General features: G+C 49.0%; 4 protein-coding genes across 6 annotated transcripts in view; 3 read left to right on the top strand and 1 right to left on the bottom strand.

The window, feature by feature from the left end:
- The first annotated feature begins 12,694 nt into the window (after positions 1-12,694).
- Positions 12,695-42,052, top strand: LOC119097044 (putative transporter slc-17.2). Of its 2 annotated transcripts, none has more exons than XM_037220066.1 (11): positions 12,695-12,916; positions 17,375-17,550; positions 17,982-18,082; positions 18,935-19,064; positions 21,789-21,972; positions 22,411-22,547; positions 24,220-24,369; positions 26,841-26,973; positions 27,263-27,382; positions 33,431-33,555; positions 41,979-42,052. In XM_037220066.1, exons 1-11 carry the CDS (start codon positions 12,862-12,864, stop codon positions 41,994-41,996), a joined length of 1,329 nt encoding a protein of 442 aa, XP_037075961.1. In that variant the 5' UTR covers positions 12,695-12,861; the 3' UTR covers positions 41,997-42,052. The 2 variants fall into 2 exon arrangements, with proteins under 2 accessions (XP_037075961.1, XP_037075960.1); XM_037220065.1 differs by lacking the exon at positions 41,979-42,052 and adding an exon at positions 35,571-35,770.
- A 999-nt stretch (positions 42,053-43,051) lies between these two features.
- Positions 43,052-47,418, top strand: LOC119096757 (oligosaccharyltransferase complex subunit ostc-A-like). Its single transcript, XM_037219673.1, has 4 exons — positions 43,052-43,289; positions 45,165-45,238; positions 46,485-46,702; positions 47,114-47,418. The coding sequence occupies exons 1-4, from the start codon at positions 43,151-43,153 to the stop codon at positions 47,130-47,132; spliced, it is 450 nt and encodes a 149-aa protein (XP_037075568.1). The 5' UTR covers positions 43,052-43,150; the 3' UTR covers positions 47,133-47,418.
- A 710-nt stretch (positions 47,419-48,128) lies between these two features.
- On the bottom strand, positions 48,129-56,477 carry Nop60B (dyskerin pseudouridine synthase 1 Nop60B). The gene is made up of 12 exons (XM_037220036.1): positions 56,332-56,477; positions 54,595-54,726; positions 53,717-53,933; positions 53,047-53,162; positions 52,649-52,784; positions 52,004-52,117; positions 51,599-51,759; positions 51,051-51,171; positions 50,603-50,721; positions 49,601-49,762; positions 49,152-49,295; positions 48,129-48,464 (listed from the first exon to the last, which is right to left on the bottom strand). Exons 2-12 carry the CDS (start codon positions 54,724-54,726, stop codon positions 48,399-48,401), a joined length of 1,488 nt encoding a protein of 495 aa, XP_037075931.1. The 5' UTR covers positions 56,332-56,477; the 3' UTR covers positions 48,129-48,398.
- A 6,389-nt stretch (positions 56,478-62,866) lies between these two features.
- Positions 62,867-70,651, top strand: part of PolD3 (DNA polymerase delta subunit 3) — a 14,271-nt gene continuing 6,486 nt past the window's right edge. Inside the window, exons 1-8 of one of the 2 annotated variants that reach the window (XM_037219652.1) lie at positions 62,867-62,905; positions 63,602-63,710; positions 64,075-64,130; positions 64,682-64,793; positions 65,367-65,530; positions 65,879-66,173; positions 66,610-66,907; positions 67,375-67,524. In XM_037219652.1, the coding sequence (XP_037075547.1) occupies positions 63,645-63,710; positions 64,075-64,130; positions 64,682-64,793; positions 65,367-65,530; positions 65,879-66,173; positions 66,610-66,907; positions 67,375-67,524 (1,141 nt within the window). In that variant the 5' untranslated portion in view covers positions 62,867-62,905; positions 63,602-63,644. Of the gene's footprint in view, positions 62,970-63,601; positions 63,711-64,074; positions 64,131-64,681; positions 64,794-65,366; positions 65,531-65,878; positions 66,174-66,609; positions 66,908-67,374; positions 67,525-70,651 lie in introns of both variants that reach the window. The other variant, XM_037219653.1, reaches the window with a different exon arrangement.

Below are 70,651 nucleotides of genomic sequence, written 5' to 3'. Positions count from 1 at the left end.
GTCGACCGACAGACAGAGCCCGGCCGGCAGGGGTCGGCATGGCAGGGGTATGGCAGGGGTCGGCCGACGGACAGGGCCCAGCTGGTAGGGGTCGGCCGACAGACGGGGCCTAGTGGGTAGGGGTCGACCGACAAACAGAGCCCGGCCGGCAGGGGTCGGCCGACAGATGGGCCTAGCCGGCTGGGGTCGGCCCACAGACGGGGCCCAGCCGCATGGGTCGGTGGGCAGACGGGGCCCAGCCGCACGGGTCGGCCGACGGGCAGGGCCCAGTCGCATGGGTCGGCCGACAGACGGGACCCAGGCGGCAGGAGTCGGTCGACTGGAGATGGCGCCAGGCCTCGCTGCACTGCACCTCCATCAATATATTACTAGTCAATCAGCCGACCGGTTGGTTTGAGTAGCTAAAGATGCCCTTGAATCGTGCGACACAGGCGCATATCAATTGAAGGCCTAATGGTTGCTGATGATATCCCATGTGTGGTCGATAGACACCTTTTTGCACTTACCTCTTTCCCTTTTTGCGCTATATGACGAAATGAAATCGCAAGTGTCATGCAGGATGTTCACTGCCTATAATGAGCGCATGTACACGTAAATATATGCATACGTTTACAGGATGGTGACAGTCCAACTTCAAAGTTTTTATGCTGTGATCTCGATCTTTAATACACGAGGTGTTACTAGTTTAACAGTGTTATCCAACAAACAACAGACTATATTGTCAAACCCGACGTTTAAAGCTGTGCTAAGGTCACGAGTGACATAAGCACAGTTTTCAAACTTCAAGTAGTGCTGACAATAAAATGCATATTTGCTTTATAACGCCGTTTGACGCGCGCCCTGGTGGCCGGTTGGATACCCTTCGCTGGGTGGGGGGGGGGGGGGGGGCAGTTGGACCCCCGAGATCTCAGGAACTAAGGGGCTAGAGACACCAAATTCACGGGATGTGTTGACCTATACAAGAACTCACTTAGGTCAAAGGATGATACTTCTGAGCTATGATCTTCGAGTCAAATAAGGTCAAACAAGGTCAAACCCCAAATTGGTCTCCAAAGTGTCCCCAGAACCTAGATGCCTGTTCTAAACACAAGAGTTCACATGCTCATTCAAGGTCATTGGCCTAGATAGACTTTTCCAAGGTCATGGTGACGAACATCATGAAAGACGGCTTTGAGTTTTGCACTTAAATACGCGACAAAGATTAAGCAGCAACGTTCATAAAACGAAATGTTGATCTGTGTCATTCTAGGTCAATGACCTATTCTGACTTATAATAAGTTCATTGCAGATATCTAATGAAGTGCATGTTATCACTAAATTGAAATGAGCACCAGAAGCTACCCAAACAGCAAGCCCCAGAATAACAACAGGCTGGTTTTGACCTTGGTATGACCTTCATACCTGACCCTAGGTTAATGACATTTGGTCATTCGATTGATGTGTTGCCTGAAAAAGTATCTCAGAGATGTATCGCTTCGTCTAACACTCCGTTGTTCCATCAGATTGAACGATTCCCTTGAACTTGACTTCGCTGAATCCATAGCCTGATTTTGACCTGCCGTAGGTCAGCGACCTTACAAGGTACATCCAATTTTTAGATTAAACGATCCGCTATTCAATTGCCTACAGCTATGCAAAATTTCGCGCGGCTATGCCACGCTGTTCGGAAACCATTCCGGAAAACCCTCGGGGGAGGGTCAATTTGACCCTCTAAGACCAGCGCATATTACTAAGTAACGTTTGGTATATCGGAGGTCGATATCTCAGCGCAAAAGCTCTGAACTCATAATGCTAAAAACCTAGGAGCTAAGGGCAAAATTCATTTTCAGGTCAAGCAATGTTTAAATATTTTAAAGGCTTCGTCTCAAACGCGCTTGTATGCGCCACTAACTTTGACCCTATACGGGGCCTTGTAAGTACAGATGTGTCCAGCAACCATAAAACATAGCTACTATTGCAGATATGTGTCGTGGGAAATGTATGCCTCTAAAGACATGGTAAGTCAAAACACTATGTACTTATCCAGTCTCATTGCGAAAGGTGGTGCATGTCGCGGACATCATGGGCAATTTCCGTAAGCAGGTCATGAAATGTCGCTATTCTCTGACGTACTCGGTGAGTAATTGCTAAATTATGCTTTGTTCTCACATATCCTAGCATAGACTGTCGATTGAAGTCATATCTCGTAAACCCGTGGCATACCGCATGAGGTATCAGTGAGCTGCACCTTGGATTATCAAAGGTGGATAGTGAGGTATTTTAAGGCTAGATAACTCTATATGACGCAGATAACAGGATGGGCTGGGTACCGATTTGAGAAAAATAGCGTGTGTGCACGGATGTCGCTAAACATTGACGAAATGTTGGGTACATTCGTCAAAAATACGGCACAGATTGCTGCTTACGCTTCTTTTATTCATGGATGCATGAGATTACAGAAGTGTGGAATTATGAAAGGAAAACGTATTTTTGAATGAAAGCCTTCCTGAGACTTTTCCGTAACTCAAAATTAATTTGCTTGAAAATGCACACAATACACACTCTGGCCGCGCGATATCAGGTGGCCGGGCACGATCAGTTTCTCCTCGCCGAAATATCAACCCATTTACATTTCCATTCTCCTGGTTTTTCTCCCAGGACTAACAGGTTACGTAACTTGTTATTTTTCTTCACAAAACGCAGCCCAAGGATTTCACTGGAAAGCATTCAAACCACTCTGCAGTCAAACATGACATACTTCAAAACGGTCATTGACCATTTCAGCAAAAGTACCTGTACTGTCAGTGATAATGCAACTCACTCAACAACCATAGTTTACAATTGCCAGGAAAAGGCGCTACTTTTTACTTACTACGCTACTCATTGCTTTCCCTATGGCTGCGTGACCTAACGTAAAACAAACAGAACTGTCTCAAGATGCGCCACCATACTGATTATTTAGAACTTAAGTATGTACCTTTCTACCTTTAAATGTCCACCTTTACGCAACCTTTCATGAGGAAGGTCCATGCGACAGTGGAAGACCCTGGCGCCTGACAGCACATGCAGGCCTATAATGTTTTGATCAGGATCAAAGCCTGGCAGCACATACATTTTTGCTTCTGCTTCGATCAAATGACAGGTAAGCGAATATATAGATTATAGACATAGCGTACAAACTGTTTTGTGAAGTACGACAAATTTGTGCGCTTTACTGGTTTTTATTTGCCATTCATATTTGCGCACACTGTCTCTATACGAATGCCTGTGTAGTTTGACTTTGCACGTCAGAGGGTACCGCTGGAAGAAGTCCCTCAAGTTGGCGCCACATTCACATTCAGATTCAGTTCCATATTCGGGATTCAGCGGACTCCTCAAATTGCCCTGAAACTTTGCACACAGATGCAGTTTAACCTCCTGAGCACAATGAGCACAAAATCTCGGACCGGTACGCCCTATTACCGGAGATATATCAATATCAAAGATCACAATAAAAAAGGCGGATGGAATATGAAAATGAGTCAAGGATGAAGAAAATGTGATCCATGTCTCATATACGCCATGCCTAAGCAGCTTCGGCATTTGAAAAGCTATAACTTTTTTGATACAGCGTACCGGTCCAAAATGTTGTATTTATCGTAATCAGAGGGCCAATATGTACCAACACACGGATTTCGGAAAAGATTGAAGGAACCCGCATTTTTATTGTGATCTTTCATATTGTGGTATCTCCGGTAATAGGGCGTATCGGTCCGAGATTTTGTGCTCACTGTGCTCAGGAGATCCAATTGCATCTGTGTGCAAAGTTTTTTGCACACAGATGGAGTCCAATTTGAGGAGTCCGCTGAATTTCGAATATGAAACTGAGTTAAGCATGATAAAACGCAATACGTGCTGCATTCGCGACCTTGACATTATAACAGCCATAACTTTTTTGATACAGTGCACCGGTCCAAGATTTTGTATTTATCGTAATGAGAAGGTCAATATTCACTAGCACGCGGAGTTTAGAAAGAATTGAAGGAGTCTGCCTTTTTATTGTGATCTTTTACATTGATATATCTCCGGTAATAGGGCGCACGGTCCGAGATTTTGTGCTCGTTGTGTTTCAGGAGGTTAAACTGCAAACTGCAACTGCAAAAGTTTCAGCGCAATTTGAGGAGTCCGCTGAGTCCCGAATGTGACCTGAATGTGAATGTGAATGTGGTGTCAACTTGACGGACGTCGCTGGGAGCTGTCCTGGGGAAGGGATGTAGGCAGTTCGTCTTGACCAGTTCTTGCACATGCTTACATCCTACTTAACCTGGCTTGTTTTGCCTGTTTCCCAACTGTCGAGCGTGATCCATTTTCATACATCGGCGGTGATTCGACTGATAGCAGATGCTATGATGACTGATGCGCTCATTAACAGACATATTGCCTGTTCCTTATTCGACGCCCGTATTTGTTCAGCCAAAGACGCCACCAGTGGCTGCAGGTAATAACAGTGATGGTTGTTTGCTAATGCCAGAGTATTTTTCATGGGTAGAGACATTTCTCGTCTTTCCTTGTAAATCACAACTTTTAACACGCGTTTGGTGGCCGGTGGAATGCCTTGGCTAGAGTGGAAAGTCAATTTGACCCCTCAGATCCAGAAAAAAATACAAAACAGCTGGAGGCACCTTGTTCGCAGGGTGAGTTAGTATACATGTCAATTAGCTTGTGTAAAAATTTTAGGTCCATCGGTTTTTGACCTTCGGATCAGATGATGTCAAACAGGGCAAACCTAAAGATTAGTGTCCAAAGTGTCTCTAGACCTCCTCATGCAACCGCTTTGAACCTAGATTCTTGTTCTTAGCAACAGGGGCACTGGTGTTCATTTTGGGGTTAGTAGTCTTGTATGACTCTTTGAAGATCATGGTGACCAAACACTTAGGAGATAGTTTTGAGTTTTGAAATTGAACAAACGTTAAGGATTATTTTAGGCAGTACGTTCTCAAAAAATTTATCTGGGTCATCTTAGGCCAGCGACCTACTCTGACCGTCAACAATTCCATGGAAGATGCCTGTCAAGCTCCCTGTTATCAAGAAATTTGAAATAAGTAACAGCAGTTTACCATCTGATGCAAACTCTTTAGCAACAAAGCAGGTTGTTGTAATTCTCAATTCAATTGTTGGATTGTCTCAGAAATTATATCGGAGATGAATGACTATGTCTAACGCTCCGTTGTATCAGATTTGACGATTCCTCAGAAATTGCCTTCGCTGGCAGGCACGGCCTGACTTAGCTATGCCATAGATCAACGATTTTGCAAGGTAAATCGATTTAATATACCTAACGATCCACTATTCAATCTCCCTACAGTTATTCGAAGTTCCTTGGAGCTACGCCGCATTGTTCAAATATGTTTGGGTAAACCTTCAGAAGGGGAGGGGAGGACGCAAACTGATTCCCCCACCCTCTACTCAAACCCGTGTTAACGCGTCTTCTAGATACAAACACACATCACAGCCACCCTGAACCCTTCTATCAAGGGTAAGGACCCAAGCTGCTGCGCACTGTTTAAAAGACCGCCTCCTGCGTCGCGCCGGCGGTCGAATAACAGACAGTGGTTCCTATACCATGCAATACGATGTGCCGCAGCATGGGGAGGTTATTTCATTTGGAAGAAGTTCATTCTGCTCTCCACCACGTCATTGCTACTTATGAAGCTGAAGGTTGTAGACCTCTGCAGATATGATAACGCTAATCCTGTCCTCAGTACTTGTGGTAGGAGAGAGCTTGGAGTAAAAATACTGATGTAACTCTCCCCTTTCTTTCCCCTACATGCGCATAATCGGAAGTACATGACCTGTTTGCTGTATATGAACGAAGTGCTGGTAGCCTAATATTTCCCCAGATGTCACTGAACTTATTCGTTTCACTTAATTGGTGGCGACAGGCAAGAAATAAACTGCGCGCATCTCGAATAAGTGCTGTTCCAGAAGTATTGCTTACGCATCTTCTTCCAGGCAGTGAACTCCGTAATGAGCAACCGCAAAGTTCGTTTGTCAAAGCTCGGCATTTACTGGAGTCACGCCTATCGCGCAGGAACTTTTTTGTGTTACTCTATCAACCAGTACTGCTTGGAAATTACGCTTGGCATGCTCTATCAAATGTCATGCTCTTCTTAAACATGTCGTCTATGAAGCCGTGCATCGTGCCTAAATATGCCATCGTATTTGCTTCATAAGCTATATGCAAACCAGGGGCATTAAAACCACCCTATGATCGCAGACATATTGGAGGTAAGGCGGTGGTGTTTACGGCTCTTGATGGGTTACTTGATACAAAATCCAATCAAATATATTTGCTTACGTTGACCATGTGGGGTCTATGTAACTCCACCTACTAAGTTTGCCTGAGAATATCTCTCTGGCATGTCGTCAAATCGCCTTCAAGTTTTCAGCGGCGTACACGTTGCATTTACGTTTATATTATATATATATATATATATATATATATATATATATATATATATACATCGTTTATATGCATATATGTAAATCTATACGCTTATATTATACGTTTATGTATGTTACTCGTTTATATACATATACGTAATTCTATACGTTTATATTATACGTTTATATATGTTACTCGTTTATATACATATATGTGAATATATACGTTTATATTATACGTTTAAATCATAGCGGCCTGTGGGGCATTCATTATGCGTGTTTTGACACCAAAAAGTGTCTCCAGTCTGTCTTGTTTCGGAGCAGTGACGGTTCTTAAGAAGACTGCATGGCGGTCCACGGCCGGCGCGGGAGGCGGGCCGCAACCGACGAATCCGGCGATAGCTCCCGGCGGGCCGGCACCGTCACTCTAACACAGCCATACATCATGATCATGTGGTAAAACACATAACACTATGCAGCAATATTCTTAGAATTAAACATTGGGCACGGCTGTGTAAGTTTTATGTCGTGAAGTGGGATGGTTCGTACATATTAGCAACTACAACTGGAAAGAGCGCTTTTCGGAAAAATAGACGTTTGACCTGGTATAATGGACTGAACTGTTGAGCTAGCGACATGAAATATATTACTAGTAATGAAATCCCGTCTTCATAGCACTGTCCATTTTAAGGCCTTAACCCCCTGGTCTCTGAGCTAGACGCCCACGAACTTGTGCAGACTGTTTCATGCAGGTAATTCCAAGGTCCCACTGGCATGCATGATGATATAGAAACGTTACACAAGTGCTACCCTCTTCATTGGCCATGTGGTCCTCAAGCCAAGAAAATATACGGTCATCGAATTGTCCGCGTCTGGCGTAGGTTACGCCAACACAGTTTCTGGCATTAGCAAATTACAGTTGGCCCTCAACGAATGCAACGGATACGGTGGAAGTCTCGAACACGGACTACATTTTGTGCTATATGGTGCGGAAGCTGGGAAATGTTGCGAGCTATGACGGAAATAAAGCGGGGAACGAACAACTTAAGATAGCGCCACGACCAAGCATGCGAATGTAAGTCAACAATATAAAATCACGGACAAATATGACACCATGAGAACATAACGAGAATACGCACAACGAAAAAGGGCAAAAACAGGAGCGTATAACGATGTTATGTTCCGCAAACACCGCCACGACCTCCTCACGGAAGATTTAAGTATTACAACTAAGGCAGCCCATCCGCTACAGTGGTAATTCTGGCGCGATCAGTCTGGCAGCGGAGCGTGACGTCTTCAAGTGAAATCTGGTTGTCAAGAGCAGTCTCTAATGCTTGATAGGCAAGCCAATAGCCAGGAGTGAGCATATTTCATCACATCCGATGCTTGCCTCAACTCCAGTGTGGAAGCATTCTCTTTAAGGTTTGACTGAACGATGTACACTGTCCAGCCCCATGTACGATGACAATTTGTTCCATGCAATCATTGCAAATGGTTTTTACGTGAGCCTCATACAGCGGTGTCCTTTCAAACCGAGTGTTGGGGACGAGCAGTGAGTCTGAGTCTAAAGTTGGTGCAGCGTAACAAGGCGATTACAAAAATGGGAAAAGTTTTGATAAAATAAATTTTGTGCTGATAATAGTTTTACTCAATCATTCTTCTATTTTTCCTCCTCTTTAAGCACCGTAGCTCCGCCCATGCTAAATCTTCCCTGATTTTTTTTTTGCAACGAGCCAAAGCACTGTCTGACTATTTTCACTAGCCCACTTGGAGAATTTGTTTGATAATCCCGTTATTATCTCCAGGATACGCCCATGAATTCCCAACGCGGGAATGTCGCCTTGATATATCTATCTCGAAATATTTATCTTTTGATCAATATATGAGTTTCTGCGTTTGGACCGGCTGATAAAATGGCATTTGTGTCGTATTATGGATACCTTAAAGCTAAAGGGAGTTTTTCACATTCCTATGGGGTTTGAAGCAAAATGACCATTTTGCAGACTTTTCGGTGCTGTTCACAATCCTTCCATTATGAAGACCTAAGCCCCTCTAGTTTTTGAGATACACGCCCGCGAAAATGCGGAAAGGTATATCGAGGAGAGTATTTTGAAGTCACCCTGGCATCCCTGACGACATAGCACCGTGATTGAAATCATGTCGATCCATAACCCATGCCGCGATCAAGGCCGAAAAAGCATTTGTCGAGACGTTCATAACTCGCGTTCGTGAGCGCGACTTACACATATAACAGTCGTCGATTGACTTTAAGTCAATATTTTGCAAGATGTCACGACGTAAGCAAGCCATGACATTCAGGAGGATATTTTCTTAACAAAGACTTGTGGCGTCTTGAACAGCCTTTTGCACTTGAAAAGCATACCAATAGTTATGAGAGACCTTGTTTCATTCATAGTTATGAGTGAACTTGATCACCCGCAGTCAGACTAAGTTAACAGGTTTGATGGAAGATCCGTTTCTACCCGATGAAGATGTCCGAGCCGGCGCTGGAGTTAGAATTGCCCTCGCTGAATGACCCGTGAAAGAACGCATTGGGAGATGATGGAGAAGTCTGACATTTTTCATGAGTCCTAACGGTAGGCTTTCCGCGACCTGCTGGGTCAGAACGTTCTTACTTTTTCTGTTGACTGAAAACAGTGCGTGTGCTATGCTGTTACACATATCATTCTATTGAAACGTAATGCCTGCTCCAAGTCACGTCCTCGACGATGGCTTTCATATAGCAATTAGGAGATTGTCGAGCAGACTATCGGCGATGTGCAGGATCAAGATAGCATCAGGCCTAGCTTGCTTCACTTTACATGCCTTGCGACAGACCTTGCGCTGATTCCCGAGGTTATTCGCAGTTTTAGAAAAGATAGGGTGGCATGTTTCGATAGCATAGGTACGACAGACGCCAGTTCATGTGGAGGTGGCCAAGCATTTCGATGCGAAATTTTACAGTTACTGTGGCGTTTGTGCTGGGATGCCTGATCATCATTTCTACACCATTTTGCGCGTCTTTGAAGAAATTGAGCAGAGACGGAATGAACTAAAATAAAAGGAATTACATGCCTGCAGCCCTCGTTTAGGTTTAGATACAATAGTACACAAGTACATGTAATACCTCACTTGTTACATACAGTAAATAGTAAGACATTCACACAGGACCTTGGGTGTAAAGCAAGTTGGCTTCTCTGTTTCGAATTTATACACCTGCGACGGACATTCTTAACTGATCAATGTGTGCCTACATTCCTCCTGATCTTATGAACATGGCTTCCAATCGTTGCAACCGTGTTGGCGTTGAAATGCTGTGACCTGGTGACTTCGATCAAAATTTTTGGAGACTAGCGAAGGCTGAGGCTGCTTTGCAGCCTTTTATGCAAAAGGGCAATAGGGGCCGGCGCCTATCTCTCCTGGCCAATGCTGGAATCAGTGGGTCCTACAGGAGGGCCCAGATAGCTAGACGATTCGAACGGCTCTGCCTTTCTCATGGAGCTCAAAAAGACACGATGCTTAGGCCCGAAAAAGTTAGGCGGCACTACCAGCGCAAAGTGACAACGATGGCAAACATTTTCACCAGATTCACGTAGCATCAGAGTTTCGACTGGTATGGCTCGTGATGTCCCGTTCGGCGCGACTCTCCTGCAAAAGCACGGCTCCACGCTACGACGCTGATACCTCGTTTAGCTCTACGACGCTTCTGAACCTAACAGGCTTTTACACGCCTCGGCACGATGTGCTTCGCTTTAACCGCCCCTGCTGCCACATGCGCATCCACGAGTTCAAGTGCACCGGCATGCTCAGCCACGAATGTAAGCGACATTGTTCTACTCACAGCCGCTTCCTGAGACCAGTCATGACTTGCGTTTATGTCAACACGCTAAGTCACGTCACCGTGCACAGCACGTGATATTCGTTCCAGGCTCCACACTGTATGAGTTACTGTTGCAGGTGCGTTATGTAATATTGGAGGTGCGAACGTTATAGGTCGGAGCTAATTATCAACAGTAAAGGCTTCTTTCACACAAGCCATCATACATACATAACCATAACCACCATACATAACCAATTGCATTTGTGGTATGCAGTCGTTGCGCAATGCCACCAGTAATTCACCATAGGGAGACTAGACAGCTTGGGGCATACGCACCTGGAGCAGGAGATGCATGGTCGGCTCATTACACAGATCGGGTTGTGACTGCCCGCGCCAACACCGGGACTGAGTCACCCGGGCGCTGGGTCGCTGCCAGGCGCGCCGGGCGGACAGGCACCGCAGCCCGGGGACCGGCCAACACGCAGGCTGCCGGGCTGACAGCGTGCACAGGCAGGTCAGGCCAGACCCACGGCAGGTGAGGACGCGGCGCTGCACGGGTGTCGACGCAGCGTTCACCGCAACGGCCGCGTGTAGCGCTGATTAGTGCAGCTCACCCCACCATTCGCATGAAGCTCATTTAGGCAGGTTCGGGCTCAGAACCCCGTGCGTTGTTGGACGCTCGCGACCCATTGGTCGGACCATGTAATATTTTTTTTTGCTTTCGTCCGCCGTATGCTTTTCATGCATTTGGTGTGTCCACCCCCATCGAAGCCATGTATCTTTAAAAATAAAATGACTGCCCCCCCCCCCCCCCTGATGACTGCGTCTGCGCATTTGTTGCCCTGCTGACAAGTAAGCTTGCTTCATCAGGGGATGTAGGAGGGGACAGCACACTTACCATACCAGGCCTTGCTGTGACTACGAGCGCGAAAGTTTCTGCTAGCCAAACGCCAGGTTTTAGCTTCTAACCAACTTAGCTATTGTGTAAGCGTTGACTGCGTTTGCGAGGAACATTATTCCCACAGATAAGACGGCAGCAATAACCTTATTCCTCGGAGAAAAAAAAACAGGACAATGAAGATATCTATGGGTTGATATTTCGCCGGCATATTTTGAATTCGTTTCTGCTATTGTTTCGATAAAGACATGCTGCCGAAATATCAATCCACCTAATCTCCATTCTCCGGATGTTTATTTGAGGGATAAGGGTATTACAACTATCTTATCAATTTGGCTATTGGTGCGAGAGCTTTTAGTTGTCATAATTGGCACCACCTACTTTCTCTCATATTCTCCGTCTTGCGTTTAGATGGCAACGATGTTTAAGACCAATTGCCCTCGGCCATTAGCTGCTGTCCTCATGTTGCCTCGAGGTATTGCTTATTATATTTGTCGCCTCCTTGATTGCATTGCCTTTTTTTATTATTCAGTAGAAGGTACCTCTTCTTGCACTTTTATACCGTACTAAGTTAGTGCTGATGAAGGACTCGCCGTGCCGCAGTGGATCAGGTGTAGGCACTCCTGGTTACCTGTCAATGGGTGGTGAGCAGGGAAAAGGTCAGGAGATCACATCATTGGAGGTCACAGGTAATTTGAAACAGCAGTTTATTTGAGGTCACAGGTCATTGGAGGTCAAAGATCATTTAGGTATATGATTGACTCCTAATCTGCGTAAGGTTGTGCACCTGTAAGATTGAAAACCACAGCTGAAAACGTCATCTAGCGCTAGTGAAGCAATATTACCAACTCCTGCAGCATGTGTACAATTGCATTTTGCCCAGGGTTTCAGGGTCGTTCTGTGCGATTGACCTATTGTCTTTTACATTCGCCTTACTGGCAATCATAGCCACGCTGTATGAATTACTGTTGAATATGATCTGGATCTGAACCTGAGTCATGGGCGGTGAACACCCCAGGCACAAGCAAACGATACTTCCGCGCTTCTCTGACTTCCCATCGCTTCACCAACGCGAATGAATCATCAAACATTGGTGTAGTGACAGGAATGTATCATGGCAGCAGCCGATACAACGACAAGACTTGCTGAGTCCAAGTCTCGTGGATTGCATCTGGCTGATGCGGTGTCCAATGGGGATGTATCACGCACACATGCTTGTCGAAAGAGCATTTAAAATGTGAAAAATGGTTTATGATAAGTAATCGAATATCTATGCGGAACATGGGGAGCAAGTATACGCATGCACTAGTGGCATTCAGCCAGAACTCACGGAGGGCAGTCAGTGGTTCACTAAAGCAGGTCACCATAAGGTTGTGCGGGGGAGCATCCTTTCAGCTATTTTGACCCCACGTCTTACGCTGTGACGTCATTGGGCGTGTACCTTCTTAGTTGGAGGACGTCTGCGTCTCCGCTGTCCTCACGCCCTTGCTGCAGGTGCAGCCTCAAACAAAGTGAACATTGACGCAGACCCAAACGTCGATATGGACGACGGAGATTGCTGAGCGCTGGCCCAATCGGGGTGCCCGACGACCTCGTCCGCCAGCGGCCGCGGGTCTGGCGTCACGTGACGCGGCGCCGGCGGTGGTTAAAACTGCGGCGACGCCGCGGGCGCGCCGCCCCTCAGCCCTGCGGCGGCCGCCGGCACACCCGTCCTCCCAGCACGGCGACACGGCTCGACAAGATGGCCACCGACAGCGCACACCAGATCAAGGAAGAGGGGGTCGACTGGCCCCGCTGTGAGTATGGACCACCGGCAGCAACCGCGGCAGGGCCGCAGCTGGCATGACGCTAGCGCACGTGGCAAATAGACCTCGGTTTATCTGTGTTGTTGCATGGGCTGGACTATCCATGACCGGAACGGAGGAAATGCCGGAAGGAGAGTATGGTCATCAGGAGCGGGTTTTGTTACCAGCTTCTCGCCATACCGGGCCCTGCCCCGTGTCTTATTTCTAAAGATAAAGGCTGTGTAGCCTATGAATGCTAATAAAGTGGGGCTGATAACGTGGTGTATTTATCATACGATGCTAAAATAGCAGCTCGTTAGCCTTTACAAAACGGACATTGAGATATGGTGGAAAGAGATCTCCTGGATAAAGATGAAGAGGAGGAATATGGAAGTGCACTACGCCGTCTGGGCTCTTCAATCAAGCGGTTGCCAAGCACAGACACGTAACTTAGGTCATTGGTGCTAAATGAGGTCAGAGTGGTTTGTTTGTTTATATGCACTTTTCCGATATGTCTGAAGCCTCACTAACGTGAAATAGTCCCAACAACTGTTCGGTATGTTTGGCCCCGTGAGTGAGAGATGATGTAACCTCACCACTCCCAGAAAGATCGCGGAGATGCAGTGCAAGCTGACGGAAAGAATCCGTTTTCATTGTCCAGTCTTCAAGAGATGAGCACAGCCGTCTGTTGTCGTTGCATAACCGAATGCGACTTCGAATATGTAATACTTCATGACCGTATTATCGTTTCCTTTCAACGTCGTTTAGCTTTATACCAGATTAGTTGCAACTGCTTGTTATATGAAGCGTCACGTTGTATACAACGTAATGTAGTACGTAACATGCCCTTATGTCAAACGCCTAAGTAACTTCCGGATATTCCCAACGTCGCATTGTTTCTAGAAATGCATGATAGACGCGTTATGCTGAACTTCACGTCATTATCGGAACCCCGTTCTTGACGACAATGTGCTACTTGTCAATTTCTATATTTGTGTACTCTAGCAACCATGCCTGCCAACGCATCGATATAACCAATTTTCCACAGATTACATCCAAATAAGCAGGAAGCCGTTGGCTTGCTGCATCCGACAAAAACGACAAGGTCTCATAGGAAAACTGCCACGGAGACTTTTGAGGGGTTTATGCCTGAAAGAAGTGAGAGGAAACGTGACTTTCTACACAATGACTGTTTTATGGCGCCGTTTAGACTTCATGTTAAAGTAAAATCCGAGGTTCTGGTTTGATGCCCGGTATGCTTCGTGGGCCATCGCAAATAGCGAATGAAAAAACGCAGCCGTTTCATGTCATCTGAAATGCCTTTGCCCACGTCTGCAAGCACAGCTTGGCCTGGAAGAAGTTCAAACCCTTATGTACTGGTTTTTGAACCTAGGTTCCCCATGTACTTTTTGTTAGGCATGACACGTGGTGGGCGTGAAAACTGTGCTTTTGGTTGGCTACGACTATTGGCAATGACATTGTGAGCTGTGTTCCTGATGTGTTAATGTCATCACTTGACGATGAGGGACGTCCGCACCTTTAACACGCGCTCGGGTTGGAGGGAGGTGCAAATTGCTCCCCCCCCCCCGAAGTTTTCCAGAATGGTTTCGGAACGGCGCGGCGCAGCCGCGCCAAATCTTGCGTAGCTGTAGACAATTGAATAGCAAATCGTTTGACATTAAAGATTTGGATGTACCTTGTAAGATCACTGACCTATGTCAGGTCAAAACCAGACCATTGTTTCAGCGAAGGCAATGTCTAGGGAATCCTTCAATCTGATCCAACAACGGAGGGTTAGACAAAGTCATCCATCTCTGAGATGCTTTCTTAGGCAACACAACAGTTGAATGAGCATATTAAATTGACCTAATGTCAGGGATGAAGGTCACACCAAGTTTAAAACCAACCTGTTTTGTTACTGTAGGGCTTGCTGTATGGGATAGTTTTTTGGCGCTCATTTCGAATTTATTGATGGCAGGAACCGCATTATACATCTTCCATGGTTTTCTTAGAGGTCAGAATAGGTCATTGACTTAAAATGACCCATGTCAACGTTTTGCTTTAGGAACATACTGCCTAGCGTAATCTTTGTCGCTTAGTCAAATGCAAAACTCAAAACAATCTTGCATTATTTTGGACACCTTGACCTTCAAAAGGTCAAAGTCACCGACCCTAAATGAACATGTGACTCTTTGCTTAGAAACGGTTTTCTAGGTCCTGGGGACACTCTGGAGACCAACCTGGAATTTGACCTTGTTTGGCCTCTTTGACCCGAAGGTCATGACCTGGGAATCTTAAATTTTGACCTAAGTGAGTTGACGTACATTTCAACACAGTTGCTGTAAATTTGGTGTCCCTAGCTTTCTTAGTTCCCGAAATCTCAGCGGGGTTCACATTGACCCCACCCCACCCGAGCGGAGGGTATCTAGCCGGCCACCCGGGCGCGTGTTAATACCGATTTGAGGTCCCTGAATGTTTTGCGAATCTTCGCACCAGGTCAAGGTTAACGCCTGTCTGTTGCAAATTATATTGACCGACGTCTGCAATCAATCCGTATGTCGGAGAGCCGTACCTTTACCCTGAAAGAAGAACATTTTAGGCACTTTGTTTTATTTCTGAACGTGGTATACGTATCACCAAGCCGCTGATCATGAAAGCGTGTCTGCCATACAATATCTGCACGGATTTTCATGCGATAATGATCTTGGTTCTTGGGCGCGTTTTACGAACGGACATACCGGGTATATGTTAACACCTGCTCGCAGCAGATAATCCTGACCTGGATCTATGGGGTCTCAAGGTAATAACGCGACCTTGTAAGATGGTGAACTCTGCCCTACCTGTTTCTCACGTGCGAATATGACTTCCGAATCGCTGAATCATTTCTTGCAAAAAGGCTCATTTGAAAGTCCTCCCGATAAAAACCATTACGATCGCTGTTCACGTCTCAAGGCCACATATGACCTCGAAAAAGGCTGAAATTCTGAGTTGCTAGTCTCTGAGCCTGGATGTATTTTGCCAGCAGCGGCACCGGGGCAATGTTGGAGGCCCGTCAGCTGTGAACCATTGCGGGCCGAATTTCTAAGGTTCCAGTGTATTTCATAGACACTGAAGTTGACTGGTGCCATGACTCGTAAAACGTGTTCAGACCTCAAAATGTCGGCACTACGAATGTTCCTCTCGCCATGAGTTCTGGTTGTGACATTCAGGCCTGAGTAATCAGACGCTGAATAATCTGGGACATTCAGAATCCCATATGCAGCCAGCGTGACGGCTCCCAAAATAGTCATAGCCCGCAGAAGGTCACCAGAGATCTTCGGCTGCCTTCAGGTCCATGTTCTTCATGGATTACTCGAACCCTCCATTACATCCCTTCAGCCTGCGGTACAGTTCTGCTCTGCCCAGTTTTAAATGCATTGGAACAGCATAACCGGCAGCACCCTCGACAGTCTCGTCACTTTTCGCGCAAGGAAACACATTGGCAGCCTGGGATTCTTGTAAGAATTACACATCAGTTGAAGCCGCCCATTTAATTGGCCTGACACGTGGGGTCAAACGACACCAGACAACGTTTCTTGCTCCCTCTGCGCAGCATACGCACGCTAGCAGTATAAAGCTGACTCAAGTCCAAGCGTGTCACGGTTCGCTTGAAAGGGTGCTGCGAGATCATGAAGTTCTCCCACGACCTGCCACAGGCTAAACCTGGACTAACTTTCATTGACGGTATTTAGGCACGGTGATCATATTATTGATGCACTGTTGGCGTGTTGGCTGGCTGTCTGTAACGACGTAACTAAGGATCGTTTTGAAGAGCTAGGTGTCGTCATGCTCAGCAAGCTGCAGCTTGATCATGAAGGATCTTCATGTCACGCTTAACCGACGCCAAATGTTTCGGTCATGTCATGGCCGTCTCGTGCTCTATGTTGATGCCAACTTCAATGCTTCATCTGATGTGAGCAGTCACCAATCATTATCATCAATCAATAAATCGTCATCTGTCCTTAATAACTGATGCAAAGACAAGGGCTATTGGCGACGCTAATTATATGAGTTGTTCACATCTGCAGAATTACTGCACAAGAGGGTCCTCTGATAAATATGGCATCGCCGGCATTGCATCTGCCACGTCAGGCTTCAAGCTTCCAAGACTGCTTCAGAACCAACAAGGGCTCCCGCTCTGCCCGCCCAACTTTCTTTATGTTCCGCTGACGGCCGCGCAGTTCGGAGATACCTTTGAGGACCCGATAAGGCTGAAGGCACCAGTCCCTATCCTGACGACCCAGCCGTCTGCCTAGCTCGCGTCTTACAGGGACAGCACAGAGCCACAGAGTACAGCCACAGAGTTCAGCCACAGAGTACAGCGCCACACTGGAGCCACAGGCCGTGGTAGGCTCTGTGGTCTAAATGACCGTACGGAACTGAGGGCCCGTGACGGGGCCAGAGTCCGACCGCGGCTTCTGTGACCGGCAGACCGCCTGCTGCCCTCCTGCCGTCTGCTAGTGACGCTCATGTGCCTGGTGGGCGGCACAGTGGCCATGCTAGGCCGAGTGCAGACCAGCTTCGCCGTGCTGTGCATGGTGCGGGACGTGCCAGACGACCCAGCCGCGAGCAACGCCACCGCCTCGGCAACCGCCACGCCGGTCCAGGTGAGGCTGCGACGTGATCCCGCCCGCCTCACTGCGTCACCTCAGCACCCGGTAGTGGTGGCCGCGTCCGTGGCAACGCGTTGCCCTCTGACCCTGACCGTGTAAACCTGACCTGACCTGACCGACCATGTGAGAAGGATGGAGCTGTCATGAACCACGAGAGGACGATCACCGCGTCAGTGCGCACGTGAGGACAACTGTCATATCGACGACGCGGCCAAGGACGCCAAACGTGTCAGTGCTCCCATCACACCGCTGCGGTACTGTTTACCAAGGACGCCAGACGTGTCAGTGCTCCCATCACACCGCTGTGGTACTGTTTACCAAGGACGCCAGACGTGTCAGTGCTCCCATCACACCGCTGTGGTACTGTTTACCAAGGACGCCAGACGTGTCAGTGCTCCCATCCCTCCGCCGTCGTACGGTTGCAGGGAGAGTTCGAGTGGAGCAAGCAGTTCCAGGGCCTGGTGCTGTCCGCCTACTTCTATGGCTACGTGGCGGCGCTGGTCGTCGGCGGCTGGGTAGCTGATAGGTGAGCTGGCGCTGTTGTTAGTGAGTTGGCCTCCCCCGGCGGCTAGGCGGCTGCCCGGAGCCTCTGCGGCTGACACTATCCCCATTTGAGAACAGAGCGTTCGTGGAGCGCTGCTCGATCGCATGCAAAAGTTGCCTGGAGCGATGTTAAACGCGAGTTGCGCAGCGTGTTGTTGGTTTAGAGGTCACAAGGTTACTTGATGACTTTCGGATCAGGGAATCCTTTATTTTCGTATTTCGTTTATTCGTATGTTCCTCAGGCTATAAGCATTGTCACCTCGGTCCCGAATTTTTGTACACACTACGGAATCACTGCCTCGTTGCCTGTCTCACGCATTGTTTCTTGTACGCCGCGCGGTTCGCCCTCTGCGGATTAGAGCGTGTTCAGGCATGCTAAACGTGACGTGCCTGCGACTTAAGTGGCAATTCGTGTCCCATCCGTGTCGGTCATGCGTCCCGGTGTGAAGCTTGTCACTCGGGTACCGCGAACAAATAACCCGGTTCATTTCCCTCTGCGGCATTTCTCATCAACTCTCTTTCTCTCTCACCCTCTCCCTCTCTCTCTCTCTCTCTCTCTCTCTCTCTCTCTCTCTCTCTCTCTCTCTCTCTCTCTCTCTCTCTCTCTCTCTCTCTCTCTCTCTCTCTCTCTCTCTCTCTCTCTCTCTCTCTCTCTCACTCTCTCTCCCTCTCTCTCTCTCTCTCTCTCTCGCTCTATCTCTCTCACTCTCTCTCTCTCGCTCTCTCTCTCTCTCTCTTTCTCTCTCTCTCTCTCACTCGCTCTCTCTCACCAGACATCTAATCGCGGTACCGTTCCACTGCCAGATATCGCAGTCGGGCGTCTTTTTCTCTCCAGGTACCCCAGCCACCGGGTAGCGATATGCAGCGCCCTCTCTCAGGCCGTTCTGCTGGCGATGATCCCAGAGTTCACACGTCTGCAGCCCATCAGCATCGTTATACTCCGAGTGATGCAAGGGATGGCTGCGGTGAGCACTGGGAACAGGAGAGTCGCTTCCGGCTGCCCTCTGACATGCACCCAACGGACTGTCCGACATGATTTCTTGACATCTTATAGGGCACTCGGGTCCCTTTGGTTCGGCCCATTAAAAGAGGGAACCCTTTTTGTCCCGTGCTACTCTGCATCGGAAACAAGAACGATCGAACAGACCGCCTCAGCGATGGAATGCAGCTGCCTAGCGTTTAGGCTGCTCCAATACACTTTCAGAAAATGTTCATCGAAGGCCACACATTTCGGCATCACTGAAAGCCAATCAGCCAAAGAACAACCTGTATGTACTGATTCATGATCTGGGATGCCCAAAAACGGTCACGGACAGCATACTGGATGAAAGGGGAGAGGGCAGTAGGGCACCCGAGAGGTGTCGTAGGGCACCCGGAGTCCAGAAGGGCTTTGTCTAAGCTTCGACTTCTGTTACCAGGAGACTGATGTCAACACTGCTGTTCAGTGCCATCAGTCATACTCGCATCAAACACCCACCAGTCGCGGGTGTTCGAGGATAAACCAGTGCAGAACCAAGCGTACCTACGGTGACCCAAAGGCCTGAAAGAGATACTTGACACTTGACACTTGGCCCAAAGGCCTGAAGGAGACATTTGGCACTTGACATTTGGCCCATAGGCCTGAAGGAGACACGTTACACCCGTGATACTCGGTCGGCACAGATACAAGTGTCACAATGCCTGTGCTGTAGGGCGAAAGTTGTTTTGCTGAACACGATTGGCGTGCAGTAGACGAGGAGTTTACCGGTTAAGCGCTGTCGTGTAACCGGCATCTCCTGGTATATTGAGCGTCAGGTATCTGCAGCGTAGCGCATGCCAAACGACGATGCCGAAAACCAGAAGTTGCATGTCTCTCTTGCCTATGTGTAGATACACCTGAAGACACATGATAGCTGTGACAGGTACCTGTGAGCACGTAATCCTTGCGATTCGTCCAGGCTACGGCGTGCCGAAGTACAACACCCGGCCCGAATAATCGACCGGCCCATTTGGCATGAGTTTACCTCTGCATGTGCTCCTGTCACTGTCCTGTTACCCAGAACCCGACCGTGGGGAGGGTTGACTTCCCCTCACGGTTTTCCGAGTGCAGGTCAAAGACGAACGCTTGCGGGAGCACGAAGGTTGCAGTACTTCTTCATCTGCCATCTAACAATTGGGCATCCTGGAGGCAAACTTGAAGCTTTGATCTACCAAGATCAGTGACCTAGATGAGATCAAAGATGTCAATGTCCTAAAAACTTTGACTACACATAACTTTTTTGTGAGCCAGTTGTCATTGTTCAAACTTGCTTAAGCGCTAGAAAATAACGATACCTGCAGTTTTTACACTTCAGGCGTTGGAAACAAGTGATCTCGGTGACCTTAAATCGGGTCAGTTCTTGCTATTTTCGCAAGCAATGCAAATGTTCACGCATTTTGTGTAGTTTTGGCGCTTATAGGTGAAAAAAGAGTACCAGCGCACATGCAGAACCATCACATGACCACAACGCACAAGCTCCTGGCCCTGGTCATCTTACCTCTATGGGGGACTTCTGCAAAACACATGCTGAGCTCAAAATAGGCAGTTTTTTGGAAAATTTTGAAGACGAATTCGAATGCTTGACTGAGAACATCATGCAATATTATTATAATGCATACTGAGGTCATAATGCGTCATGTGAGGACATGCAATGTCATGTGAGATCATCCAAATTTGACCTATGTTTTCATTAGCGGAGAGGCTAGATGAACGAGTGTGACGCATATAGCCACATCCTTTTCGTGTTTGTGAAGCTGATGACGTATAATCTCATTGTCAGCGTGTCTGTCCTCAGTATGTAACAAGGACAATGCCAAGGGCTGAAGGGGCTATGTGTGATATAGGCAAGAGCTAGGTGATGTTGAGTATCTACACGTGCACAACACACTATTTCTGGCTCTAGATGGTATTACATTGTTCACATAGACCCGGTTAGTGCTTCAGTTTTTTGCAGCCAGACGGTTTATAAACTTGACCTAAGTTAACATCAGACGACTCTTAAGTCAGCCTAAAATGGCATTGTTGTGTCTGGAATACTTTTGTTCCGCAGCTGCGTCTAGTAAAATAAAATTAGTAACAAGCATATTGTGAAAGCGTATCGTTTTTATGGGGCACTGGTAGGCCAATTTTGAACAGTGACTTGATCTAACCTGACCCTTGTGGGGGAACATAAATGGCCGGAATAAACCCTCACAGTACTTGCACTTATCTCCGTGACCGCAACATCCACCTTGACGTGTCAACGTAGTTTTTATCTGATAAAATAAGAACAGAGCTTTTGACCCTTTGTGACCAATGGTGGCCTCGCATCTGACTTAAGGTTGAACATTTGGTTGCATTCTCCATAATTTGGCAATGCCTTTACAACGGTAGGTTTGTTTTTCTTCTACGGCGTCTGAAAGTTGGAGATCCCAGGGACGGAAGCCACCTTCCCCTTGGTGTTTGTCCGGGAACCCAACCGAGTGCAGGTTATGAGTGTTCTTTTGTTGTGTTATTATTTGCGTCGATGTTTTCGTGTGATGCCGAGGCGAATGTCTCACTCGTTCCCAAGGCTTGTTTTGACGCATGCAATCAAAAAGGCACGTTGCATCCTTTACCTCCGAATGCCGACTGGACTTCAGTGCGTGTTTCCTCGTTCAAATGTCTCCTATCTCCTCATTTTCTGCTTTAGTCGGTGTACTACCCGAGCTTCAACGTGATTCTGCGCAACTGGTCGACGGCCGGCGAGTTTTCGCTGCTGTTCTCCATCGCCTGGAGCGGGGGCTACCTGGGCAGTGCCGCCGCGTTTCCCGCGAGCAGCGTGTTCTGCCAGTCCGGCTGGCTCGGAGGGTGGCCGGCCATCTTCTACGTCAGCGGTAGGCGGAACTGGGCCGCGACTGGGCACGGGAAATGCTGGATTCGGGGAGGGGGCGGGGGGGGGGGGCGGCCGCAGTGTGTTTCGTTTGTTTCCCTTTGTTTGTAACAGGACACTTGGCTAAATATTTAAGAATGGTGAAGGTGGCGTCTATAGATACAATACTTGCATCGCTGTCTTCAGCCTTTGACCTCACCACGCGCACAACAGTATCACCTATGCTGCGGAGGCCTAAAATTTCACCCGATTTTGGTCAAACGGTCGTATGAGCCGACATGATGTGTCAGTGGCGACGGAGATACACCGCATTATGATGACGACGGAGATGCGCCTTATCATCAAGAAAAAGGGTTGAACATTGCATCCCGTGTTCACCATTATCAGTGGGCTTGTGCCATCGGTACCAGTCGGATCCTAACCCGACGATTTGCATGAGCAGCGGCTGCCTTGGCTGCATGGGCGCTGGTTGCCTGTTTCGTGCTGACCGAGTCGCCGGAGCACCACCGGTTCGTGAGCGAGGCGGAGAGGAAGTGCCTGACGTTGCAGCCTCACGTGCAGACTTCGGCTTCGGCACCGGTAGGTGTTGCCACTAGGCTGCCTGCAGAGCCGGGGTAAAGCGTCTAGGGACTGCTTTCCGCTTGGCTGCCCTCTTACGATCAATTCGAAAATACAACAGAAGTACTTTTATGCATTGCAATTATTCATGATATGAAAAGAGCTTCCGCAGTTCTTGTTGCAGATGCGTTTACTTTATTTGACGCACATGACGGGGACAGTGCCATGGACTTGTCTGAAGATTGGCGAGCCTCCACCTCCTCCTCCAAAGGGGTCTCCTCGGGTTAGAGGAAGCTCCCAGGTCATGACAGCCTGGATGTTGTCCGTAATGGCTTTGTCATCCTACCTTATCATCTGTCATCTCGTTAATACACAGACAAGTCTCACTTTTGCGGAAATGAAGGCGGAAGCTTAAGCAAGCACTTATCAGATACTACATATTCAGTACGCTGCCAGGGAACGTACAGTCTCGTAGATAATCCAAGCCGTCTACATTACTCATCCACATACTACTGGGACCTGCTCTTGATTACGTCAAGAGCATGATCTCGGTCGTGACAGGGACCTGTTTGCGATCCTGTAAGAGGCCTCCTCTCAGCCGGAACCTGAAGAGAGACTTCTGCCCTCCTACGTCATGATCCCATCCATCACGAAGAGGACCTCCTGCGATACCACAGACCCTATCCATCCAAGTTTTCTACGCGTTTTAGGGCAGGGATCCTCTCGCCCATGGCGGTGATCCCGTACAGTATGTTGGCTCTCCATCATGCTAAATCCTCACAGCATTTGAGCCTCCCTTCGTTCAAATTGGGCCCCCTTCTGGGATGGATGCAGCCTTCTTAAGCCTCGGCTCGGCGTTCCGGTCGTGCTGCGGCGTGAGGTACTGATGTCCTCCTATATAGATAAGCCGCCTTTTTTACTGGGCGGGAGTTCCTCGCGGCCATGACGGGGTTTCCTGCGAAAGCCTGGCTGTCAGCACTCTGTCCGCAAACATCGCTGGACTCTCTATTCATTCATGATAAGATCGTTTTGCAACACAGTCACGCCCGACTACACCCAATCCTTTTATCAGCGCGACCTCCTATCCATCAGTACACCTCGTCTGTGTTCATTACCAGGGCTTGCAGCCACTTCGCTGCCACTGAAGTTCCGCTAGGCCTGCCGTGGCCTTCGGGGGCTATTTTGTAGTCTTGGTAGGGGCAAAAACATGCTGGCCTGTCCCAGCAGAGGAGCACACGGCTGCCCAACCTGCCCACCCGGTGGCGCTGTCTACCCCGCACACCCGGTGGCGCTGCTCAACCTGCGCACCCGGTGACTACACACCCTGCCCACCCGGTGGCGCTGCTCAACCTGCACACCCAGTGGCGCTGTCCACCCTGCACACCCGGTGCCGCTTCTCAACCTGCACACCCGTTGGCGCTGTCCACCCTGCACACCCGGTGGCCCTATATACCCTGCACACCCGGTGACGCTGTTCAACCTGCACACCCGGTGGCGCTGTCCACCCTGCACACCCGGTGGCCCTATATACCCTGGACACCCGGTGGCGCTGTTCAACCTGCACACCCGATGGCGCTGTCCACCCTGCACACCCGGTGGCGCTGCTCAACCTGCACACCCAGCGGCGCTGCTCCACCTGCACACCCGGTAACGTTGCCCCTGATGTTGCGACTAATCGTCCTGTATCATCCAGGCAAAGCGGGTCTCCATCTGCACGATCATGGGCAGTCTTCAGGTGTGGATCATCGCACTCAGTTACTTCGTCACCAGCTGGTTCTTTGCGGCTCTTAACATCACGCTGCCGATCTTCATGAAAGAGGGCTTCAATTTTGACATCAGAGAGGTGAGCTACACCACTAGTTGGGGCGTTATGATATTGTTTTGACATGCGTTTCGTGTCAAAAGTGAACAACGTGTGCCGTGTGTTCGAGTGTCTAAAATGAACAACGCTGCCAGATCCAGAATTCAGCAAACGCTGTTCTCACCATGATCTCACCATTAAGGTGGACAACATGCATGACGCCAATTTTGTCAGTGGCGCTTAATCAGACCGTGAGCTGCGGGAACCTGAAGGTACCAGAAAGGTCACGGCACGTGGTATTCGTCACCGTAGAAAACGTTTCCTCTCATTGTGTCACTTTATGCGATATGCCCAACTTTGCCTTAGTATTCCCCGGGGCCCTAGAACAGAATGTATAACCGTTCAGCCAAATTCCGCTGCTTTGACTGATGACGTCACAAGTGTAATCGACACGCAATGGTCAACGGCGGAAACATGCCTACCGCAGTTTGTTTGGCTTTTTGAAACGGTTCTAAGACTGGGAGCCGTTAAATATCTTTGGCTGGATCATAGCAAGACTATTTACTCTCCGAATAGGCCATAATACCAGCTGCAAGGTTTATCAATAATTAATTGGCTGGCGTCCCAGCTGAGCGCCTTGGGCTGGAAAGCCGGGGGATAGAACTCTCACAAAGCTTTTTCAGGAATTCATTGCCTAAATCAGAAATATATATATATATATATATATATATATATATATATATATATGCAAACGGCAAGAGTCAATGGGTGCATCTTAAAGGAACAACTAGAAATCATACCGACATGAAAGGTCAAGGTCAGGGCAAAGGCCTGCAGACCCCTGTTACATATTTGCAGGGCTGGGTCAATTGACCCATTTCATTTCTCCAAAAGTATATTCTATTTGGCTAAATGAGAGGGCTGGGTCACGAACATGTAGATGCCGCAATGGGGTCAGGTCAAGGTCATTCCATAGGTTAGTGTGATAATATAGGTCATGACCTTCAGGTCGAATAAGGTCAAACAAGGTCAAATTCCAGGTTGGTCTCCAAAGCGCCCCCAGAACCTAGGCAACTGTCTCTAAGCAAAATTTCATAAGCCCATTTGAGGTCATTGACCTTGTTTGACCCCTTGAAGTTCATGGTGACTAAAATGATGCAAGACTGCTCTGCGTTTTGCATTTGAACAACCGACAAAGATTACGCTAGGCAGTATGTTCCTAGAACAAATCGTTCGACCCGGGTCATCTTAGGTGAATGGCCTGTTCTGACAGCTAAGAAGTCAATTGAAGATGTATAATGCGGTTCCTATTGTCAATAAATTCGAAATGAGCACCAGAAACTATTCCATACAGCAAGCCCTAGAGTAATAAATCAGGTTGGTTTTGACCTTGGTCTGATCATCATACCTGACCTTAGGTCAACGTAATTTGCTCATTCAATATTTGTGGTGTCTAATAAAGCATCTCAGAGATGTATGTCTTCTTCAAACATTCTGTTGTTGTATCAGATTGAACGATTCCCTAGAAACTGCCTTCGCTGAAACCATGGGCTGACTTTTACCTGTCATAGGCAAGAGCCCTTACAAGGTACATCTAAAATTGGTATGTCAAACGATCCGCTATGCAATTTTCTACTATGCAATGCAATGCAAAATTCTACTATGCAAAACCATGCGAAATTTGGCGCGGCTACGCCGCGCCATTTAGAAACCATCCGGGAAAAGCCCTCGGGTTGGGGGGGGGGGGCCAATTTGCCCCTACCCCGAGCGCGTGTTAATGTATTCTGTTTCATTTTAATGGCCTAAGATGTTAAAAAGCGAAATAGTTTTGTCAGGTTTGTGATATTACGTCCATGCCAACTTGAAATAGATGTCTTTGCTTGCTGAAGCATCAGTCACGAGCTCATAAGTTCCATCTTTTATGAATTGATTTTTTCACTCCCGCACGGTCTTTTTGCGATGAAATTTTTCATTCCCACCCTAGCTCAAACGCGATTCTAGCCCCCTGCGCATTACACTAAACTCATAGAGAAAACCCCGTGCCTTTAATATTACCAACAGGTTTACATATGGCTACCTCACACACAAACAGCATCGTGCAAAATACACTTCTTTAGCTTCCGTGCATACCACACAAAAGCTTCAAACACGTCATACTTAAATCCAACAAGCAATGCCCCCACAAAACATCAGTAAGATGACCTAAGAAATAGCAAGCGACATGCAGCGACGCGAGTCAAGGTTGGTGAACCTATTTTGTCTCTTCCGCACCACACATTTGGCACTTAGCAAAAATGAACCTATGGCGATACACAGGGATGACAGGGGGCTGAATATTCCCGAGCCACCAGGTGTATGTATTCAGCCAATTATGGACCATCAAGCTACCAATATGTGTACCTCGAAGGCGGGTGCCACACTACTGCGCAAGTTGGCAAAAATCAGCGGGACGGGTTTGGGAAATCGTTCCGCCGATACCTGGCAACGCCGGTGACCATATCGAATTATTTCAGAACGGGTTCGTGTCAGCCCTGCCGAGCCTTTGCATGGGTTTTATGATCATTGTCGGAGGAAAAGCGCACGCGTATCTTCATGTCAACAAGGGCGTGAGCTCTACGAACTCACGCAAAATAATATCGGTGATCGGTAAGTTTATGCCATCTAGAATTGGTTCCTTGGGTGTGTTGGTGCTTTTACCCTAATATGATTTGTTGTGTAATCTAGTGTACATACTTTTCACGCATATTGCGGAGAAACTAATCCGGCACACCAGGTAACCTGGCATGTGATGGGCCTCGGAGGCTTACAACCAACGCAACCTTTTCGCGAGATATTGTAACAGCAGTAGTGCCATCATCCTGCCACCTTGTCTGGGCCTGAGTCCTGTCCGTTCAACCTCTGAAGCTGCTACTGATCATGCCTCCCGGCTCCGCAGGGCTGCTCGTGCCCGCTGCCTGCATGATCGCCGTCATCTCACTGCCAGCCAGCCAACGATACCTCAGCGTCGTCCTCATATCTCTGGCTCAAGGATTCTCCAGCATCGTTATCAGCTCCGGTAACGACCACAGATATTTTTCTGCGTACCTCATTGATACCCATTGCGTCAGGTCCATATCGTCTTGCTTGCCATCTGAGATAAGAGAATTTGCAGCTCTGAATCGCAAGGTCACCATAATGCATTACCATTTGGTACAAAGTTAAGTGTGAAATGTGTTGAAACGAATGTCTGCCTCGAGATTCATCAACCGTGTTATGTGCTGATTCCGGAGATCGCTTCCGAAGCGTGTCTGGGGTCCAGAATCGAGAAATATCGGACAGTTGGGCCCAGCCCAGCATATCGGGGCACCACACGACTTGAAGCATCCCGGTTTGAGAGCGGCTCTTGGATTCCTATTTCCGAAAGGAATCGCATCGTTGCAAAGAAAAGATAAACATGCACAGCTCAGGGTAGTTGAAAATCTCTCAAATCTTGACGAGCCGAAAGGGCGCGTAACTTCGAACTAAGGTTCATCGTTTGTCGCCGTTTGGGCAATTGTCTGACGTATGTTAGCCTCCAACATGACGCAACTGAATTAAGGATTCATTTCGCACTGCATACAGAAGCTCAGCATGTCAGTCGTTATTCATTTTAGGGCTTGGAAAGCTTGCGGTCTTTCTTTTCTGTTTAGGCTTAAAAGCCTTCCTTTTTGGTTTGGTTGGGTTAACTTAACGGCTTGTTGACGTTTTAACAATATCCTCATATGGTGTTTTTTTATTTCTATTCTTTGCCAATAACAGCCGGGAGTGCCCCTCCCACCATATCGGTGGTGCACACCAAACGTTAACATCAAAGAACGAACAATCCTTCTCTAAGAAGTGGGAATGTACGTTATATATATATATATATATATATATATATATATATATATATATAACATATTATATACATATAAATATATGCATATACAGGGCTTAAAAGCAGAGCAATATAAATGCTGGGCATTTAAATAAAGCTGAGGATTCTCCGTGCTGATGTCAGCAATGACTGCCCGCGGAATGTTCTCAGGGGGCTCACTTTCACTTGTCATATGAATCAACAAATCGTATGCATGCGTGTCGAAGTGGTTTGCCTTATCGAGTCGAGTTCACGGTTGAGTATTTTTACTGCTTTTAATGGATCTATCTAGTTAAACAAAGCTTGCTGCTAGATGGACTTAAGAAGCCAGCGCCTTTTCAAGGTAGCAGTTATTCCGATTATGAGGATTATTCATATTGGTTGTGATCAGCGATGCTGCTATGCGTGAGACGAGATGAGAATTACTGGTTCTGTGTCAAATATGTCTGTGCCTTTAAAGGGAGTGTTCCACTTTTGTATGGAGTTTTGAACGGAAATAACCATCTTGAAGACCTTTCCGTGCACGTCACAACCCTGCCCTTCCTAAGACCTAAACCCCTCTAGTTTCTGAGCTACACGGCGGCGAAAATGGGGAGGGTATTTCGGGGAGAGTATTTAAAAATTTACTTGGCAGTCATGGCGTCATGACAACGTCATTCAAATCTTGTCATTCCATAAGTCATGCGACGATCAAGGCCGAGAAAAATATAAGCGTCGAGTCGTTCATATCTGGCGTTGGTGAACACCATTTCCAAATATAACGGCTGTCCATTGGCTCTTTTTCAATGTTGTGCAAGTTACAATCACATGATTAAATAATGGCGTATCGAGTAACATGTTAACCAAACAGAGAAATTGTGTTATTTAAAGCAGTCTTTTCTACTGAAAAGCATATCATTGTCATCATATCTGACGCTTCCTTCAATATCTTCATAGATGAAACGTTCCCTTTAAAGGGAGTATCCTATCTTTTTGTACTTTTACCTTATTGTTACACCAGATGCGTACGATGTGATTAACATCTTTTTTCCCGGAATCATTCTGAGTAGCTCCAAATGTCGATTCGAATAGTTAATCCTGTGGGAAAAATGTCATTTGACTCCCTGGTCGTCACTATGAAAGTAATACATTTCATTTACCTTGTTTTTTTCAGCGCGTGTTTCTTTAATGTTTGCAACACAACACTGTGTCAAAATGTCTGTATAATCAATGTTACGAAAGCCCGACACACTCTGTTTATACACAAAAATATGTAAAAATGAAGCTATTATACCGTGAATTCGAAGAAACGTTATATCATGGCTTTTGCTTCTCCCCTATGTGGGCCACTGTGGCGTTTGCCACAGTGGCCCATTTCGAGGCGCACTTTGGTTTTCAGAATGGGAGTATTACATGATCGATGTGACACACTGGTTCAGACTTTATCCAACGCCCTTCTCGGCAACAGGCCCTTGCCCACTGGATCAATCATAAGCTTTTTTATTCGAATCAGTAGAGGTGCGCACGGTGGCTATCATGACGACAGGGGTCGCATCTGCAGGGAAGAAACGCATCAGCGTTACAAAGCATTCACATTGTAATTTGAAATCGAAGGTAACTGAACTTAATATTCTTATGATGTGTTGACGGCGCTGCAGTGGCATTGCCCAGCGATGTTACCAGTCATGAGATTTCAATAGGCGTCACCAGGCCTGAGGTTTCAGTACATGTTTTGTCTTATATGCTCAAAAAGTGGAACACTCCCTTTAAGTTTGTTGTGCATGTATTAATAAAATGTTTTTCGTGCTACAGGGCCCATGAAATGTCTTGTGAAATTTTGTTGTGAAGAATTTAGCTGCTTGTTCCACTTTGGGCGTCCGTGACAAGGATGTTCGTACACCTCTTCCTTGTGATTGGAAAGGATTTAAGTTAGAACAGAATAGCCCTCGCCCTGATTCGCTGTTTTTCATAACGTGGCTGATAGGGAGGATTGATGTGATCCCCCCTGGTGCTTCCAACAGAACATAGAGATTAACGGAAAACACCAGTTTATTGGTCACAGCGAAATTTCCCAATTATTGCTAGTCTGCATGTTGTTATATCAACGATTAACTTCATTATGGCTTGTCGAAGGTTGAATTTTCCAAAGTCGTGTTTTTTAGATCTACAACTTAATATCTACGCCATGCCTTGTGGCGACACAACGCGTAAACAGTCGTGTTTTTTGTTAAATTATGAGTGCAATGGGTATATTTTTATGTCTTAAGCATGTATTTATGAAATATGGCGCTGTTAATGTAACAATGGGGGCCCGCCGCGCACCTTCCATCGCATCGCCGGGTACCGTCCGCCGTCCGCGCCGGCCCGTGGATCGTCGCGTAGCGTTCCTAAAAAGAACGCCTCTTCTCCGAAACCGGAAAAGCTAGGAACACGTTTTTGGTATCAAACTCATGCAATCAGTGCCCGATGGGCTACTTAAAATTGGGTCGAATTTTATAAGATGCCCTAAGAAGCACGTTTAAAAGGCTTTGGAGGTGTCATCTACCATCGATATCAGGGCGATGGTTAAAAATAAGAGCACATTAGCATTCACAGCATCGTGAACTGGTGCTGAAATGTGTTGGTGTAACTGTGAGAGTAGAGGAAGAACCTCTAGTTTTCTTGCTGCTGGGACTGAGTATTTGTTCATATCAAAGGCAGAAGTGCGAAATAGACGTCCCAGTCCGATTGTTGAACGATGCGAATCGATTTTAAGGCTTTCAGTATCATCACGTCACGGTGGTCGCTCTCGCGCGCCCGGCGCCCGCCACCTGGCGCCCGCTGCATCGGCTAACGCTGTTCTGTTTGGTGAAATCTGCAACGACGGGCATCAGTGTTCTTCCTCTTAAGATGGTGAACGCGCAGGGTCAAAACTGTCTTCGGGATTTGTTTCACTAGTCGATTTTGCAAGAGGATGACGTCCTCAGGAAAACGTGGGTTGTTCTTTTTCAATTTTGACCTCGTTTCGATCCACTCCTTTGGACACTCATAAGATCCATTACCTTTTTAAGGAGCCCTTACCTAAATGCTCCTTGAGTAGAACACAAGGGACTCATTGTCGTTCCTGGCAAAGGACTGAAGGGCCGTTCCGTCCCAGCGTGGATTGCGTACCGGCTGCCCTTCTAACGACGAGGGGCGGGGTTTCCTGTTCGATTCGGAGGCCCTTTGAGAGCTGCATTATACATTGGTCCCCCTTCCTGACGCCGGAAGACCTCTGACATGAGCAGCTGACCCCAGATTGACTATCGCCAAAATACGGATCCGCATTGTCCCAGGGCCCCCAATCTGCGTAAGAATCACTCTGACTGACAGAGATCTTGGCGCTGCGCGTGGAGGTCCTTAATGTAACCTATAGCCAGTCCATTGAACACTCTTGCCTTCCAGCCATGTCCTAAACCTTTGGTCCGAGGGGCCCTTCCGGCCACTCTTTGAGCCCCCTTCGGGCCACCTCGAATACGACTCCTGGCGGACTCGGGGCCACTTGTCGAAACGGGCCCCCTGTTAGGTACTGTGGGCCCCTGACAGACACACGGGCTCCCCATTGTTTCAGGGACCGCGACCAATGCAAATCAAGGGCTCCTGCCTTGTTTTTGCTTGGGAAATCGTTCCCAGGGCTCGGACCGACACGGAACCAACTGTTCGATGTTGATGGCCTCTGGCCGAAACAGAGGCCTTCATTGTCCCGGAGTTGTTTTCAGTCAGTTCGAGAGTCCCTCTATCAGTTGAGGTCACGGCTCTGCCGGCCGAAGTCCTTAATGAAACCTTCGACAGCATCTCGGACCCTTTAGGCCCTTCAGCCTTCCAATCAGGACCTTAATCTTTGGCTCATGGGGCTCTTCAGGCCTTTTGGGATATCATGGGGAGCACGTGCCCCTGTGCTTCTGTGCTCCCTCCCCTTCATTCCTGCCTGCGCCACTAGTATGTACTATCAGTCATTTTAGATTTGAGACATGCAATCCTGCTTGGACGCGCCACTGAAAAGTGCGTGCTTTTCTTGCTTCATTAGAGTGCTGCCCAGGTCCAGGTGATTGCCTGAACGTTCCATTGTCAATGGCGTGTCACGTGAAAAGCCGTCATGGTTGTGGATCCTCGACGAACACACATCTCAATCTAAATCTGAATATCCGGGTTTTAGGTTTTCCTGAAACAGATGTCCGTACCCCAGATATCAGAAACCCCAGTCATTTATATGTATGTACCCCCTCTCCCTCCTCACCCACACCTGTGCAATATTCAGCCACGCCATGAGTGGCCAGTGGTCCCCTGAGGAGACAAAGGGACACGCCATTGGCCAAATGGTTCCTCCGCCGCCAGAGTGGCTCGGGCCCATTAGCAACTGAGCCCATGAAGGGCCGATAAGCGGCCAGAGCATAGAGAGGGCCCAGAGCGGTCGATGAAACCCCTGAGCAACCAAATAGCCCCTGACCAGTTCCCAGGTCATATTGGTGTCCACAACAGAGTTCGAAAAGGTCAGAGGGGCTTTAAGTAGCTATAAGGGTCCTCAAGCAACCAGAGTGCCTCTGGAGGTCAGGAATGGCCCGTTGAATTGCTAGAGGGTCTCAAGCTGATCAGATGGGCATGATGAATAGCCATACCATGACCACTCTGGGGCATATCAAAACAATGAGCATCCGTATGGTCCTATATTGACTTCTCTTTCGGCAAAGAATCTATTTTTGGCTGCCCTCATTCAGCACGGTCATTTTCTTCACACTGCCCTCGTCGAAGAGAATTTTGCCACGAAGCCCCGGTACTCCCCGGCCCCCTCCCCTCTCCTCCACCCACACACACACATTGGATTCTCGCACCCCTGCATGTAAGGTCTTTCGGGCCCGGGACTATCTCGAACCCGGACCCTTACGAGATGTTAATCTATGACATCTGCGGTTGACCAGGATGTGCAGATTTCGCTGTGGGGATACAGATATCACCGGTCCGTCCTAACTGGTACGTAATGAGAACCGCAATGCGTGACGTTGATTGTCACGATGGCGTATGCGAAGTGCTTGCGTCCCCGAAGTGGAAGATTGGAAGCTGGACATTCCGATCTGAAACACAGTCATCTGGGAATGACGCCACCTCCAACGTGCCGCCACGCGTATCGTGCCGCATGCTGGAGAGAGGTGTTACTGTTTAAATGGTGATGCAGTTTGTCTAGAGTGCGAGGAATGTGACTACTTAACCTGCCTGACACGCAGTGGTGTTGTTCAGGTCCGGTGTCGGCGGCTTCCGAAATCGCTCCGCAGTACATCGGCTTCATCTGGGGCATCGCCTCCTCCTTCGGTAACACCACCGGCTTCCTGGCGCCTCTGATCGCGGCCGCCATGACGCCGAATGTGAGTTAACCGGCCCAGCTGTGCGCCCCGGGCAGGACACGCCTCTACCCAACGGCCAGCCCCCACACAGGATGCCGGAAGGGAACACAGAGACGAGTTCGGGTACAGTGCTTGACGCTGACATGGATGGCACGCAGACCGAAAAACTTAAATCAGTTGAATTTGATCACCGCAAAAAGGTTGTCTTACCCGATGCGATGAAGAATCACACAAGTTAATCCATTCTGACGGCATTATGACGATATCAACGGCATGAAATGAGCAGCATTGCCAAACATACTGCCGCGCTTTCCGAAAACCTGCAGAATGTTAGATGATGGATGGGGGCGTTCTGCGATTATTCGCAGAACACCTCCCACTGCAAAGGGCATTGCACAATCTACGTACTGTTGTAAGCTGTGCTACTTAAAGGGAATGTTCCACATTTGAAGATGTGGAGCCAAGCAACATATATGATGACACAAAATCACTTGTAACTGTTGTTGTGGTTTTCAGTGCAAGACACTGTTCTAGACAACAAAGTTCACTGTTTAGTAAAGATGCCCCTCAATACGCCATCATTTAATTGTGTCATGGAACGTTTGTAAAACGTCGGAGTGGCTGGAAAACTGGTCGTACGACACTGTCACGGTAGCGGACGGCCTCAATCACTTCTAGTACTTCAACTTGTTGAGGGGTGGTGTGCTGATGGGTATGCTTTTTACAGAACTCAAATATCGTTTTGCAGGCGTGTTTTGGCCTTTTCTCGTGATGTCCTTTACATGCTTGATTTTGTACCATTTAGTTGCGTTCACATGCTCGATATGGAGTACTTTTATTCCCGGTCTCCCTCCGTCATGACTTGTGTCATTGTCCACCTTATTGTATAAGGTAAAACAAAATTTGATTTGTGTTCGAAACTTGCATTAAGCGCATTACATTGGTTAAGAACTAATTGAAGTCCGTTGGTGCCTGAGATTGTGCTGACGTGCGCCAGACATGAATAACTCGATTACCATAATGTATTGGCCTTGAGTACCATATCGCCATTTGAGTGTGCAGTGTTCGCTTGTCGTTTCTGTAGCGTCATGCCTGCCTGGATGACCTTGGAATAGTCTGCGCGAGATAGGCTGCACAAGTTTGTAAGCAACAAGCTCAGAAAACCAGAGAATTCTAACTCTAAATTGGGAAGCGCCGTGAACTGCACTGAATTATCTTCAAATCGGCCACCTCATTTAAAACCCATACCACTGAGCAGCGCTCCCTTCAATATGTTTAATCTAAAACCAAACATTTATCTCATTTAATCCACTTCATCCAATGAAATACGATGCTGATATACCTTATTACCTTACCTGCCTCACTTGTACTACACGTATTGATGAGCTGGATCAGTTCCCATTACCACTTGTTCTTCATCAAACTGTCACATACGATCTTCTAAACATGCGAACACATATCTTTCATTTTTGAGCCATCTTGGTCCTGTGTCAACCAAAGGCATGGGCATGGGCTCGTCCACAAATCTCAGCGCCAACGTAACGTGCAATGCGATGTGGGTATGTCGAGAAACAACTCGCAAGGAATGGGCCGAGCTCCTCTATCGCATCAATCGTCAGTCAACACAGCGACGGCCGTGCCGGATCACAGACACAAATACGACGGCCGTGCTGGATCACAGACACAAAGACGACGGCCGTGCTGGATCACAGACACAAAGACGACGGCCGTGCTGGATCACAGACACAAAGACGACGGCCGAGCCGGATCACGGACACAAATACGACGGCCGAGCCGGATCACAGACACAAAGACGACGGCCGTGCCGGATCGCAGACACAAATACGACGGTCGTGCTGGATCACAGACACAAAGAAGGCGGCCGAGCCGGGTCACAGGCAGGCTACACAATCCCAAAACCTGCACCATAGGACTGGCAATCATGGTTGTTACCAAATCCCAGAGGAAGGAAGGGGACCAAACATGATCTGGGCGAAAGGTACAGCATTAACAGAGCTCCCCTGAACTCTGTGCAGGGCACTCTACAAGAGTGGTGCTGGTTCTTCGTCATCGCCATCGTCCAGATGGTCCTGCTCAGCGTCGTCATCGCCTGTCTGTGGAAGTCGGAGATACAGCCGTTTGCACAACAGGACGACCTAAAGAACCGCGTGAAAAGTCTGCGCCACGCCAATACGGTCGTGGCTTTCGAAGAGGTCGCATAGCGACGAATGACGCGTCGTGGTTGGACAAAAATTGCTGTTATATTGCAATCTGAATATATTGTGAAAGATATCTTCGGCATTGGTGTCAGTGACTAATTCACGCAGCAGTACGCTGCTGCTGCTGAATGGTGAATGGTGAACCCACTGTGTTGCTGGAGTTCCCCTTTCAGCGGCATGGTGTGTTCCATATGAGACAAGACGGGTACCTAAAATATTGTCATCATTTGTAACACTAACAACATATCAATGCTAGCTAAATATAAGAACGTTGCCGTACAGGTTCAAGTTTGTTTGTACCTCACTTGCCGTGACACAGGTCTACTACCGCACCGCACGGAAGCCATTGCACTATGGCATGCACGAGAGCGCTAGTTTGAACGCTACCTGACCAGCCATTACCATTAAATGCGTGTTCAGACACTATTTGGACACTACGTGACACTATTGGACACTATTGGACACACGTGTTCAGACACTATTCAGACACTATTTTTATACCGCACCGCACGGAAGCCATTGCACTATGGCATGCACGAGAGCGCTAGTTTGAACGCTACCTGACCAGCCATTACCATTAAATGCGTGTTCAGACACTATTTGGACACTACGTGACACTATTGGACACTATTGGACACACGTGTTCAGACACTATTCAGACACTATTTTTATACCGCACCGCACGGAAGCCATTGCACTATGACATGCACGAGAGCGCTAGTTTGAACACTACCTGACCAGCCAATACCATTAAATGCGTGTTCAGACACTAATTGGCGAGCGTCAGACTTCACAGCCGCTGCTGAAGCTCACCGGCACGTGCCAGGAGTCGACCTTAAACCCCCCCCCCCCCCCTCTGCGCTCGATTTATGTCAGTGACGCATATGCAGGCGGGGCAGATATCGCACAATATGCTGGAGACACCAGAGTTCTAGTTTCTGAGAGATGTAGCACACTGGCTCCATTGCTACCTTTGCGAAGCAAAATCTTTCGTATCTCTCCTAGTAGTTGTTATTTGCGAAAAACGGCATGGGAAATAGCGCGCAGAAAACTGAGCTCATAATTTTCAGCTCCTGTCAAGACTCAGCGACATCCCGCAGCCAGTATTCCATTCATGAATGCCACTGGCCTACTGACGCCGGTTTTGTGCGCTTGTGCGGAGTCTTCACGTTGTCCCTGATAACCATAACAATTTCGGCACACAATGACGACGTTGCCCGGTGATGAACGACATACTCCGTTGCCTCAGCAATAGCAGGCATAGCCTAAAGCAATCCGCAATGCTAGTTTTGAGACTCTTGATAGTCCCGACTCCGTACTGTATCACAGGTTATGGAACTACGAACAGCCACGGACGCCGCCAGTCATGGCAAGCGGGAGGGCTATGGGGCGGGCATCAAGGTTATTCACGGAAGAGTTTGATCGAATGTATGTGGGGATGCAGAACTGCGTCCCTTTCTCACCGTGAGGGACTTTTAAAAGAGGATTAAAGATGAGTTTAAATGTCGGGCACAGGGCAAGTAAGGTTTTTACGAGGACGAAGACCGACGCTCTCCTCAGGTAAAACATCAGTACTGTCATTTTTCGGGTGGGATTAAGATTTGGAACCCACAGGAAAATGGCCTAATGAATGGGAGAAAGTAAGTAGAAAGTTTCCCGGATTTGCGCTGCAACGGGATCGGAAAAAACATGCTAAGCGGAGAGGGCATAAAACTATGACGGTGGATCGCGGCAAATGACAGCTGGACAGTGCATCCTTTTCCGTATATAATTAAGGGCAGCATCGAAAACAAACAATTCAACAGGGAAAAAGCTATGTGAAAATGAAGAAGATGAAGTGAATAAGATATGGTAGAGCAATAAAAGTGGACTCAGTGCCACCATCCCGTCTACAAAAGTCAGCATAGTCAGATTTAAGGCTCAGGTGTTTGAAGTGAAACTGATTGAAGCGCGAGACGATTTCCACTTACGTGATGTATTGTGTAGTGGGGCGAAGGTCCTCCATGGGAATGTTCCAGTCGTTCCAGAGGGGGGTGGAGCTGTGGCATCGGGTGAAAGGCGAGGGTGTGGGTGTGGAGGAGGTCTTGTGCATGTTGAATGCCTGCACTAATCGTGAGGTACCTATTTTGCGCATAAATATGCTTTTCGATAGCTCCTAGACTGCGCAGCATGGCGCAGGAGGAGTGATGAGACGTGATAAGACGTGATGGGGCATGATGAGACGCGGATGCCACAGCGGAACTATAGTTCGCACCAGCGAGGAAGCCGGGGCACGATCGTGACAGCCACTGTCCACTGTTCATCGTTGTCCACTGATGAGGTCCGAATGGCGCCGGTGACGACCCAAAGAGCGTTGCATTGGACATCCTCAAGGGAGACACTTTAAGAGGTAGATATGTCAAGGGGTGAAAGAAGTGCCCTTTTTGTCACCGACAAAATTTTGAACCGTCTAAATCGTCACCTGGGGTCAAATCTTTCAGAAACTGATGAGGTATATGTCTTAATGCGATGAAGCACAAGAAAGAAAATTAGATGCAATGTGGTATAACCATCAAACATTTTCGCTTCGAGACTTTTCGCTTCGGGACATTTCCACTGAAGGGGCATTTGCTGGCCATTAAACACTGGATGATGGTTAAGACTAAGCTAATAGCATCATCAGATAAAGGCACACTTGATATAACCAGCCTAAAGGCGTGTAGTTTCCTATTCAGTTGGGGAGGGGAGGGTGGGGTTGTGCCTCCTAACCAGGAATGCAGGTCCCCATCTTTAGTTATCATTTTTTATCCATCATGTTTTATTTATCATAATTTGGGGATGAGCCCCTAAACAACTGATTTTGAGAAACTGCACCCATGCTCCTAACTGCGAAAAGAAAGTGCAAGAAATATGGAGCGAAACCGTTCTAAATGCATTTCCGAGGCAAGCCCAGACATTTTCTCTTCCTGCAACCCCTCTCCCTTTTCCTTCCTCGCCCTTAGGTATTTTGTAAAAGTATATTCCCATAGCCCTACATTTACCGATAACACGGTTCTGCAAGCACCTGAAGCAGCACCACTTTTGGTATCGTGTTGTCATCGCACAATCAGCTGGAAACTTTGGCGACGTTCACTATCTTCGTATAATTATTGCCGGTGCAGAACTCGTTCTTCCTGACGTGATCCCAATTATTTAGGCCAAAACCCACACAATATTGATATCAACAGATGTAAACTAAATTTGTGACACCTCTGGCGCATTCATTTAGCTTTACATGCAATATGATGACATCTAAAAGCGTTTTATATCACTCCTAACCACCGATCAGTATGCCAAGTCTGACGTGCAACGGGCAATTTGAGAGACCTAGCAATGCTCGACCTCTTGCCTCAAATCCGCAGTTCCTCTCAGCAGCAGGAGGCCGCGGATAAATCTTTGACATGTGTCGTTCCAACGGCCTCCATTATACTTTCAAGCTTTCTTTTTTTAATAATTTTTTTCTCATTATAAATTATATTATTATTTCTTATTAAATTAGTTTTTTAAATTATTTAATTATTATTTAATAAAATTATTATTTTTTAATTATTTATTATTTTCTTGAAACTTTTTTTCAAGGTCAGGTATCCACAAAAAATCCTCCCTGGTCGTTATGGCTTTTTAAATTATTATCTTAAAAAACTGACGATTAGCCACGTTCTTCCAGCCAGTCAGCTTCCCATCACATGAACACAGCCAACAGCGGCCCACAGCCTCGTACTTAACCGCGTGGCGAGCACTTGAACCGACCTGTCTCAAATGGCACGACGCTTTAAAACCCTGCGTAGCAAGCTTATCACGTTCGTCGCCAGATGTCGTGGCCAGCCACGATTCTTACAGCTGGTAATAAGCCTACTTATTTGGTATTCTGTGCTGTTCAGCACATGAAGCGAATCTTGGCTGAATAAATGAATAAAAATCTGTGAAAAGCACTGGTCTGAGGGGCGTTGGAAAACCACTGTTACACCACTGATTTGCGGCGTCAGCACTGATAAAGTATAGTTTGAAGTATGTCTCGATCACTGGTTAAAAGCTACCCTGATTAAAGCTGCTATGTTTGGCAACATCGTATGGCTCAACTTGTTCATACAGCCAGACGGAAACGTTTCGACATGCACTCTACACATGCTCATGCTGCAATCGTTGGCGAGTACATGTCAATACTAAGCTCTGAGTTTTGTCTAACTGGGATGACCTGTTGTGATATGGTCTGGTCTGTTGATATCTGTTTTCATTTTCGCAATTTTGCCACCAATAGGTTCACAAAAGTGTCAATTGTTTCACCGATTATATCCCATAAATAAAAAGGTTTTCAACCCTTGATATACGTTCAAACAGAAAGTCACAGTAAAGCAAAATTGATCGAACCAGTGTAGCATAAAGGGTTCAAGGGTGCGCCCATCAACACCCCAATCACCCAACTACGCCCTGAAATGCACTTCATTATTCCAAATCAGCGCAGGCTGTGCTGTCGAATGTCTTCAAAATGCGTACAAGACGTGAGACGACAGGTTAAAGTGAGCGCGAGATATTTTAACAAAAAGGCAACGAAAATATTTCAGACACTTACGTTTAAAAAGACTACAGGCTTACGGTGATAACATTGATGACAATATTACCGTAGGTGATTTTAAATGGGAAACATGTAAGCCACACTTGTCGCACCAAATTCGAAAGTGATTTAGAGCTTGTTGAAATCGCCAACGTGACTCTGTGGCAGCTGGGTAGACTGGTGTCCATGTCACAGAACTTCTCCTGCTGGGTAGGTGCAGAATGGCTCCTGCCACACCACATCATAAAAGCTTTTTCGGTAAGGAAGTTCTGAATGAATTTGGCGTGTCTGCCGGGATTCCAATGTAAAGGGGCCTATAGGGTGTACGGAATAATATATAAACCCTATCGAAAGAAGTTTCATACCTTTCAATAGTGCGGACGAAACGAATTTCGTCTGGAACTCGCGCTAAATGGCGTCAATTTTTTAAACAAGGCTGTATGTGGTATTGCACTGCGGCTGGGAGTTTTATTACAAAGGGGAACAAATACTATCTTTTGGATATACCAAGATTATTTGCGTACAAATAGTTTACAAGCAGAACAAGTCCGGGAAATAAGACGATAGCTACAAGGATCAGAGATATCCTCCCACGATCTGAGAATGGGCACGGGAGTACTCGAGCGCTAGGAGTGAAGGCAAGTGCCTTGCATCAAGGTTTCGTTCAAACCCGAGAGCAGATTAGAGGGCATAGACTTCCATGATTTTTCTAGGAAGGGATATGCCAGCAGATCCGGGCCCTCGGTCGTGCTGCCGCGTTTGGAAATAGCGAGCTAGAGATGATGGAGCGTGCAAATCGTGTTGTATGGCTCAGTGTTAGTGCATTCAAAGCTGCATGTGCGCAAAGTGGTTGTGGGAAGTGTGTGGTGTAAACTGAGTGTTAGGAATAGGCTGGTACTTTAGCGTAATATTGTGCGCATGCAGTGGCGACTTCAAAAGGTGAGCTGTGGTGGGTCTTGTGAATCATGAGTTGTGGCATATTGCAAGGCGGGGCGCGTATATTTGTGAAACATCTGCTGGGGTTGCAAATTTTTCTTAGAGGGTTGAAACGGTTGAACTGGATTAAATGCTTCTCCCAGCTGTAATACCTCCACCATTGTAATTGTTGCGCGAGCCTGAAAGCAGCCCATGCGAACAGCCTCCTCGCGAGCCTGACAGATAAGGTGCCGGAGAGCGTGCTCCGCACGACGACGTCCGGCCACCGCTCGCTGGCAATCGCCTTCCACCGGGGTGCGTTTGCGCCCCGGACTGCGCCGAGTGTGTGGAATATGTCTATGTGCCGATGCAGTGATGGTGCGGAGGAAGTCGGCATGAGGCGAAGAGGAGCCAGGAGGACGTACCAAGTCAGCGTGATTTTTCAATCATGGCCAGTCCGACTTGCGGGAGTTCCATCCGTGGAGGAAATGTCGATCGGCTTGTCCACAAGGCGTGTCAAGAACAATGTGATTTTGGGTAGTGATCACTAACATAAGGGTCAGACTGCGCACATGTGGGGGAAAGGAAGGTGCGATACGTGATGTGGCGTGATGTCTATGATTGAATACGTAATTCTGTGTGAATGCGTGGCGGAGTGGGTGGGTATTTGGTTGTTAATGCGGACCAGGTCGTGCGTGTTAAATAGCGTGACAATGTTGGTGCCGTGTGTGTTTTCACAGCTCCGGGCTCGACGGTGAGCATTAAAACCTGCGAGAAGAATGCAAGGAGACAGGAGATTCGGGCAAAAACGCAGAAAATTCATGAAAGGTAATGGAAGGTGTGTGAAGCAGGCGAAGTGACAGTAAATAGTGAGGTCTAGCTGGGCAATTCTGACATTAATCACTACTATGCTGGGAAATATGTTGTTGTTGCATCACACCCTCTGAAGTCTTGTCAGGCAGGAACAATGCCAAATTTAACAAATGAGCTGGGCGGGATATTACGGTTGGTGGGTTCGGGGCAAACACGACGAAGTCCACTTAGAAATTGCTCTGAGCCCACAATCAGGATCAGAGCGCAGTTTTCCGAAGTAACCAGGCAGTAGTCAAATCACGGGAGCGCGACGGGGCGCAATGGCGAGTTTTGAATAATATAGCGCATGTTCGTCATGTCTGCATCGATTGGCACAGTGATCGCATCTGTTGCAGATAACGATGCATGGCAATTTAAACAGACAGGGGGTTTTTCTGTAAATCACGATAGACGTCACAACTGTAAACCACACAGCGGGGACCGTCAAGCGTAGGTGCACTTGCGAGTCGATTTACTCACGTCCAATGCCACATACGACATTGCCCTGACGCTCGCCTTGAGCATTACGATTAGCATCCCGGGCTCAATCGCTTGACCGGCGCGGTAAGAGCAGTGAGGCGGCGTCTAATTGGTTGTCTCAGCTGCGCATTCATTGTCGTGCCTGGAAGGACCTTGCTTCATCGTTTGGTAGTTTATGAAGCCATGGTCTGGTATGTTATCTTTGGTAATCCTGTCATGGTCCCCCCGCCCTTAGCCATAATACCATTTATTCATAACAAATGTTTGCATTTTACCTGAGTTTCATGATAACACATCCAGAAGAAGTGAACCGGAAAACCTGAACTCCAAAAAATAATTTCGTGCCGTGATTTAGCATGCTGGCTCTAACCAAGGCTTGTATGTCTAGTTGTACGGTACACGTAAGCTACACTATTCTAGACTTGGCCTCCGTTCCACTTGGCCCGAGACCAGCCTCCTTAATACGGTGCTTCGGTGCCGGCCCGCGAAAGCTGCCGGGTTCAAGTGGTTCTGCTTGTTATTAACTAGTCGAGACGAGGTGTTTCACAGACCTTCATTCGAGCAATCACAAACCAGCGGTATGGAAACACTGGTGTCGATACCTTTCAAACTCTTGGAGGTTCCGAACTTGAAGATCAAAAAGCCGTCATGGTTTCAGCAGCCAAGTGCAATGCAAATGTTTGCGTTTATTCTGGTGTCTTATTTCATGGTTACAGGCGGTAAGTTTGGTAAATGTGACACACATTGGCAGCTCGTGCAGGGTTAAAAGGTGATGGCGTTACTTGATATTACAGATATTTGAACATTTTCTATCCGGTGTTGATGTGTCTAATGAGTGCCTCCATGCCGGCCCCCTGGCATCGTGAATGGACTTCCCCAAATGCTCTTCTGATTCCAATATGACCCACACCTGCTGATGTCTTGAAAATGGTGTGCTGAGGTGTTGAGAGTGGGGAGCTGGGGTTATCTCCTAAATTGTGAAAATACTTGCATAGGTATGGCATGCTTTGCCAATTTGTAGTGTCCTTGCACTTTAAATGAACCTGATCCACAACACCCTGTACAAAGTTGAGGAACAGATTCATGACATTAACAGGATAGGTCTGGGCCTGATATTTCCAGCTGTGCAGCCAGATTTAAATTAGTTTCTGTTAGAAATTTTGGTGCACTTAAGGGTGGGTCCTGAAGGCTCACCTGCAGCATGCCCCCTGCCCCCCCCTCCCCCCCCCCCAACTGAAGATGGCACAAGTCAGGCAGAACTAATGCTTTTCACTTTAAGAGAAAGCCTAGAAAATTTCAAATGGTAAGGTGGTGATCAAGAACCACATGTTTAGTGCAGGTCTTTCCCACATCTGCACTGCCTGGGTGGAGGGCATAGTTGAGATGTATCTTACAAGCATTATAAGCAATGGATGCATGTAGTAGACACCTACTGTTGATTCAGGCTCTTTTTGCCATACATGCAACTGTCTTGCAAAAAAAGACAAGGGTTACATCAGTTGTTCAGCAGCAGCTGGATAGTGGTGCCACCATGCAGACACTTTCTTGCACTGTTTATCCTGTGGCTATTGAAATACCAAGGTGGCAGTTGCTTCTGAAAAGGGTGTCTGTGCTCCGCAATCTTAATGATGACTGTGTGATTTTGTATCTTTGAGATAATTGTCTATGATATATGATAGATATGTTGCAAGAAGTTTCAAATATGACATGCAGACAGGGTCAGTTATGATACAATATCAAAATATGGTTATCCTATAATGACAAATGTTTGCTGGCTATTTCTGTATTCCTGATATCAACTCATCACCAGAAAGCATGCAATTTTCTGCTTACTGGGATACATACAAGAAAGGGCTAACTTTAACCTGTATGTAAGGATATGCATAAGTAAGAGGTAAAAGGCTCAATGTGATCTTAGCCTTGGATGCAGCTGCAAAATTGGTGGCAAAAATATGACTCTCTCACTTGCTTTTGTGAAATTCAGCAATGATTTCCATCCATGATCCAGCTGTCATTCCCGATGCTATTGGCATAGTAGCAGCAAGGAGCACTGTTTCTTGCAGTTACTAAAAGCTTGTATTGTAAACATGTGAAGGTATGATTTGTGGCATTGTTGGTCTCCATTTTTGCAGTTGTATGTGACCCAGAAAAATTGTGTGCAATGCAAAGATGTGTCTGTAGTGGCTGCTTGCCATCTCTGGGTATTTGGATTCACAAGATTCAATGCATTCAACTGTTGCCAACTTTTGAAACAAAAACAATAACTTGATGATCAGAACCTGGATTCAGATCCCAAAAACTTTATCAAATCCTAAAACCCATAGTTAACATGTATAAGGAACTGCATGAAATATGTGTTTGCAAATCCCTCGGATAAGCCAAATCTGATGAGGTTTGAAGGTTCTGTGTGGAACTGATTCAACCATCCTACTTTTTAACCCTTTGCATGAGTTGGAGATGCTGATGTATGTGATCCAATTTGAGGTTGATATCTCTTCAAATATCAACTGCACATGAACCCACCCTCTCTTTGCCTCAAATCCTGAAATGCTATGAACCCTCAGCTCTGGTATGAACAGACACCAATATTTCAGGGATCATCTATGATGTCATCAATGAACCTCCAAGTATCGGCTCCACTACTGATGACCGAGGGCACTCGAAACCAGTAAGTCGCTGATGACCTTGCAATTTTTTTGTTAACTTAAACTCATTTTTGGAACATGCATCTGACTAATGTACTGAATTATTACTGTTTTTTCAACATGAATCACATAGGCTCAGTTTTTACACATATGCTATTCAACTCTTCTGGGGCTGGCTCGTGGCAACTTGTGCTTAACCACCTTCACCCACCCTATTGTCTTTCAGTCTTGGATCCCATGGTGCCCTGTTCAGGGTCAGTTTGTGTTTTCAGTGTCCATGTGCTGCGGTGTAGCCCAGCCTGTTATTACCCGGCCTTGGCTTTCCACCCGGGCCTTTGTCGGGAGCATCCACAGTTGTAGTCCACCAGCGTCGTCGATTATTTTCAGCCTGAGCTGTAACGGCCCGCCGATCCGGGGCGCTGTGCCACAGCTTCTCAATGTTCGGCCACTTGGGTGGCAGGGATGCCTATATTTTCGTCATGCTTTTAGAATTTCGGGATGGAGTTCACTGCTTGTTTCCCCTCCCCTTGGTCTTAGCATCTCAGGCTTGGCAAGTGGGCTGGCGGGGCAGATGTCTGGATTCGGAGTCAAAGGGCGACGGATTAGCGCCAATGAATTGTGTGCGGCAGCTACCGGAGAGCCAAGGCTCTGGTAGCACGCATTCATATTTACATCCTGCACACCGTACTGGATACGTTTTGTAAGGCTGCTATGCTATTCGGGTCGCGGGTCTGGTGAATACCACGCGGCCAGCAAGGTCTGGCGATCAGCCATGTGTGCTGACATTGCAGTCCGCATTCAGCAGCGCAGACCCAGTCCTCCTTAGCTAAACACACGCCGCGTTATCAGGTTGGGTACGCTGGTCAGCTCAGGACAGCAGCTGCAGACCAGCTGAACCCGAGCCTGTTTGGGCGTCGGTCAGGGGTGGAGGGCTGCGAAATGCGGCGCGTGACGACGCGCCGCACGTGCCCAATTTCATGTCGCTCGACGGCGACTGTGGTCTTCCTCTTCAGCCTATCGGTGTCAACTATCTGCAACGCAGTGTTTGTACCGAGCGTGACTGCGGCTTTCCGCGCTTACGGTTTGTGCGCAAGGCTGCTGATTTCCGACGATTTTGACACCTCTCTGTTTGCATGTCGCCAACAGGGAGGTTATGTCGTACACACAAAGTCATTCGGACCAAACTTACAGACAGGTTTCCAAGCACATGAATCTTCTCCGGACCGCAACGGGGCCGTTTGTCAACATTCAAGTCTTGCACTTCCGCAGGTCGCGTTCCTACCGTATCGCGTCAACGGCCAGTACATCATGGAGGGCCTGGCGTCGTCTTTCCTCTTCACCATGGGCGGCCTGGGCTTCATCCTGCTGGACCAAACACACAACCCGGCCACGCCGCGCAGCAACCGCATGATGTTGATCTGCGTCGGCTTCTCCTGCGTGCTGGTCTCGTTTGTCTGCTGCTTCACCTTCATGCGGATCAAGCTGCCGTGAGTTAACGAGATTTACAGCGACAAGGTTCTCGTAGTACGACGCTGGTAACCATCTGCGGCTGTTCCCTTTGCCATGTGAACGCCATGTGTTCAGAAACTGTCATTTGGTGTCTGAATCGCACGGCGTGGCGCAGCTAGCTAGCGGCCATCACTCGCGTGCCGGTGCTGACCGCCAACCGATTGGCGGTCTCACCAGACGCTGGTATCATTGCAAACGCGTGCTCGGCTGCCATGCAGCAGCTCGTGCGCGCCTCGGCGTGAGACAGGTGGTGATCCAGAGCCAAAACCGGATGAATGGCACACGCTTCTTGTGTTCGTTAACATTCACAGCCAAGTGCGTCCCAAGCTTTTTCCGTGCCCGACTTCTCGTGTGGCTTGCTTGATATTCATGTGTCGTCTGTGTTTCAGGTACTACCTACTATCGTAGAGCTGGCGACCCAGCGGCCAGCTCTGCCAGAGCGCCGCGACGTTGGTGCGAGGCCCAGCACGTGATATCGCGTAGGCGGGACACGAGCGGCGTGCCTGTTGTGCGCGCTCGCTCGGAGGACGGGGCATTGCACAGCGCGAGGGCACCTATCGTGAACGCGCACAGACCGCCGCAGATCTGGCTTGCACGTCGTAAGCGAACTGGAATGCGAGATCAGCCCGCTCGTCGGGCATCGCCGTGCTTGGATTCCCTGGTTGGCTGTGTGTAAATACACGCTGCGGATAAACTCGATGAAGAATGTATATCTTCAGAAGCTGAGGTTCTCCCTCCACGTGCGGTTTTGAAAAGACCTACAATCGGGGGTCAACGAACTATGGAATGCCATGCATGCGCTACTTTTAGCAACCGTCTGCCACGGGAGCAGAGCACCCACTAGTGACGTGAGCTTATCCAGCAAGATTTAGCCGGCTTGTTTTCGATGGCTTTACACCGGCGTGGAGTCGCGCTACACGATCCATTCCGAAAGATGTACAGGGCAAGGCTGAGGCTGCTAGCTGCAACAAGGCGCCTTTTTGCTGCGAATGCAAGGTTCACACCATAGCCCACCGTCTGTTCCAGCCACCTCCTGGCCGCCGTGCCGCCTCCATGGGCCGAGCTTCACAGAACCATCGACGAGCGATAATCAGATTCGCTCAAAACTATGGGTCCCTGCTGATTTTTTTCACTGGTTTGCGTTAGTCGTGCCACGCGAAGGATAGATCGTTTTGATCGGGTAGGCTTCCAGAAACCCACTCCGCTCCGCCCACGACAGCCGTCGAAGCCATCAAACTGAGCTCGAACCGATATTTTCGTGGCCATTTTTACTGCAGTGTTTTAACGTTGCGCTCGTAAGTAAAACTGACTGATAGTGCATACCCGTCCATGCATTCCGGCAATTTTCGCCACACAATTCATTCCCCAGCCATTCTTTTCGCACTTTCCCCAAGAAGACAAGTGTCAGCATGGTAATGATGTTGTTCTCGCAAGATGGCGATGGCGCAACAATCACACGCTCTCCTTTCACCCAGTCATCGCCCCGGCGAGACGGCAGTGAAATCTTCCCGACCAGCGCCGGCAGAGGCACTCCCCTGGTCATTGCGGCACCAAAAATACTCGTCTTAAAACGGCTAAAATAGTCGTCCCAAAAACAGTTCTTTACACGCCGTTCAGCACCGCTCGCAAAATGTACATGTCACCAGCTTTACGAGCTGAAACGATTCTTTCTTCTCAGTCTTCTTCGGACTTTTTGTCCTTCTTCTTCTTCTTTTTCTTTTTCTCGCCAGATTCCTCGACCTGGAATGGTGAAAGTTGAGTTAAAAAGCTTCAAGCTAACAGGTTATCACGCAAAAGCATGCGTGCAATACACTGGCATCTTCGTCTAGTTTTAAAACAAACCCACGCGGTCGAGCAACCAATTCTGACAGCCCGGCTCCAGCAGTCCGACGGTTTCTGCGGGTCCGAGGGCAGTGCTGGCCTCCCCATACGGGAGCCGTCTGCCTAAGGCCGTGCGAGCTGTGCGGTAGGACCACATCCACCAAACAGGCTCTTTCCGGCACCAGGGCAAAGGGCTTTGCCCCCCTCCCTGAGCCGAAGAGGTTTGCGCTACGTACCGGGCGATTTCGCATAAATCTGGTCCGATCCGGCATGCACCCCCCCCCCCCCCCCCCCTGGACAATTCTGGTTATGCGCCTGTCCCGCACAGATGTTAGATAACAGGTGGTACCATCGACATACAATGGACATGTAACGCCACAAAAATGATATCGAACTAGGGCCGAGAGCGCACGCCGGATGAGTTTCGAATTATGAGAGCACTGACGTACGAGCGGCGCGGCTCGGCTCATACGCTTTCGAAAAGGTAATATTCCTGCAACCAATGCCTGTTCGTCTTCACCTATGTCCATCCCAAATGGGGGAGGGGAGGATTCTAATTTAAATCGCGGCTGCAACAGCACTGGGCAGTGCCCGTTATGCCCTGACCGGTGCGCCGTTCACGTCCTCTTCCTCCTGGTCCCTCTTGTGTTTCTTCTTCTTCTTCTTCTCCTTTCTGCCTTCCTGATCCTCAGGGTCGGACGGCTCCGTTTTCACGGCTGACAGGTCCGCGCTGGACTCGGAGAACTTCCTCTGAAAACGAATCCCAGGTCCAGTGACCGCATCCCATACCAACACACGAGCGTCCAAAACACAGCATCGGTGACACCGCGTCTGAATTTGAGTGCAATCCATTCGGCCTGAGTGTAGCGTCCGGCAGATCTGCTCAGCCCAGAGAGCGAGGAAGTTCACCACCAGATCCGACCATTTCTGCCAGGCTGTACCGCCCCCAGCTGCAGTAACCACATCCTGTCATCAGCGGCAGTATGAACAGAGGGAAGCTGCACACGCCGCGGCCTGCGGCGCGGCGCACCAGACTCCAGGGCCAGGCGGCTCACCTTCTTCTTGGGCGCAGGCTGCTCCGCGTGCCCGTCGCCGGCAGGCTCGCTCTTCACGTTGTAGTCCTCGTAGCTGGCGTTCCACTCCTTAGGCGTCTGCTCGTTGGGCTTGCCGTGTTTGTCCAGCAGGCCCTTCTTAATCATCTCTTTCTTCATTGTTGCCTGGGAAGAGGAGGAGCGAGAGCTCAGCGGTCCGATCTTTACGGATGTTTCGGGGGAACTCACCGGCTCCAGAGGTTTTTCCCGCGCTTTTCATCTCCCTGGGCGATTGAGCAACGATCCGCAACGCCTCGCTTCACTTCCAGTGCTAGCGGCGTATAGTATCATACTACACAGTCGTTGGTTGTTTTGCCAACCTGTGCTGGCTGGGCCCTAATATTCCTGACCGCACTCATCTGAGTTGACTGAGTTCAACTCATACAAGAAGGTATAAAATATGCACAAACTGCAACTATCAAGCGTAAATTCGACTATATGCCTCCTAAAACGAGCACACAAATCGCATTACAAAAAGCAGCTTTTCAATGCCAACGAATTCCGCGCAAATGCGTCGTCATTTTGTGCCTCGCGTTCGCCCAACGTTACCGACTTAAACGATGCCACAAATCAACCTAACACCACGACCTACCCGTTCCCGCAGGACCCACACTTTGATTTAAACGGTGCAAATTCCGATGAAGTGAGACTGGCATCATGGCAATCATGGCAACATGCTGAAAATGTGCGCGTTTTTAACCCCAAAAAGAGTTTTCACATCCCACTTACTTTGTTGGTACCACCGCTCCGCCCGGCATCCTGCTCTATTAACTACAACTGCCCATCGGCACCGATACACTGGGCGCGTTTTGGAAAAGCCACATGCGTTTTGATGATGGATGGCCACACTGCGTTTTGGAAAAGAGAAAGAGAGCGTTTTGGAGAAGAGAACCTCATCGCACATTGCCGAGTCTTCAGAGGCAAGGTGGCCGTCCGCGCCAGGCCGGCCGGCTGCGTCGCGCTTACCTTGGGTCCCAGTCCCCACTTGCGGGGGTACGTGTCTCGCTCCATGATGACCCGCTTCAGCTTGGCGCAAACGCCATGGTCGCAGGACGCCATGGTGGCCGTGGTCATCAGCGCGATCGCTGCGATGGAACGGATGGCGGGTCACGCCCTGAACAGAGGAGACTCCACACACACCAAGGGCGCGGACGGCGTGGCCGGTGCACTCGCCGCACGGCTCGGGTCAGGAGCGCGACAAACTCCCGTCCCGGACTCACGACGCGGGGCGGCCTGGAGCGGACGCTCACCAGTGAACCGTCCTCCCCAACGACAGGACACCAACCGGCCGCCGGGGCGGACGGCAGCGGCGGCTGGCGCGAGCGGCGCGGCCCACCGCCGGCGGTCGAGGGCGGCGTCGCGCGCCGCACCGTCCACCGGTCCCCTCGCCCCGCGTCCGAGCGGACGGACGTACCGAGCGCGACCGCCTCGCCCTTGGTGGTGACGATGACGATCTGCTCGTTGACGTCGATGCCGTCCTCGTAGCGGAGCACGCCCGGCAGCATCACCTTGGCGCCGTAGCAGACCGCGTTCACCTGGCGGGGCAGCGCCAGTGACGTCAGCGGCAGTGTGAGAACATGAGACGGGTCGTGTCCCGAGTCAGGCGCGACAAAACACACGGGGCGATTTCCTGCCGCACGGCCTCGTTGCGTTCTTGTGCAATGCGTGCAATTATCAGGCTTGTGCAATGCATGCAAGTATCAGGTTTCATATCAGGGAAAAGGACATGGCAGGACACAAGGAATACAAGGCGTTTTTGGGATACAAAGCGTTTTTGGAATGGAAAACAGGAATACAAAACGGTTTGCCCTACAGTAGCGAATCTGAGCTATCCCCGTAACCTACGGTGCATCGGCACGCCCCGTCGGCCAGCAGCCGCTGCTTGACCTCTCAGCACCGAGCCGCTAGCGTCAGCAGCTGGCGCGGGTCACCCGGCCGGGCGGCGCGGCGCCGGCCACTCACCGCGCTGTCCTTCATGATGATGCGCTTGTGAGAGGTGAGCAGCGCCTCCATGGGCTGCACGACGCGGCGCAGGTACGACTCATCCTTGTGGTTGTCGTACAGCCACTGGGCGTCCAGCACGTCGTGCATCGTGTACATACCGGCCTTCTCGCTCTGGATGCCTGTTGGCGAGCGAGGCGGTCAGTCGATGGGGGAACGGCATGCGCGTGCACGGCAGATTCTCGACCCATCTTAGGCCGTACTCGCGTCAGGGCCCGTACCGTTCTTAATCACATTGTGATTAGGTCAGCAGTACACCTCACGAGATACCCACTGCAAAACACAAGACACCTGTGCAAACGGTACACGGTGCGGTTACAGGAGCCTGCTGTGCCCGCGAACGGTCACCAGCAGCGGCTGACGTACCTGACCGGACGCGGCGCAGCTCCTGCATCTGGCCGCCGACGCCCAGGTACAGGCCCAGGTGGACGCACATGGTGCGGATGTACGTGCCTGCCTCGCACGACACCCAGAAGATGCCTGCCGCCCGACCAGAACGGGTCGTCACATACAGGCATCAATGGCGGATGGAGAGCTGGTGCCCAAATAAGGCAGGCTGCTGTGGCAGCTTAACATGTGCAGGTCGCCAAGGCTTATGGCATACAGGCTTATGTTACATGGCAAATACGTGGACATCTTAACTCATCAACGGAGAAGGTACAACGTTCAATATGCACGCACGCGTCCGCATCAAGAGAATCCTCGGTGTCGATCAAGCCGTACTGGAGAGAATAGCAATAACCAGGACCTTCTGAGAACGGAAAAGCCTGCACACGCAAGCACCGGCTGGCGCGGCTGCCCAGTAGCGGAGATGCCACGCGATCCGTCCACCCGACGGTCCACAATCAACGGAGGGAAGGCAATGAAGGCGCATACGAACGAGCACCGTGACTCTGCACGGCCAGGCCCAAGCTAGGATGTGCGGGTGTCGGTCCGCTAGACGGCGCCACGTGCGCCACCCTGCCCACAGCACGGCCGGCGGCGCGGCGCCACCGCCGCGCCGGCACCCACCCATTTGGTTCTCCGCGTCGTACTCGACCAGCTTGCTGTCGTAGACGGTGCGCACGCGCAGCTGCCGCTTGACGGCCGATATGAGCGGTGGCCGCTGGAAAAGCGCGCCCTTCAGACGCTCCAGGCACTGTTTCACCTGGCGGGCACGGCGCGGGCGTCAGCGGTCGCGGGTCACGCGTGCCGGCCACAGGGAAAACATACCTTGTCGTGAGCCTCACATCGTAACCCAGCAAGGCGACAACGGGCCGTCGCAGGTCGCCCGCGGCGCCCGCCGAAGGCCGCATACCGCAGTCCGACACGGCGACAGAGGGTCACCACAGGCTGCCCTCGGCGCCTGCTGATGGCCGAACAGCGCTGACGCACCAACGGTATGCCGCACGTGTGGCAAGTCGACGCACCTTTTGTACATTGTCGACCACTGAGTGCAGCCGGAAGATACAGACGTACTCCTTGCCGGCGCTCTGTTGCGACTTGACGAGTCGCGTGGCGCGCTCGATGCACACAATCAGGCAGCCTGGCAGAGCCGAGACGGCGGCGAGGTCAGGTCAGGCCAGGTGAGGTCAGCCGCGCTTCGGGAGCGGCTCCGCACGGCCGCGTACAGTTGGGAGCGGTGCAGTGCGACACGCAGGGCCGGCCTTATCAGCAGGTGGTCTGACTACACGGTCCGCCCCGCCTCCTGACAACGGTCGACCTGGACAAGGCCAGGGCAGGGAAACACGACCAGAGCGCCCGGCACAGCTGCACAACAGTCAGAACTCAGGCCAGGACAGGAAACACGACCAGAGCACCCGGCACGGCTGCACAACAGTCAGAACTCAGGCCAGGAAAGGGAAACACAACCAGAGCGCCCGGCACCGCTGACCAACAGTCAGAACTCAACGCATCTGCTGACCCTCCTGCTCCACTCAGCTCCAGTCCGTCTGGGAGGCCGGCGCCAGTTTGAACTGGACCCCGAGAAGGGGCCGGTCGGGGGAGGAGGGAAAACAGCCCACAGTGGTGGGCGGAGAGCAGTCGTCCACCCGTGGCCCGGGGTGTGAGCCCGCCAGCCGCCGCGCCGGACTCGCTTACCCGTGACCTTGGGGTCCAGCGTGCCCGAGTGTCCCGTCTTCTGGACGCGCAGGATGCGCTTCACCCAGGCCACCACCTCGTGCGAGCTCGGGTTGGACGGCTTGTCCAGGTTGATGAAGCCAGCCTTCAGGTGCTCGGCCAGCGGACGCAGCAGCGGCGAGTGGCCCTCCGGCAGCGGTGTGTAGTGGTTGGTGCGCACGTTCAGCTTGTCAAAATTCTGACCACAAGAGATAACATACTTAGCAGTCACACCAGTGAAAGAAAATGCAAGTTTTTTTTCTTTAATTCGAGAAAGCGTATATCATGGGCTATGTTTATACCGATGTATGCCTGACAGCATCGTCATATCCAGGACCTCCATGCACTATTAAAGGTCAATTTCTGTCAACATACGAACTCCAAGCTCATAACTAGCGAAGCAACCGTCAGTGGACATTTGGTGATGCAGGTGATAACATCTATAGCCCACCTACCAATAGAACCAAAGGTGATAACAAGCAATCAAATGATCCAGATGTTTCCATGGTATTGGGGAAAAGTGCTGGACCTGTCATCCAGCGGAAGCTGGGCATGAATCCCAAGGCTGGGCATGTTGTTTGGCTGAGCAGAGATGGAAAGTTTAGTTGGCAATTGGGCAATGAGGATCAACCCAGGTCCAATGCAGCCATGCTGCAGCATTGCACAGCATGCAATGTTGGGGGGGGGGGGTTAATGGTTAAATTTAACCTCAAAATATGCAAATATGCTACAAATGTGTTCCTCCTCAAACATTTTCTTCATCTTCTCTTGCCCTTTCCAAGTGTGAGTGTGTCAGGGGAATGGCTGGGGCTCACCCACCTGAACAGGAAACCATCCCTGGCCCAAATTAAACCCATTACCTTCAGTAGAAGTGGCCATTGAGATGAGTCCAATTTAGCTGGCTCTGAGGAAGGCTCCAACTTGAAGTTTCCCTCATGCTGAACATCTGCCAGGGACTTGGATTTCTTCTTTGCCTTGGTAGCGCTATCCATCTGAGAAAACATGCAAGCACATCAATGGTGGCACATGTCTAAAAGGTACATGCAACTGAGATCAACATGACAGCATGGGTTCAATACTGATTGAGGTTTCATCTGGCACTATCTGAGGGAGGTTTGCAACACATGGATGGAGTATGGGCCTCCAATGGTATGACTTTCACACCAGTGCTCACCCTATGAAGGCATGGTCATGACCAAGACATTACCTGCCTTTCTTCTGTTGGGCATGGTCATAACTGTGGCATAACCTGCCTATCTTCCTATTTGTTTGTCATTTCTGGCTTGCATATGAGTAGCATATTATGCATAGAAAACATTTTAAAATGTTATGATCAATTACCCTTAACGGCTGTTGCTATGGCATAGCTTATTGCATGTCATAATGCCAAGCTGAAGTCAGCACCAACCACTCAACTAGGCTATCTAGAATCTTATCCATCCTTTTAAGCGACTAACATTACAGGTAAGTTCATCAAAGTTACTCAGTGAAGGAATGTTGGATTCATAATACAAAGACCCTGGTTTGAATCCTAGTAGTTACAAGAAGAAAATTTTGGTTGCCCAGTGAACATGGTGAAAGCCAAAAGCCAGCCCATCTTTCTTCAGGCCAGTGAACATCTGATGATAGCTGGGGAACTGACAGTTTAAATTGCTCCATGCATATAAGTGCACATAAGTAAGAAGAAGGAAAAATATTTTATCCAAATGCCAACCTTGTCTTAATCCTCCGATGGAGCCTGCATCACATTTTGTGATCCCATACAGTTAGTTGGAAATTGGTTGTTTTTCAAAACAATATTGGGCACTAGACACAGCTTCACCTGGAATCTTGTGATTTTAATATGACAGGTTTCACTCTGGCTTCTTATTTTGTAAGTTCCAAGCTGCCAAGCCTGGTAAGGCCTAGTGCATGGTGTTTGATGCCACTTGCTTGGAGTTTTGCTTCTTGCTTTGGAAAATTATGAGAGAATTATAAATATACAGCCATTGACCATCATTGGTATTAAATGCTTAACAACAAAGGAGTTATATATGCACCCATATCTGAGGAAAAGTAAAAGAATACACGGGCAAACCTTTAGGTACATGAGTTTAAATTTATAATAGCATGCTGCCCAAAAATGAAGCCATTCAACAAATCAATCCACAATGAATGCAAACTGGTTTGTTTAAATACAGTTGGCTAAATCTAGTTCAGGTGAGGGCAAAATGAAACTGTTCATGTGGTCATACTGTTATGCTGGACATATTCACAACTTGGGCATGCATGCACATGGACAAAATTACATGGAATTGGAAATTAAGTAACTCCTGGAGCCGTATTACATTACGAAAAGCACAAATAATCAACAAGATCCAAAAACTTTACAAAAACACCAACACCTGTAGAAACCAAACCACAGGCAAACTATGAGCTAGTGCCATCGCAACATCCACACCAACATGCATTATATTAGTAAGATAATATTAAGGGGTGCATCATGCCAAACGTGAATAGCTTTAAACTTCGATGTCAATAAGCCCACCACGGGAACGTAGGTCACGCCTCCTCTCAATTTACCACTAATTCCATCACAGCCAGCAACATGTACGCACCGTTGTAGCTGGCAGCTGCACGAATGCTTCGTCTAGTTAATACGGCAGAGTAGTTCCATATGATTTAATATCCAAAACCCCATTCACTCCCACCAATATCTCACAATGCAGCCCGATCCCCAAGGGCCCAACGCACGCCGGGGGAAACGCACTGCGTCAGTTTTGAAACCACACCACGTGAACGCATGCTGCCTGAATCAATGACACTAAATTGCTGTAATATTTGAGGAGCTCACTAAGATGTCTGATTATTACCTGTGCTACAAGTGATACCAAAAGCGCGTCATCAAATGTAAACTAATTGATCGTATTTATAGGCATGCGAATCATGTGACACCAGCGCCAAATATCTTGCGGTAGTGGACCGCTTGATGACTTTTGGATAAGGTGAACGATTTGTTTACCTTGTTTGTTCACGCAGCGCCACCTAAAAATAACATCGTTCCATTTTAAGGGTGCTTTAAAAATTAGAAAATACCGTTTCCGTGGTTTTAGTTTGATATGCTAAGGCCTCGAAGAACAATTATCACCTAAAACGTGCAAAGATTATGTTTTAAAAATTAAATCCCAACGTTTTGAATGGATGGATTTCTTGATCAGAGCTCACGCTAAGCAGTGCTTGTCGTGTGAGCCCTGACCCCTATCATCCGATCGCACAATTCCAGGTCAACGGAAAGTCATTTAGTGAAAAAGCTTGACGTGCCGCAAAGGTCGGCACGATTCGTCCGGCCCTCTGACGTCGTCTGACCGTTAACGCGGTCGCTGCCGTTGGCTGCAGGCCATACCTGTCCACGGCAAATAGCGAGCGCCTAAAATCACTCTAAACTCACCCCACGATGGGTGGATGAATTGGGAGCCGGGCGCTCTTACCAACTGAGCCATCGGGACGGGCAGATATATACGATATCTGGGACTTTGACATGGCTTACCCATGTTTTGATATTTCAGCACGCATCTCAAGCGCCCTTTTGTTGCAGAGTAAAATGAGCTTTATGAACCGTGCATCGACCAATCACGAATTGGTAGCACATTTTGCTATTGCCAAGACTGGTGAAACAGGCAGCCTTCCCTCCCTTTGATAAAGCCTCAGCAACAACCTCCGCTTCCTTTGTGGGCGTGAGCAACTACTGTTGCATGGTAAGTATGAAGTAGTTTTCATCCGCGGCTGTGCGGTGTTAGTGCAGCAGACCTTCAGTCAACATTGTGCGGGCGAACGGTACGGTGTCCGGACAAAAAGTCGACTCACAGTTTCCTGAATGCCTGGTTGTCGACTGCTAAATGACGACTTCCATACTGGCGACATGTAAAATGTCGGCATTTCAAAAATTCGATTCGGCAAAATGGCGAACTGCAACTGCAAATTGCCCCCCAAGAACGTTTCCCCGGAATAGTTTCCAAACGGCGCGGCGTAGCCACACCAAATTTTGCAGAGCTGTAGAGAGTTAAATAGTGGATCGTCTGACATCAAAAATGTATATGTACCTTGTAAGGGCGCAGACCTATGGCAGGTCAAGGTCAGGTAATGGTTTCAGCGAAGGCACGTTTTAGTGAATCGTTCAATCCGATCAAACAACGGAGTGTTAGACGAAGCCAGACATCTCCGAGATACTTTCTTATGCAACATAACAATTGAATAAACAAATAGCATTGACCTAGGGTCAGAGATGAAGGTTAGATCAAGGTCAAAACCAACATGTTTTATTACTATCGGGCTTGCTGTATGGGCTGGTTTCTGGTACTCATTTCGAATATATTGATAGCAGGAACCGCATTATACACCTTCCATTGACTTCTTATAGGTCAGAGTAGGCCACTAAAATGACCCAGGTCAACATTTTATTTTTAGGAGCTCACTGTCTAGCGTAATATTTGTCGCTTATCCAAATGCAAAGCTCAGAACAGTCTTATATCATGTTGGTCATCATGACCTTTAAAAGGTCAGAAAAGGTCACTGAACTTAACTGAGCATGTGGCATTTTGCTTAGAACAGTTGCCTAGGTTCTAGCGGCCCTTTGGAGGCCCATCTGGAATTTGACCTTTTCTGACATTATCTGACCTGAAGGTCATGACCTAGGAGCCTCAAACTTTGACCCAAGTGAATTCACGTACAGGTCAACACACCCTGTGGATTTGGTGTTTCTAGCTCTCTTTGTTCCAGAGATCTCAGGTGGGGGTCAAATTGACCCCTCCACCCGAGTGAAGGGTATCCAACCGGCCACCCGGCCGCGCGTTAAAAATAAAACAAGGTCACTGGCCTTAACTGAGCGTGTGACATTTTTCTTAGAACGATTGCCTAGGCTCTAGGGGCTCTTTGGAGACAAATCTGGAATATGACCTTGTTGGACCTTATTTGACCTGAAGGCTTGGCCTAGAAACCTCCAACTTTGGACTAAGAGAGTTCATGTACAGGTCAACGCTCTCTGTGAATTTGATGTCTCTACCTCTCTTAATTCCCGAGATCTCTGGGGGGGGGGGGGGGAGGAAATTGACCCTCCACTCCACCCGAGCGAAGGGCATCCAACCGGCCACCCATGCGCGTGTTGAGTGGGAACAACAAAAACACAAGTTTCTTCAAGACTTGATGTAATGAGAATTCCTATACGATCCTTTATGACAGCTGCGTCAAGTGCCTATGATTCTGGTTACTGGCCAACTATTCCCGTCCCCTTCCTTCTACGGAGAAAAGAGGGCAGAAAGCGACTGACGTTTTATTCGCATCTTGCACTAGAACAGCTGCAGACACACATCATAAATCTCTCAACACAATGTGTTCACGACGTCGGTATTTGTGGTCCGGACAAATAGTCGGCCTCCAGTTTGCTTTAATGCTTACTGTCGGCTGTCATATGACGACTTTCATATTGAAGACTTGCAAATAAGTCGGCGTGACAAAAAGTCAAATCGGCTAAATGGCAAATTGAAAAATGGCGACATGAAAGACTGGCGACATGCCAAAAAACCAAAAGGTGTCATGATTAACTGCAAAAAGGGCCACATATCACAAAGTCGACAAACCAGAATGGCGAAGTGTAAAAGGGTGTCACGTAAAAAAGACAACATGCTAACTTGACGCGTTGTTTAAACGGATAAACGGTGAACTGCTTATAGAGAATGTTCCACGTTTGAAGATGTTGAGGAAAGCTTCAGATATGGTGGGGCAATTTCATTCGTAACTATTGGTATTATTTAAAGAACAAATACTGCTCTCGGAAAAAACTGATTTTTTGTTGTTGTAAATATGCTCCTCAATACGTCATTGTTTGATTATGTCCTGGAGCGCTTTTATAGCGTCAGGATCACTGCCAGACTGGCGGCGTCAGAATAATCCCCGTACGTTGCGGGCTGACTCATTTGTAGTATTTCAGCTCGCCGACAGGTGGTTTGGCAAGACCTGTGTTAGAAATGAACCAAATATCGTTATCTGCGAATGCTTTGAAGCATCAAGAAGAGAGGGTGTTGGAGGTGACGCCTGTGTCGAGGCCCCTCGCCTGCGGCTGTTGAGCGCACCACTGACGCCAGCTGACGGATGAGGGGGCTCAGCTGGTTTGCAGAGTGCGACGGACAGACGCGCCTGCGACGCCTGCTGTACGTTCGTTGATGTAAAGTAGCCCAGTGTCCAAAAAAGGATGGACTCGATGCGTTCCCTCGATACATCCCTTTATATTACAACCATGTTTGCAGCCAACTCTTAATCTGTGCGCTAGATAACGCTGAAAGTCGCAGTCATATTTTACGTCTTGAATAATCCCGCGGAGATCCAATTTCAGTCAAACCTGAAAGCTGGCGGTCCACAGTTTGCTAACTGGGTGGTTGGTCTGTTCTTCAACACTACCCATAAGAGCATTGTCCATGTAAACTTATAACTACGAGATCAATGCCTATGAGGTTATTCCATTTCCATTCCATATATATATATATATATATATATATCATATGATATCATGAGAACACTTGCATACCGATTTCCGTCAACGAACTTTTGCCTGTGCACTTCTGTGATAAAAATAAACGCCTTACGTGCATCTTTAGCGAACAAATGCGTACGCACTGAAGGCATGTGCACTTTTTTAATCAGAACTTTGGCCTTCAAGTCGGCGATGACAGGCGATATCTAGTTTTGGTACAAACGTACGTACGTATAAAATATGCGCGCAATTGTTCGTAGAGCATACGTATGTAAGATACAAAATTCGCATGGCAAAAGTATGGACACAAACGTCTATACGCGATTATTCGTACGCAAAAGGTTGTAAGCGAATGTTTGTATGATGTAAATTGCGTCTGCAGAATATTCGTATTAATAAAAGTTCGCATGAAAAAGCTCATATGCGTTGCGCGTAGACAACTGTTCGAACGAATCGCACGCACGTAAAGGCTCGTAACGGAGAAGGCCTGTTTGATAAACGTACGTACGCAAAGTTGAATAAGCATTGGTCATAGAGTAGCAGGTTTGTATAGATTATACTCCAATAAAGAATATTCCAGGACACATCGTCCACCCAGGTGCCATTATGCGCCGTCAACTCTCAGATTTCGATGAAATTTTGTTTCCGCTGGATGACCTAAGGCATTAGGTTTGACTCATTTCGAGCTCTACACTGCCTTCTCTGTAACATGTGATAGCCTGCGGCATCTTTGGATCGAGTGCCAACAAGGTCCGAATCCAAGTCGGTGCATGAAATCTGGTACGGCGGATGTATCCCTTTCCCTTGGTTCTGTTTTCTGTTATAATAAGCAGTCGTATACCGGGTGCCATTTGCGCGCCTGCGCGCCGTATTCCGCAATCCAGCTGACTCGCCGCGGCTGTCAGCTGACGTCAGTGGCGCGCTCAGGAGGCGTCACGTGGGGCGTCAGGTGGGGACGTCGAAACAGACATGGTCAGGGTGAGAGATGGCAGGGTAACATCTCAAACGGGGCAGCTGATCAACGATGCACATTTTAATGCCCTCCACAGAGTATCCTCGGCACTCCCCCCCCCCCCCTCATAAAGGAATAAAATATACGCATGGTTTTCACGCCCATCATCATGAATGCAATGAATGTAAGCCCATATGCTACGCGGACTTTGAACGGTTTGAATTTTGTATGAATAACTGCCAGCACAAAACAAAAGAAGGCTGATCCCCGCTCCCAGACCGATACCCAAGGACCAGTCTCAGAGAAGCCACGGTGCGGAGTGCCCCGATAACCGGGGCACAGCTCTGACCACATGCCTGGCGGCCGCACCAGCCACCACTGTCGTTGCCACCTGGCGGCGACGCCCCAAACTGCGTACCGAGCTGAACCGAGCCGTTCATGACGCCGTGACCTAAACGTCCGTGCGCTTTATCCTATGCAACATTTTATGTTCCAGTCTTTAACGCTGCAAATATGAAACCCTCCGTGCGTTATTCTGGCTGACTTAAGACGCACAAACTTTATCCTACGAGCAATCGCCACTCAATGTTTTTCTATGCTCACCTTTGTTCGCAACCTAACCACCACGCGGCCATGAGATGGCAGTGACAGGCACCCTTCTAACTCGGTTGCGGACAATAGTACGCGTAGAAAAAATAATGTAACAAGTAGCGTTATTTCGTTGACGACCGGACGTAGTCGTGGTGCATTAACCGCACAGACGTCCCGCCCGTGCCGGCCGTTGCAGCGGACCCGCCCGGCCGTGTAGCACTCTGACAACGGCGACCCGGCGCAAACGCCCAGCACGCAAGTACGCCTCTGCTTGCGGCGTGCTGCGTCTGGAACCGACACTGGAACTAGCACTTGAACTGACGCGGGAACGCACTGGAATGCAAACTCTTCCAGCCCGCCGCGGTTCAGTTCGGCTCAGCTCGCCGCTGTTCGATTCGGCTCAATTGGTCTCAGTTCAGTTCGGTTCAGCTCGCTGCGGTTTGATTCGGCTCCGTTGGTCTCAGTTCAGTTCGGTTCAGTTCGCCACGGTCCGTTCTAGCTTAGCTTGTCCCGACCTGGCTTGGGATGTGCGACCGCCGTTGGCGGCTGATGGCGCTGTTCTGTGTCTCACACGTTGTTCACCCCGTGCTGTGGCTCCCCAGTGCACCCGGACCGTGTTTCGCCTGGTGCATTGTCGCCACATCAACTATCGTAAATGACGTTGCGGGAATGGGGGAAGTGTGGCAGATGCCAGTAACATCGCGAGGTCGTGAGATGGTAGTGACAAATAGCTTTCTAATAAGCATCCTAGTCACTAGATATCTAATCCACGCCCCTTGGTAGCGTGCGGTTAGGAAGCGTTGGCACTTCGCATCCGCACCTGGCGTTCGCCGACATCAAAACAACTCGCAAGATGGAGCTGCCTTTCCGCACTCTGGGTCGAAATCCATGCGTTCACGGGACGTCTTGCTATTAATCAATGCATGATATCTCTTACTTGCTTCCACTTACAAGCATATATATTGGTACTGGAATCTGCACTTTCATAAAGGGAAAATTTGCTTCCACACTTCTTTGCAAATATTTTGTATTTGGAATCTTTTGCGTCATTTATAACGCACAATAGGCAAACACAATTGGCGCGTAGCGCGGAAGCCATACCCGCGGCGCAGGGAACGTGACATTGGTGAACCATCTCGCGTTGGAGATATATTTATTTTCCCAGGATTCGGGCAGATCAACGCCCTTAGGTAACCACGGGGTGGTACTACGTGGGGTAATATTCGCGCATGCCTGACATAAGCACCATTCGGAGGGAAGGGTGAAGTGTATGCGGATGCTGGGTAATGTGCCAGAGTGTATTGGGGCCAGCCGGCAGAAAATTAATCTACCTTGCTGGACGCTTACGAGGCATCAATGTGCTGAACCTCTTACCCATGTGTGCCGAACTCAGGAGAGGCCAAATTTTGCCTTTGGTTTTTAGTTTTTCAACATTCTGCTTGAAATTGTTTGTGCCACCACAATTTTTTGAAATGTTGCTCTGCATTGCAAGTAGTGGTCATTGTGCATCAGACATCAATTGGTATTTGTGTTTGTCATCTATTGATCAAGCACAGTCTTACAATGGTGCATTGGTGCAATGGTGCAATAGTCTCACAGTGTGTGTATTTTAGTGGTTATGTTTATGATTAGCATTATGGTGAGAGCCAGATATCTGCATGTACTATCAATCTATATAGAGATCTGCATGTACCATCTACAAGGCTTCTGTATAGGTAGTTCAGAAGAAAGGCCATTATGAAATTTCAGAATGTCTTTGCAATTCTTTAGAAATATGCTGATAATAGGAGGTGCTTGGATTGGATGTAATATTCTGTTTCAGAGTCTGCCTGGGCTAAAAATATATGAAGTGCATCTAGTTAGCTATGGGTATGGAGAGTGGAAAAATACTGGAGGAGCTCCAGTTTCTTCTTGAAGAGGATAACCGTGTGGTAAGAGCATGGTGTTTTATGTTGTACGTACTAAGTTTGTTAATAATGTTGCGCATTTGCAGTTGCTCATCGTAGGAATTGCCACTATGTGGGCCCTGTCTGAGTCAAAGCATTCAAATTAGTCAGCAGGCAGTGGCAGTAGATAGTTAACTGCAGATGGCTGCACTACAGCCCAGTGATGTGACCAAGACAAGCATCTGCCACCTGAAGCAAGACTGAGGGGAACAGAGGCTCATGTCCTTGCTTATTACAATTTGATCAAGTTTGTTTTTGATAATAACTTAGCTGACATTATATGACAAGATTATCATCTTCATCATGTGGCAATACATCATGGTGGTACTCTAACATATCCATTTTGCAGATAACCTACAAGTTTGTTAGTGCCAACTTTGACATCCACATCAATGAAGCAAAAGAGTAAGCATGAGTTAATTTTTACACTTAGTACTAGTAATGATTGTTTGTGTGTTCAAGCCATTGGCTGGGTGGAGACCCACATTTTTCCAAGAATTCAGTGTCAAGAATGTTTTAGTGTGATAAGTGAGCAGTGGCCATCCTCAACAGTATTGTATTCCTGAAATTGACAACTGTTTCTTATCAGCAGAACAGAGCAACAGCCACTAGCAGAACAGCACACACTAGGATATGCTCTTGATTTATTATTTTGTTTAGTGTATGCATTTTGGTTGTTCCTTGGTGGTTTTTGAGGATTAGTGATGGCACAAATGAAAATATAAGTGACAGCATTCCTTTTCACTGAAAATGATGTTGGTCCTCTGTGATGCCTAACATGTGAGCAGTTCAGCAATGTTTCACTTGAATATGCACATGCATAGCTGATGACATGTCTGACTCATCATATTTTGCTGGACATGTTTGTACTCATCACCCTTTACTGAAATTGCTGTGATCATGCAATGGTGTAACATTCTCATTCAGCTTACACCACTGTTGGCCCAACCTTCCAGACATCTACAGTCATTGTGGAAGCAGTGCCAGGGAAAGGGTGACGATGAGGTGACTGCAACATACTTTGTGTCCGGACTGACCCACGAGGAGGGCGACTATGCATGCCATAAGGTCAGTCAAAGGCGGCAGCAATTGTTTTGATTGGTGCAGAAAAGTCAGCAAGCTTTTGTAAAAAAGGTGTTTGGCATTATCAAGATTTGTGACACCAGTATTTTTTTCGAGCCGTGAAAGGTGCTTTACTTGAACTCTGTGATCTATGCACCACATTATGCTATCCAAATGATGCCATGCGATTGCTTTTTGGAGGCAGACTGGTTGGTGACCTGTGTGTAATGTGCTATGATAACCCACGCGGTGTTACGCAGTACATATATAACACTGCCACACTGCCGGCGGCAGAAGTCTTGAGATGCGCTTGCATGCATCAGGCATCAGGGGTGGTGGAAAATGCATGGACGTTTGCCAGGCGTCAGTAGTCACGAGATATACACGCAGAGGCGACGCACGCGCCTCGCGTCAATCTGCTGCTTGCTGTGGTGTTCTCGAAAAATGTCTCTGTAATCGTTGAAAGGCGAGGTGTTGACAGAGGTTTAGAGTCACTGCTACAGACGGCGGCAGTCTTGAGGGATGTCTGTGCGCGCTGCAGGCGCCAGCGATGTCGAGACACCGGCCTGTGCGCCGCAGGCGCTCGTGGTGACCGAGGACCGGCTGGCGGCGGCCCGCGGCGCGCTGAGCTCCGTCACCTCCGAACACCTCTACAGCCTGCAGCGGCAGCGCGTGTGCCACACCAATGTCCTGTTCGGCGCCGACCTGCAGGAGCAGCGCGCCGACTTCGTGGCCTACAACAAGTGAGGCCCATCTGCGCATGGCGGTCTAAGCCGCTCGCATTACGGGGCAGTGTCCCAATGTTGGCGCTCCGCAAATGCGTGATGTCCTCGGGCATTAAGCCATATCACATGCTTCGATGGCCTGAATCATCTGCTTTTTCCTTGGCTTCCTTAGGAGAAAGGGCGGCCCTTGGGAATGAGGTGACCATTTTCAGATGCTTCGTTGCTCAGGGTTTTCCTTCAGTTGAAGGGAAAACCCTGGCCCATGCCCCTGTGTGATGATCATCTTGGCTCGGCCTTTCACTGTTAGTTATTGCTCCTGTTCTGTGCTCCGATTGACCGTCGTTTTTGTGTGGGCTCTTGCTCCAGACACGGCGCCATCAGCAACCCGCGGGCCGAGCTGATCCCTCAGGCCGAACTACTGAAGGCTCGTCAGGCGACAACTACTGTGACGTCAGCACCGGCTCGGCCGGCGCCCGCCAAAGAAAAGCCGCCTGCCGTAGCCAATCAGGAGCCGTCTGAGCCGAAGGCAACCAATCAGGAGGCGACAGGGTCGAATGCAGGCCATGAGGCGGCGGCACCGAAGCAGGAGAAGGGCCGGCCGGCGGCGGCGCCGAAGCGGGGCACCATCGAGTCCATGTTCGCCAAGACTGGCTCTGATAAGGTGCGATGGCATGTGTGGCGTGCTGGTCGCTCGCCATTCAGTGGTCAGCTTTGAGGAGACAGCCTTTCGACGTTAGGGTTCGGTTGGTCGTGAACTTTGTCTGCTGCGTTAAATTCGGTGCTTCAGTAGATGCGTGCCTGGTGTCTGAGTATAGCTTTGATGATTAATGTCAAATTCGTCTCTTTCGGGAGAATTCGGGAGGACGAAGTCCCGAAATATGTTATGAAAAACCATCAATGCACACGGGAAGGGTCGCTTGGTGTCCACTTCGCGTTTGGCGATGGAAGTCCATCACAGTCGGGGATAAAATGTTCGTTCTCTATCGCATGCAGATAATGCCGACCGTTTTGCATGATATGCATGACGGTAAGCGCGCCCAGTGTCGTGGATAGAGGACTGCTCAACACAGAGTAATGCTAGTGTCTGCTGTCCGCAGGTCAAAAGCCCACCGAAGAAGCCCGCCAACGTCGGCATGATGGCCAGCTTCCTGAAGAAGGGTGCCGAGCGGCCGGCTTCCCCGCCGCCGGCCAAGCCGGAGCCGGTGCCGGCCCGCCGCCCGGTTTCCCCGGACGCGGCCGAGGGCACCGCCGCTGCCAGCCCGACCGTCAGGTTCGGCGCCAAGAGGGGCGCCGGTCGGCAGAAGCGCGCCACCAAGGCGAACGGCGGCCGGGAGAAGAAGCGTCGCCGCATCGTGGCGCTGGTGTCCGACAGCAGCGACAGCTCCGCCGACGAAGGTAGCGCTGGGAAACGTACCGGGACGAGCTGGTGACGGGATTTAACTCCGGGGACGAGAGAGAGCGAGAAAGACGGGGGAACACCGCTGGGGGACGCGGGTGTGGCCCCGAAACAGCCCGCTGGGTGAGAAGTGCCCTGGGAGATACCCCGCGGGGATGGGAACAACGCCGAGAAACATCGTTCAGTTGAGTTAAGAACAGAAATGAAACCTTTTCCCGAAGAAGCTTGATGTCAAACCAGTTGGGCATGTGGCAACACATGGACGAATGTGTTTCTCTAGGTTCCCCACTGTCTGCGCGTTTACATGACCTCAGTTTGTTTCGTGCCATTCAGCACTGACGCACGTCCCGTTCCAGTTGTGGCGATTTGTGTCCATAACAGCTGAGCCGCAGACTCTCGTTTAACATGTTCAGTGGCGGTCCCCATAGATTTTCTCTTGACTTTATTACTGGCTCAACCTCCGCAGAGAAGCCAGAACCAGAGCCAGAGCCAGAGCCAGAGCCGCAGCAGGTGACGCTGGACTCGGACGACGAGAAACCTGCCCTCCAAGACGCAACGCCCAGACACAGGCGCAAGCTTGTCAGCAAAACGTTTTTGGATGATGATGGATTCATGGGTAAGATCTGCGGCTCTAGCGCTTTGCCTTTTTGTGCTTGGCCGAACGTAATGGTGTCCGCGATATATAATTTGAGATCAGTCTCAGTGTGGCGTTTCACGGTCTCGAAATGTCAAAGATGATGATGCTTCCTTGATTTGTCGGGCAATGTTGCCAAGCACGGCGAGTAAACAAAAGCAATCTTCTTCTATTGGCAAGTCCGAAAGCTGTTTCATATGATGTGATTTTCAACTTTTTACCGGCGCCTTCGGCGTCGATTACGTAAGACGATGTTTTAAATTAGTTGCATGAGGAAACGGTACTTAGCGCAGTACAACGCATAGCAAAGTTGTTTCTTTAGCCATTGCCAGGTGGGAGTGGTTTTCATTCGCGCGGTAAACCGGGGACACGCATACCCTTGCATGTGGCCCCAACATGAACAGCCACGAAATTAACTCCTTGCTCATAAACATCCATTCAATGTCTCAATGCAACTTAGCCCCATTTACATTGCAAAGAGGGGCCGTAGGCTGAGGTTGCAGCTTAACAATCTTATGAGCCTACTTCTAAGCATGGTTGGCGCGCCTGATAGGACGTGAGCAGCTGATTTGATGTGCGAGCTCCAGTTGGTAAAGCTCCGCTCCGCCCGGCGCTGGGCGCGCCTCTGCTCCTCCAGGTAACGGCAGACCAAAATGCGGTGATTGTTCGGGATAAGACCGGCCCGGGCCGCTGGTGCAGACCAGCCGGGGTCAAAACACGTGACGCACGAGCTGAATGCGCGAGATGCAAACTTTTTGGCTACCTTGCCAGCCCTTGATCTATTATTCCGTGTTTCGTACTTCAGGCGGTTTGTGGAGCCTGCGAGACTTGAAAGGCTTTAGCGGTGTACTTCAGTGTCAGAAACATTTGCTGTAAAGAGTCGGTCTCAGAACCTCGACAACCAACGCTCTGTGGGTAGAGTGAACTTAAGTGGTTGAGGACCCACTGTTCTGATGCCGAATACTTCAGACTTTCCAAATAACGTCGATACTTTAACAAAATGGACACAGTGGTTGTCACGGTTATCTTCAGTGTTAAATAGTGGTTGTTTGTCATCATGACTTTACATCGCACTCAGCTACTAGGGCTATATGGTGTCGCCTGCTTCTCCCTGGCAGGAAGCGCGGGCACGGCGGGGAATCGAACTCCATACCTCTGATTTCCCAGACGCGCAGCGTAACCACTATACCGTCGGCACGCTGTCAAAGGGCGGTCCAGGCCTCCTTTGGGGCTGCAAACGGTTATTGACCTTGTTATTGACCCTTGAAGACTATCGTGTGGTGATATTGGGAAAAAGGAGGCGACCACCTGTCTCGCCAGGCGAGGTTAAGGCATGTTTATGTGGGCTTGGATTTGTGCTGTTCAACGCATAATGGTGTGCCTGCCGTCATCAGAAAAGCAGTCCCAAAACTTGGGCTGGGCATTTAAGCTTTTTGTTTCATTATATTTGCTTTTAAGAAAACCCATTGGTTGGCCGTCATTCATAAGTTCCTATGGCAGAGGTGGGTTGGTATTGGTTATTGACATTTATTGGTATCTCAGATAATTCCAATATCCCGCCCTGCTCCGGGATGCCATTGTATTATAGAATGTAAGTTGTTGGGCCATGTCCGATGTGTATTCAGCGTCGCTCACCCCCTGGTTGTGTTTGATTTGGACGTCGCAGGCGGATGACAAATGGTGAACTCCCGTGTCACGTTCGCACTTCGAAAGACCTTTGAAGTTTCCGATTGATTGCACACGGGTTGGTGGCTCAGGTGTTACCATGGTAAAGCTGAAGCATGTTTGGTGTTGGGTTTGAGGTTGATAGGATGGTTGTTGTTTGCCAGCACACTTGCTTATTTTGAAGTATTGACAGTTTCCAAGTTACCTTCAACTGATTTGATTATATATTTGAAAAACTGGTTATGTTGACATGATATTGACAGCTTTTTCCAAAGTTTGTTAACCTTTGCCAATTCTAGAAGGGTCTGGCTGTGACATGTGCCCGCTGGAATGTGAGGACCGCATTTCAATGCTTCCATGGTGGAGACATTTCACCCCATACTGGACGGCCGAGGACAACCGCAAGAATAGCAGGATGTGGAAGTGTTGGCAATTTGTTGAGATTAACGGACTGATTTTTTATGTCCTCGTTGCAGTGAAATAAAACCGGACATTTGTTTAGTTGACCTGCGCTCGTCAAAACCGAATGTACACGGAGTTCTGAGAACCGAATGCCACATATCCTCAAACAAGTGGCCAGTATTCCATGCCTCGTCGTGCTTGGAGCCAGCGCCACTGTCTCATGTTTAAGAGGATTGGACGTCGGGTCGTGCGCCTGATGTAGACAAGTGCCTTCCCTGATCTGCCCAATTGTTCAGCCACCGCACCCTAGCAGGGCATCCGTCCGTACGCTGCGAGCCTGAAGCGAGACTTTACGATCGTCTTTCTTTGTCACGCACAGTGCGTGGCAGACCACCGGTACCACCGGTAGTGCTGCACCAGCAGGTCAGGTCCTACCAACCGCGGCCTGTCCGCGCCGATCCTTACCAACCCGTACCCATCTCGTCCGGGGTCGGCTGCGGCCGTGTCAGCGGGTCCGGCTCTGCCGATCGTCGCCGGTCCGCGCCGACCCCGACCCCGACCCGTGCCCCTCCCGTCCGGGGGCTGCCTGCGGTCGTGTCAGCGGGTCCAGCTCTGCCGATCGTCGCCGGTCCGCGCCGACCCCGACCCCGACCCCGAACCGTGCCCCTCCCGTCCGGGGGTAGCCTGCGGCCGTGTCAGCGGGTCCGGCTCTGCTGATCGTCGCTGGTCCATGCCGACCCCGACCCCGACTCGTGCCCCTCCCGTCCGGGGTAGCCTGCGGCCGGGTCAGCGGGTCCCACCCCTGCCGACCGTCCCGATCCGGCGTCGGCTGCGACCGCGTCGTGCGCCGGCAGATTGCGATGTGCTGTTGAGCAGGTCTGCGCGGACGCCGCTACAGAACGGGCCGACGACGCGGCGGCAAACACACTCGAGCTAATTTGATTGACCACCGGTCCGGGGACGCGCCGGACGTGGGCGTGCCGCTGTCCCAGCCTTGATTGGCTGCCTTGCTCGGCGCAATAAGGGCGGCGTGCGACCGCCG

The sequence above is a fragment of the Pollicipes pollicipes genome, unplaced genomic scaffold, assembly GCF_011947565.3.
Source record: "Pollicipes pollicipes isolate AB1234 unplaced genomic scaffold, Ppol_2.1 Scaffold_4295;HRSCAF=5057_pilon_pilon_pilon, whole genome shotgun sequence".
Lineage (NCBI taxonomy): Eukaryota > Metazoa > Arthropoda > Thecostraca > Pollicipedomorpha > Pollicipedidae > Pollicipes > Pollicipes pollicipes.
Note: the sequence above shows the minus strand (reverse complement) of the source record. Positions and strands in the feature narration are given on the sequence as shown.

Bases quoted from the DNA above. Each gene is read 5' to 3' on its own strand.
- LOC119097044 (XM_037220065.1), top strand. From the start codon at position 12,862: ATGGCCACCGACAGCGCACACCAGATCAAGGAAGAGGGGGTCGACTGG. The intron at 21,973-22,410 runs GTAGGCGGAACT...TTGCATGAGCAG, and splicing joins GGCCATCTTCTACGTCAGCG to CGGCTGCCTTGGCTGCATGG. The intron at 24,370-26,840 runs GTGAGCTACACC...GAATTATTTCAG, and splicing joins TCAATTTTGACATCAGAGAG to AACGGGTTCGTGTCAGCCCT.
- LOC119096757 (XM_037219673.1), top strand. From the start codon at position 43,151: ATGGAAACACTGGTGTCGATACCTTTCAAACTCTTGGAGGTTCCGAAC. The intron at 43,290-45,164 runs GTAAGTTTGGTA...CCAATATTTCAG, and splicing joins TTATTTCATGGTTACAGGCG to GGATCATCTATGATGTCATC. The intron at 45,239-46,484 runs GTAAGTCGCTGA...GCACTTCCGCAG, and splicing joins ACCGAGGGCACTCGAAACCA to GTCGCGTTCCTACCGTATCG.
- Nop60B (XM_037220036.1), bottom strand. From the start codon at position 54,726: ATGGATAGCGCTACCAAGGCAAAGAAGAAATCCAAGTCCCTGGCAGAT. The intron at 53,934-54,594 runs GTAATGGGTTTA...TCTTGTGGTCAG, and splicing joins AATGGCCACTTCTACTGAAG to AATTTTGACAAGCTGAACGT. The intron at 53,163-53,716 runs GTAAGCGAGTCC...CGGCTCTGCCAG, and splicing joins GCTGGACCCCAAGGTCACGG to GCTGCCTGATTGTGTGCATC.